Source organism: Thalia democratica, chromosome 8 (assembly GCF_965202585.1).
Source record: "Thalia democratica chromosome 8, ktThaDemo2.hap1.1, whole genome shotgun sequence".
In the NCBI taxonomy this organism is placed as follows: domain Eukaryota; kingdom Metazoa; phylum Chordata; class Thaliacea; order Salpida; family Salpidae; genus Thalia; species Thalia democratica.
Window position 1 is genome coordinate 19,974,604 of NC_139172.1, and position 60,948 is coordinate 20,035,551.

Sequence of the window (60,948 nt, forward strand, 5' to 3'; positions counted from 1 at the left end):
GAACTTGACAGCTGTAGTAAAACTTGCACAGCCTGCAAGAGGTTTTATAACATTAAATATGACAATTATGCCACGTACTGTGCCGGCGAAACAAGTGTAGAGTTCTTTTTGTGTGTTGAAGATAGCAACGATGACCGAAAAATAATCATTTATGTAAAGATCATAACCCCAACCCTTGCTGTGGTGTCATTCATTTTGATCATCATTTTTATTTGGTACTGCAAATGCAGAAAAAATAAAAGTTCTAACACGGTTAGAGCTAGATTAAGTAAACTAAAATTTGTTTTAGTTTTTTCCTCTAAACCGCTTAAACGGTTTTTTAATTTGTTATTGTAGTTTGTTTTTTTGTTTATAACGATGTTTTTCATACCAAGGATGGAGAGGTTGCCTTTCATGAAGAACGCAGGAGCTCCTTATCAATGAGTGAAGAAGAGATGTCGATTGGTAATAGAATAGAACTGAAAGAAATATCGTTGAGAGATTGGATTAACCATAATTATTCTGATACTGAGCCATATTATCTTGGTCTTAGGGTAACTTATTATTTTTTCTACAAATGTTTAAATACAATTAAAAACTGTCTATCTTAAAGTCTATTTCGGTCTTTGAATCAGTTTTAAAACAGTTATATTAGTTGACCATAATGTTAAGTAAAATACTATTCAAATTTTTTGAAAACAACATTAATTAACAATAGTTTTTATAATCAAAAAGCTTTTAAAAACATCTGCACATCAAAAGAAAAAACTTTTATTTAAAAACTTATTTAAAATAATTTTTAAGCATATCTAACGGCATATGGTAGAGCTTTGATTCTGAAGACTTAAGTTTACACTTTGATGTTGTCATAAACGAGCTTCATAATATCTTACTAGAGGACAACTTTCTTACGATGCACAGCAATAAATTGTCACTGTCCATACTAGAAAACAGTAGCTTTATGGTAAAACATAACACCAGTTTGTATATTGAAGAGTGTAGATTTTTTCAGTTACGAATAACTTACGAGTTTAAGAACGAAGCTCGAGTCTCAGTCTGTAAATCAAAGCTTTTAAATCAAAAAGTTTTTACCAACCAGGGAAGTATCAAGAAAATAAAATATAAAGGACGGCTCATGATGGCGCTGTAGGCGGAACAGAGCAATTTAAAGTGCCTCGAACGTTTTTGTACTTTTTATTAAATTACGGTGTTATGTTAAAACTTAAAAGATAAAATGGTCCAAGTCTAGCTAGAGGTAACTGTATACAATGGAGTTTATGTTTTTTCGTACCTCTATGACTCCTCAATTCCTACGCTTTACCACTAATGTACACCTGGTAAAATTTTAACTTAAAAAGTTAAAAAAATTCAGAAATAGAATATACTTTTTATGCTTAAAATGTTTAAAAGAGATTAATTTTATCAGATAATAATGCTGAATGTTTAGAATTTTATACAAAAATAAAAGATACTTTCTTTATTAAAGTTCGATAATTTTTAAGTACTAAGGGATGCTAAAATTGAAACAAAAGTGATTATTTTAGCGAATAAAAAACGTTGCTACAGATTTGCAGAAACTTACCAAGCGAGCTACGTGCCTGATGCGTACCCTAATAGAAGTTTATTATAAAAATATTATTTTTCAGTTAATCGGTGAGGTAGCGAGGATTCACAGTTTAGGTTGTTCGAACAACAGAATCATACCTGAAATGATACACCTCATACCTGACTCGGATGGCAGCATGGAGGTGTTTTTAAAAACCTCTTTTGAACTACCAGGTATTTTTATATACTAAAAGCATACTTTTAACTCGATTTAGCTTGTAAGTGTAAGGAAAGTTATATTGAAACAACCATAGTAGCAGTATTTAAGTAATAAAATACATACTGAAAACAAATACTTTTTAAAGATACTACTTTTAATATAGATTTAAAAGCTTGCGAAGCTACATGTGGCAATTCATTGGACCAACTTCTTAAAGAAAAAGACGAAGAAAGACAAATAAGAAGTTTGCATGCTACTTATTAACTCTACAAAATTTTAAAATGTTTAAAGAACTTTTTTTAGATTTGAAATTTAAGAAAAATATTGTAGAAGACTTAGATGAAATAAAGATAAACACGGAACAATTAAGATATATTTACATTCCTCCGGAATATGTAAGTTTATAAAACATTTTGAAATATAATTACAATCTAGTTATTTTTTATTTATATCAAACTTTAGTTTAGTTATTGAAAAAATGGAAAACAAGTTAAAAGTTTTGTTAAGTAAGACTAAAAAAATCAACATTATTATACTTTTAGTATAGAATAGACCAAGGTTTTCCAAACTCATTTTCATAATCGTCCCCTGGCAGCAGTTTAAAAAATAACCGCCTCCTATTATTTTTGATACTGCTTATTTAATATTTTATTACCTAATTAAATTGTGTATTAAAATTTAATACCACCTGATAGCCAAAAGTGCCCCAAGAAGACCATAATGCCCACTTTAGGAAACCCTGGTCTAAACTAAAAGATTAAAAATTGTGAGTATAAATAAAAAAATTTTAGATGTACGAAGGTTTTACGAACTCTCAACAGTGCGACATCTACCAATTAAGCCTGGTAATTTTTGAGTTACTATTCTCACCGGTAAGAAACAAGCTGACAGTAAGTGACAAAGAATACAGGGCTATACTTCAAAGATTCAAAGATGGAGACAAGAACACGGCTAACTCTCAAAGGATTCCTCTTAATTTTTTAAGTGGAAGCTTACCTGAAGAATTGGATACTGTAAGTTTATATTGAGTTTTTAGTTTTAAAATTTAAATAACTTTTTTACAGTAATTGATACTCTTTAATTTAAGTAGTTTTTGTAACTGGGAATAATTTTTAGACCATAAATTCCCAAATTCCCAAATTAGTTATATCGCTGCATATGGGGATGTTTTAAACAATAAGAGGATATAACTAGTAAGGGGCCAATAACTAAATGGGTAGTTGACTAGTAAATTCGCGGTAATTGACTAGTAAATTTGCGGTATCTAATGAGGAAAAAAAGAGATTATTTAAATATTTTGCCAAAAAGGTAATTATGAGAATAAATTTAAGAAGCAACTATTTGAAAATTTAATTATTTGTATTTTAACTCACAGAAAAATCTCCTTCTTTCTGGAGTAGAAGTTGATCCAACAAAAAGACTCGACATCAAGAACTTCCAAGATGTATACGAACAATGCGAGGTTGAAATAACTAGGATAGCAACAAGGAACGCATGGAAAGCAGTAAAAGCTTGGAAATGAGAACTCACGGTGAACATTATTAGCTCAGATTTTTACTGCTTTTTGTTTTTTTTTAAGAGAATTGTGTTTAATGGATAAGTATCAGTATTTTTTCTTTTGTATATGTTTTGAATGTATTTTAACTTTTGCTTGTAATACTTAATGATAAAAAAAACTATGTGTATTTTTTTGTTCCACTACCTTTAAACTGAGGAAAAGTTATACAATGATTGATAGTACTTATTTTTTTTTACTTTTTTTAATATTTTGTTAACTTTTTAGCTATTTTCATTTGTATTTTTATTTCATTAAACCGTTCATTTCACTTGGAAGTTTTTAATGATTATAAAAAGTACTAAAAAAACTTCGTTTGTAAAAAGTACATTTCTTTAAACAAAAATTAAATTCAGATAACAACAACAATTTAAATGGATGTAATTTAAGTTTAATACATTTTTTCTTACATTCATTTTTTGTTTTTGTCATCGAGAAAAATCCATCAACTAGTTTTATTTTTTAAAGTTTAGCTGGCAAACTTGTTTAGAAAGCATCTACTGATAACGTTATTCGTAATTAGCAAGCATGTAATGAGAAAATCAACTTGCTCACTAAAACGTAGTAAAACATAAGTGTCAAGTTTTCCAAATTCAAGTATTAGAAGAGCTAAGAGCTTTCAAGAGATCATTTATAAAAATAACAGGTCATTATGACTATGCATTAATGAGAAACGAAACTTATTACAACAAATAATATATTTGAATAACTTTAGAATGTATGCTAATGTTTTGTATAAAAAAAAATATAAAGTGTCAAGTTTCAAAGAGTTACAATACAGTTAAAGATTTTTTTTAACAACTACTTATTAAGTTATAGAGTTTTGAATTATGATATAAGAAATGTTACATATTATTACTTTTTAGTTACGTTGCCTAGATATTGTATGAAGCTTTGATAGAACACTTTTTATAACTTATTTTAAGCCTTCATAAGATAATGTTCACGAAACTTGTACTTTCTTAAAGTACGTACACCTATTGTTTCTCATAAAACATCACTAATAGTTAAGTTTTTATTAAGTTTATTAAAAAAATATTTTACTATTTTAAATTGTGTATTTCTATATTAAATCAAACGTAACAATTTTATGCTTTTGCAGTTATATAATTCTGCACCTAAATCTAATGCGTAAGATAAAACAGAAGAAATGAAGAAAATTTTTATATTTTAACAAAATCTGAATCTAATAAACAAATTTTTTAACATTCCGAAACTGCAGTCTATGATAGACAAAACGTTGTAACTTTGAATAAATATCACAACGGTAGATTTTCTAAACTAAGAAAGTATTCAAGACTGCTATATAGATGTTAAATAAGATATTAAAAATCTTAAAACTGCTCTCTTAAATAATCAAAGTTAATTGGTGAAAGTGTGTTTACTATTGTTCGTTAAGCTTAAAACAACAGAAATACTTATAATTAGCTAAACAAGCATTTGTAAAAATAATATAAACTTTAAAAAAGTATATACAATGACAAAACTTTTGATGAAATTAAAAACAAAAACTTTAACCATTGTAACTAATAAAATATGAAGAATATAATGAAATAAACTTATATTACTTACTCTAGTACTAATTTGCAATTTATAATATAGCTATTATTCTGTTATACAAATTTGTAACTTTATCAATAATACTGGTTAAAATATTCAAGCATTAAATCAAATTAAGTTATACTATTTACTGAAAACTAATTAATAAACAATAGCTTATATAACTCAAATTAAATTTAGAAACAACTGATTGAAATCTATAAAGTGTTTTGAAACGTTTCATATCATAAGTTTAAAAGCTGATTTATTTCTACTGTTTCAAAACAAAAACATTTTACTATACATTTACATATACAAAAAATAATTAACTTTATTTCACGACTATCAACAACAGTATTCAAGACAATCTACGACCGGTTTCGCCTTAAAAGGAATCATCAGGCAAGCATAGTCGCGAGAAAGCGCTGCTGTAATCTAACCAAGCGGGATTCAATGCGTATGCATTTAAGCGACCGTTTGTGGGTAATATCCGAAAAATTGACGCAGCCAAATCGTTCATAGCTCATCTAATAACATTGATGTCGCGAAGCATACTTTGATGACGATGGCCGTAATAAGTACTAGTAAAAACTAAGCATTTACCAATATTACTGCAAGTAATTTATCCGGTATAATCATATACAAAATTAATTTATACAATCGTTTCAAAAGTACCGAAAATCGTATTGGTTAATATTTTTTTAAAGACTTTTAAGTAAAAACAAAAACGGTATAGTATGTAATATATAGTTTTAAAATATACATAACCTACGTGTGGCTAACATAAAGATTTTAAATAAATTTTAAAACTCTAAATAAGCACGGTTTGATTTTTAAATACTCTTACATCTGGTTAAATTTTATCGATATTAAAATATGTCTGTTTCTTTAGTTACAAATATTATTTTAAATGATAACTTAACATTATATCTCTCAGAAGCTATTGTATTCTGTTCAGAATTTTTTGTTTTTAAAACTAATAACATCTTAAAATTACAAACAAGTAGATATTCGCTAACTCAATCAAAAAGAAGTATTACAGATAGATTAAAATTTAGTATGTAAATTTACTTTATAGTTTAAATTAGTTTTTTTTAAATCTAGTTTCAAAAGCTTAAAACTTTAGTACAAATACTTACTTTTTTAAAAGTTCATATATTACTGCATTATTTTCATTAGCTTTTACGACTATATATAACAAGCAGCCAATTGCTTGGTTAACTTTTAAATGAAACAGCAAATCACTTTATATGCTATTTTTACATAACCATTACAGTTTTATAACTCAAATAGCAGTGTTTAGTTTTAAGTAACAGCTTTAAGTTTATCAGAAGTCAAAATAATTACTCATAAAACTTTCTTCGTGACGATAAAATATAGAAAACGCAACTAATATGCTAAACATATATTTTGAAATTTCTACAGCTTTTAAAAAAATTTCATAAAAAGAAAAATTGTAGATTTACTATAAAAAGATAAAAAAAATACCTATGCAGGTCAAAATTCTTTATTAATAAAAGTTATGATTTATAGTTATTTCTTGCGTTAAAATAAATTTACTAGTTTTAAATCAAAAAATAAAAGATTCGTGTTTTTAGGTTTCAAAAATTGCAATGAAAACTGTTTTATTTCGTTAAAGAATTTGTTTTAAAAAAGTTAAAAAAACACTTTATTAGTAAGAAAAGGTACAGTTTTTTTATTGTTTAGGATTTACTATTTGACTACTTATTTAAACTACATTCTTAAGAAATATTTGTAGTGTTTTATCATTTTTTCAGTGTTTTTTTACAGTTATGAAGTGTTTTACCTTAGAAACATTTATAATTTTTTAACTTTTTTTAAGTGATAATAATCAGAAGGCAATTTAAATCATTAGAGGAACATTGACTTTTGTTGTGAAGTTTATAATAGTTATTATCAATTTTATTAAAATCTCATTTTTCCAATTTCAAATTTTAAGTTATATCTTCTTTAAAACTTTTAATTAGTAGAGAAAACTTACTAAAATATTTAATAATTTATTTTTATTTTTTCAATATGTATAGTATTTCTTACTTTACTTTAATTTTTTTATTATTAGGTATTCAAACATTTTTTTTGAATGTTTATAATTTATTAAAATATAATAGGGTAATGTATCCTATAAATAAAAAATTAACCTCAAAATTTAACTATTAAATACCATTTGTGTATTCCTAGCTACAGTTCCTGAGATAGTTTTATTAACACCTAGCCCCTTTTCGCTGTGTATTTTTTTTTGTAAGGTGATAAATTCAATTTCATATAAAATATAACTAACTTAAATATTTACAATGATATAATTTTCATTAAATTTTCTGATTTTTTAAATACCGCTAAATAACAAAAATTAAGTTTTAACTTTTAGAAAGTCTAACCATTGAAGTTGTCAACAGACTGAAAGTGTAAAAGTCGACTGCTTTTGGTGTAAACTAAAAACAAATTAACATCAGTTTCAATTTCAAAAACACTATCTATGGTGTTGCCTACTTAAACATTTTTATGATGTACTAAAACTTAATGTTTTAATAACGGCACTTAATAATTTAAATGTTTTATTTGGCTCAATAGTTAAGAACAAAACAGCTTATTTGATGTTATTGTTAACAAAATTTGTTATATTGTTTTAACTAGAATAATTGTTTTGAAATTATCTACTTTTGGCTCCGTATCGATTGTAATAGTTTTTCGCTAATATTAATTTAAGTAATTGTATTAAACTACATCAACTTACTGCCTTATAAATCTCAAGTTGTTTAGACTTACTTACTAGAAGTAGATACATCATAGAATAAATATACATTTTGTATACTTTCTTAAAAATGATAGAGAAAAATTTAGTTATAAAGTTTACCAATGGCGAATTATATTTTCAAAAATTGTTTAGTCCTTTACAATAGTCTTCCATTTGACTACTTACGCTTAATTTAAGCACTGTTAAAAATGCGTATTTAAGATTTCTGGAAAGATTTCTGTCCTTTTTTTCGTTATGGTAAAAGTTCGACATATGATCTTAGCATGAAAAACAGGAACGTTATAGAAATATTTGAACCAATAAAACTATCAGTTTTTGCTGCTTTTGTGGATTGTCTACTAAAGTTGCACCACATATTTAGCAGCATAGTTACTATTGTGGCTATAAAAAATAGCGAAAAATACCAAACAATGATATTTCAAAATACTATATGTTTTGATTTAATAAAGAGATCTCAAATACTAGAGGAGAAATAACAAATTTATTCTTTCAAGACTTTATTTTACAAACTAAGGTTCGGTCAAAAACCTCGTCAGTGCTTAAATAAAAAATATAAATACATATGTAACAGTCAGTCATGGAAAATAGTATTTATACCAGGGTCTCCCGAAGTGGGCCAAGTGGTCATAATTTGAAACTTACACTAGATATTCTGGAGTTGCTGATGCAGAGCAAAAAAAAAAGTCTTAGATGTTTTTATATGGTAGTTTTGAAACTTACACTAGATATTCTGGAGTTGCTGATGAAAAGCAAAAAAAAAAAGGTCTTAGGTGTTTATTATGGTAGTTTTTGAGTAATCTTGGTAAAAGGGGGCCATATCTTTTTTTAATTCTATAAAGGAGGCTATTTGACAAGAAGTTTGGGAAACCCTGATTTAAACAATTAAATAACCAAAAAATTAAACAAGTTGATTTGTTTGGTTACAGAAACATTGGTTTAGTCTAGCTAGGTTTTAGCATTTTCTATCTGGTTATATTTTAAGATTATTCTTTAAGATTACTATTTTGAATTAAGTTCAGAATACTTAAAAACTTCTTTTTTTCTTATGCTTACCAGGGGCGTGTCTAGACTTTTTTCAAAAGGGGTTCACAATTTTTTTTAGTTCTTAATTTCCTGCTTAAGTACGCATTTCTTAGGTATGCACTGCCAGTTAAGTACGCAATATTTAGCCGAAAAAGTGTGTGTTTAAAATGCTTTTTCTTCTTAGAAATAACAAAAAAACGTATAAGTAGTAATGGAAAAATATTATTCATTTTTATTTATTATACTGTATTAAACTTAGATAAATTAAAAGATCCGGTAAAATATATTTATAATAAAAACATTTTTTGAAGTAATTTTATCTATAAAAATTAAAATTTCACTAAAAAAAATGGTTAATTACCTAGGATGATGTCGCACCAATATCAAGCTGAAATTATACTAAATTTAATGTTGTTTTTTACCATAATTATAGGCTTAAAACTTATATTTTATAAATACATAAATATAACTTTTTATTATAAAACAATAAAAATTAAATATTTAATTCCTTTTTATTTTAAAACAAAGCAAATAATACATAACTTATATACATTACTATACTGTAAAATAAAATCAAATAAGTATTTTAGTTTATAACAAATGAATTTAATTCTAACTATGTATTTATGTACCTTGTTTAAAACGAAGTATTATTTTAAATCAAACATACAAGGCTAAAAATATTGATTTTAAGCTTAAAATTATGGTTCAAAAAAAAATTAAACACAATATAATTTCAGCTTGATATTGGTGCAACATCATCCTAGGTAATTATTAAAAAATGTTTAGACTTTTACAACTAAATTAAAAGATCTTTAAATTATAATTAAATGTTTGCCTGATGGTGCAGGAATTCTAGTATTGATTTTGAAATCTCTTTGAGTTAAAGACTTCAAAAAATCAAGAACAAAATTTGTGGCTAACAGATATACAAAAATAAAACAACTTTAATAAAAAATATTAAAATATCATTAAATGATAAAAGAATAAATTGCCAGGTCTAAAGATAATTTTGAAAACTCTCTACATTGAACTTTTCAAGGTTTAAACCTAGTTTGTTGACACATAAACAAACAATATAAATTTTAAAGTACAAAAGCTTCACACAACATTATTATATACAACCAAACAAGTAAAATAAAATTCTAGTGATTATATCGGACATTTTTTAAGTAAAATTGTACTTACTAGTTCAAAAACAATACTGTATTAGAAGTTATTTACACTAAGTAACAATTTAAAGTGAGAACTAAGAGCATCTTAGTAAAAAGTTTCCTAGAAAGAAAATGCTACTTTTAAATTTTTACCTATTATGACGTCACCATTGAAATCTTATTTTAAATCTACTTCAGCTGGGCAAAAAAATGCATTTTTTGTTAAGGAAACTTTTTTATCTTTCAGTGTTATAAATTCAACATTCATTATTCAAAGTTTATCAAATAACCAAAACAAAGTTAATAAACAACGTTTTTAGTGATATTTTAAGAATCTTTTTTCTTTTTTCTTTTATTTTTTTTCATGGGGTTCACAGGAAACAGGAAACCAGTCAAAACACGCCGGTGATGCTAACAATTTTTTTTTATTTTTTAGCATGCAAATTTTGAACGTATTATTAGCCATACCTAGAGATATATCTAGTAAATTACATTATCAAAAATAACCTCCCAAAAATGATCGAAAAAAGACTCACAGACTGTCAAAAACTGAAGAAATTTCAAAGAATCAATAACCGGATACCAGAATGCTTTAACTAACACAAATTTTAAACACAAATTCAAATACTCAAATCACCGAAACAAAATGAAACCAACACGAACTTGAAAAACAATCTACTTCAATCCACCCTACTGCCAGTCAGTAAGAACAAATATAGTTAAAACTTTTTTGCAACTATTAGATAAACATTTTAAAAAACGATCACAAGTTAAATAGTATAATAGATAGAAATAATTGTAAATTTCATATAGCTGCAGATGCAATATTAAGAAATTAATCCAAAAACATAATCGAAAATACTTAAAAACAAAAACCAAGAAGAAAACGAAACTTTTTTCAACTGTCGAACGAAAAATAAATGTCCTCTCAATAACAAATGCTTAGTTAAAAGTGTCATATATAAAGCAACAATCAGATGACATAACGAAACAAAAAACTATTTGGAATCAACGGGTGGGACTTTCAAAAAAAGATGGTACAACCACATCGGTGATTTCAAAAACTATAAAGAAAACGGCACAGAAATACCGAAATACATCTGGAAACTTGCAAATAACAACATTGATCATAAAATAGACTGGGAAATAATCCACCATATTGGCAAAGCCAAATCCCCAAAAAGCATTTGCAGTACTTGCATACAAGAAAAAGTCCTGATTGCCAAAGCTGACATAAGGGATAACTTAAATAAACAGTACGAACTCTTTTATTCCTGCCCGCACTTCAAAAAACTCCATTTAAAAATTTAAGTTTTAAGTTGTTCGTATTATAGGTTTTGTGCATGCTCTTAAAATGTTTTTATGTAGCTACTACTTTTTTGAAACTAAAAATGTTTATAAAAAGTATTTAAGTAAAATTTTGAATTTTTATAATTATTACAAGTATAATATTGTCTAAATTTTCGGTAGTTACGTCACAATTAAATTTAGCTACATTAAAATGCATCTTAACTTAAAGCTCGTTACAACTATTGACTGCATTTTTCTCAAAGCAATGTTTACTTTGAAAGTTAATTTGAAGAAAAAGAAAGTTACATATAGCTTCTTCTCCTTATTATCATTTTTTTTGTTATATTGATTTTGAATCTTAACTAAAATATAAAGTTTATTAAAAATTAAATTTTGATATTATAATTTGTTTTGTTTTAAAGTAAAAATTTTAAATAAAAAGTTTTTTTTTTAATTGTTTAAATACTAAGTTCCATGACTGTTACATACCTTTTTAGATTTTTTGTTCAAGCACTGACGAGGTCTTTGATCGAAACTTAGTTTGCAAAATAAAGTCTTAAAAGAATAAATTTGTCTTACAACATTACAAAAACAAATATTTTTGTTTATGAAGGTTTTTTCTGGCAAGGTTGTTTAGTAAAGATTAAATTTTATTTTACTAAGTTCACTTGTAATTAGGTTTTGGAATGTTTTTCATTAACAATTTTATGCAAATAAAGTAAAGTAGTAATATATAAGTATATTTATAGCATTAATAAAACCACTATCTTTAACCCCTTTTGTTTTACATAAAATTTGAAAGCTAAATTCTTAACTCTAATCCACTTTTTTTAAATAAAAGCAAATAATAAAATAAAGAATGTTTTTTATAACTTAAAATAAACAGAAGTTAATTTTTCCAATCAAAATCGCCTAGATTTTGCAGTTGAATGTTTTATTATTGAAAATTATGACTATGAGTTTGTTTTAAAACCAGAGTCTACATAAAAAAGTATCTTTTTAAATATAGTGGTTCAAAATGGTTGAGTTCGTCAAGATTGGATGCATAATGATCTTAATAAAGTAAAAAAAAAACTATATCGTTAACTACATCTAAAATTGTACATACCAACTTCGTTTATGTCAACTACACTGAAATATGTTACTATATTTTTTTATCACTAAACTAGGGAAATAACCAATAAAATTTTAAAAATAGTAGAGTACTACAGCACATATTTATCTTAAATAAACACATTGTTCAAGTTAAGGTTGCAAATAGTTTAATAATATATATTATCTTAAATAAATTTTAAGTTAATTTGTGTTATGATTTCAAAGATTCTAATAATCACATTCAGTTGGTAACATATTTAGGATATTTTATATCTTTTGGTCTATTTTTCAACATGTTATTATAACCTTTCGGGTCTTTTTTTAATGACAAGCCAGCATGGGTTTTTTGTTTAGAATTTTTTTTAAATAAATACCTGTTTGTCCCTAAAGGAGCAGATGAAATTACAAAGAATAAAATATTACTTGCTTGACTTACACATAAAGTTCTACAGATTTCTTATTGCTGTTTAGTTAGAGTGTAATTACATGTAGTTTTGATTAATTAGAGTGTTGTTAGTCATAACTCAAATATTATAATAAGATCAATAATAAATGATAATAAACAATAAAGTAACAAAATAAAAGTTGTAAAAAAAGTGAACAAAAAAAAGCACTCATAAATTTGGTATAAGGACATAGTGTTCAAAAAACTTAATGGTTATAGTACATATAAATACACAATATAATGAATAGTATACAATATATATACAATATAAATAAATACGTTTACAATATATATATAAATGAATAGTACGTATACAAACTTTTATTACAAGTTGTGCAGTAACTATAAAATTGTTAGGTATCTAGTAGGGTTGCCACACAGTCAGGGAAACTCAGGGATTTTTTTTTTAATTCAAAAAAAATAGTTTTCATTTTTTAAAGCAGTTTCAATTTTTTCTAAAAGTTTCAGGGATGTTTTAACATTTTTAAAAAATCTCAGAGAAAACTTTTTCTAGGTGTAGAATGTATTTAGTTGATCCAGTTTGAGTATTTTTTTCGAAAAAAAAAACTAATTTTATTTATTTTTAAGTGCTTATTTAGAAATTTTTCAGCCTTGCGGCTAGTTCTTAGTATTCTTAGAATTAAGGTTGTAGTTTTTTTTGATTTATATTTATCATGGCTAAAGTTAAACAAAAACAAACAGTTTAGAGAAATGAAAGTTGTGGTTAACTATGCATTAAAAAGTTCTAATAGACTTTTAGTTATTAGTTACTTATGTAGTTTAATATAACTATGTTGTACTATAAGTCATTAAAAAAAAAAGTTATTTGTTTTTAATAAAAAAATCAAAAGTTAGTATAGATTAGTGTTGTCTTACTTTTACATTAGTGGTTTAATTTTTTTTTTAGTATATTACAAAAGTAGTTATAATAGTTATTGATTTTTTAATATGTATACTTTCGTATATTTTACAATTTTTTTTTTTGCAGGTTCAATTTAAAATTTCTAAAATATGAGTAAAAAACAGTTGAAAACCTTTTTTTTTAAGTTGGCTGCACCATGAAGATTTTAAGGTTTGGTTAATAGAGGATGTTGATAAAGAAAAGTTAAAATGAAAGTGGTGTGATGATAATACAGCAATTATCATCAAACATAGGTATCAGAGCATTGAAGTATCACAGTGAATCAAAAAAAAACATTCTAAGTTGAAAAACTCTAAGTGCTAAAATAATGCAATCAATTCATACTCTGTTGGGGCTAATAGTTCAACAAGTTTATCAGCTACAGTTTCTTCAGTAGCTGCTGAAGTTTATTGGGCTCTGAAGTGTACTATAGAAAACTGGTCAAGAAACTCTTTTAAATAATAACATCTTATTCACTACCATTTTTCCTGACAGTGAAATTTTTCATAAGCTTAGTAAGCATCTAATATTGAAGCATACACATACAACCTTCCTTTTATTATTAAAGAAAAAAATGAGCATTAGGTATTAGTAATTTGCGCCAGAAGCAATAAAAAATTTTTAAGGATTTGAAAAAACTCAGGAAAGTTTAAGGTTACTCAGAGAAAAGTTTTTGACTAAAGAGTGGCAACCCTGATCTAGCTTAAAAATAAAATATAGTTCAATACTAAAGTTCTTAGCTAACTTTTTTTTGCTATGTCATAAATACTAAAAAGGTTTAATTGAGCCTTGGATGCTGTAAAATGAAGCCTAAAACTACCAATAGGAAGTGTATTTCTTTTTGAGCTAAGTATTTTTAAGCTTAGTTTTTAAAACATAACTTACAACAAGTATTTTGATAATTACCTAGGGTGATGTCGCACCAATATCAAGCTGAATTTGTATTATATTTGGTGTTTCTTTAACCATTACTTCTACCAAAGTATTTGTTAAACCTTTAAAAATTGTAATTGTATTCTTCAATAAATTTTAACTAGTCTATTTAAATAGTTTGTTAATCTTCTAAGCAGTAACTTTTAATTTATTAACAACTAAAGTTTGCATAATTACAATTAAGTAAGTCAAAATATTGACCTATAGCAACCTATGTTTTAAAAAATTAGCTTAAAACAACTTAGCCAAAAAAGACAGCAGTCATATACAAATTTTCATAACTACATGTGCAGTAACTTTGGAAACAGTTAGGTATTTAGCTAAAAAGAAATTTTGGTTATGACATCACAAATACCAAGTATCTACTTTAAAACTTAATACTGTAAAATAAAAGTTTCAAATAATACGTACATAAATTTTCAGTTTTAACTACAGTAATTTTGTTAAAAATAAGTATTTTTTGATCAGAACTCTTCTTTTTTCAAGAAGTACATATAACATTTTTGGCAAAAAAAGAGTACTGATGTTTTTCACTACAAAAGTGTCAGAAATAAAACAGAATATTTAATGTAAACAGTGAAACTGTGGCCAGAAATCATAAAAATCTAGTTGCTATACAAAGTTTTGAAACTTCAAATAGACATTCTGAGATTTTTAATCAAGAGCAAAAAAATGTTCTTAGACACAATTCAAAAACATTTAAGACTTATACTAGATATACTAAAAGAAAGGTCACATAGAATTAGTCTAAATGAGTTAGATATTTGATTAAATATCCTGTTTAAATGAAATTGAAATGCTATTGCCAGAAAAACAACTATGATTTTCCCCAACTAGCTCGCCAACTTAAAACTTTGCCCACCCCTGTACTAAAGTAAATAAAAACTAAAATAAATACTGATATACTTTACCTGTAAACATCGCTCTTTACAAACTTAGTTGTTTTTAAATACTAACTAGTATTTAAGTTTAAATGATTTTATTTATACTTCATTATTTTGTAACTGAATAACTGTTTCCCTAGCTTAAAAATGATTGTCTAATATATGCAAATAATTTTTAGATTTAATATTTTAAAAATACAACTAAGTTTCAAGATGGAATTTAAAATTATTATAAATTTACTGTTATTTGAGTATTTAGTACTACACTCTGCTTGATTTTAAGAAACCTAGTATTTAACTTGGTCTAAGCATAATAAGCTTTGAGTTTGAATTTTTTTTTTTGATTACAAACAAGCAAGTTTTTGCAAACTACTTGCTTTATTGAACTGACTATCTCTGTATTAAACAAATAACATTGTAATGTTCAATAAAGCCGATACTTTGCAAATTGTTATTGTATTATTATATTCAACTGAATTACTTTCTTCCTTATCTCTTTTAGCATTAATATCAATCTAGAATTTTTGAAATTTTTGCTTTGATTTTATTAATTTATATTTTTTTAGCATTTTCTAAATGTGTTGTCCTTGCACAATTAAATGCATATAAATTTCATACAGTTTAAGTTTTAGGTATTGGGATGTAGTTAAAACAACATTAACATGGTTATTATGTGTTTGAATATTTCTTTAGCAGAATGTTAAAAGTTTAAAGTGGTTGTAAACTCAAAATTTTACTTTAAATATTTGTTTTTTATCTATAAATTATCATTATTGCCACAACTTAGTTAATATTTATTTTAAGTTCAGTTTATTAAATTTGGTCATTAGGTTAATTTTTCAAACTCAATGTGTTATTATTAATGACTGAATAAATTATCATTTTGAATTTAAATACATAAAATTAATAAACAACAATTTTTTAAATTATATAACATAGACAAAATGGTTTCATTAAAATTTTTGATAGCATTAATTTTTTGTAACAACAACTTCTAAATTTTAAAGTACTAAAATTCATTTTATTTTTTTGATAGTCAGTAGAATTAAATGTTTTATTATTTTTTGACAGATTTAACAGGCAAAACATGTTGCTGTGTTCGCCTATATCAAATTAAAATGGTGTTTAATTTTTTTCATCATGTAGTAAACTTAAGTCTTTTATTTATTATATTGTGTAATCAAAAAATCACTATTGGAAAAATAAATGCTTGTTCAAATAACACAAAAATATTGTCTAATAAAACTAATGGAAATGTAGTTTTTATCTTTAATGAAAGTCTTGCACTAGAAAAAAGGTAAACTTGTATTAAAGTTTCTAGTATAATAAAAATACAAAACAGTTTTTATTTGTCATAATCAAAGTACAGCTCATTTTTTATTTGGCAAAATTGATATTTAGCTTCTAAAAAAAGTATATAGAATTTTAAATAAAGTGTTATTTAGTATATAAGCACTGTTTGAACGTCCAATTTTATCATTAAAAATATTTTATCAGCAATTTAAACATAAAGTATTTAAGAAATATTTTCTTAATTTGGAATTTTATTTTTTTGGTTAACTGCAAAAAAATTTTTAAAACATTTAAGTAATTTGAAAACACAAATTTTCTTTAATAAAATAACTATAGGTCTTTAAGTATAATTTGAATAAAACAAAATACTAATACAGTCTATATTTTAAAGGTGTGAACTAGTTCTTCTATCTCCTGACTACAAGTTGTTGCCATATGTTTCATTTACTATACAAGCTGAAAAATACAGTAATGTTAATTCTTTATTGACAATACATGGCTCATCTAACTATAACAAAAGTAAAATATTGTTTCAAAACTCAGTTGACCAAACAAACTCTGTGACTCTATATTCAGATGAATCTTCATATTTGATTTCTTGTTCCGAGTAAGTTTGTTTTCTAAAACATGAAATTTTAAAATTAAGTTTTTTAGCTTTTGAACTTTTAAAATTTGATGATACTTTGTTATGTATTTTTTTTATAGCTTTTTGGTTATAAAACGTATTATTTAAATATGTAAAAGTTCCTAAATTAATTTTTTTATAGATATCAAAAATACTCAAGTATAATCTATACTTAAGTTTAGTCATATAAAAAAACGTAAAAATATGGTTTTGAGTCCATAGCTTTTATTTCTGATACTGAATTGAAAATTTTTAATTTTTTTGAAAGTATTAATAAGTTTTTAAGTATTTACTTTTCTTTAATGCTTTTATAATACGAGCTGTTTAGAATTAAATTAACCAAAAAGGTTTATAGTTTGATACTTTATGTTTGTTTATCAAAACACTTTTACAGTGGGATTTAAAAACTTTTTGACTATTTGTTTTATTAAAGTTTAAATCATTTTATTCTAAGTTTTTGTTTTCAACTTGTGATTATTTTGTGTTCTTAGTCTTATTGAACAGTGTCTATTTATTAATTTACATGAGTTTTGGTCTACCTATTTATTTAAACTGAACATTTATGATAATTTTCTATAAACTTAAAGCAACTACCATATTTCTTTAAATTAAGTGTTTAACTTTATAAAAAAAAGTAAATTTATTAAAGTGTTGATAAAATTATACTTGTATATAAAAAAGAGTTATTTTTGTTTAGTTACTAAATGTTTTTCTTTTTTAGTAATGGAAGAATAAATTCTACTACTACTACTACTGTCCAGTTTAATTTTTTAAGTTGTCCAAAAAACTGTTCTAATCAAGGAGAGTGCATAAAAGAAGAAAACAAGTAATCTATAGTTTTTGATATAGTTGAACAATTTTAAAGTTTTCAAATTCTTATTTCAAATTTTAGTTGCTTGAATCTTGTGACTCCATTTTATATTTTATTTAAAGTGATATATTTTACAGTTTTTTATAAACTTTTTTGTTGTAAAGTTTATTTTCAGCTTATAAGAAATTAAATATGATAATTACAAATAACAGTGGCCACAAAACCTGGAATCCTGGAAAAACCTGTAATTAGACAATTTAGGCTAAAAAAACTGGAAAAACTTAATAATTTTTAACAATTTTTAGTTACTAAGCAGTAAAATTTTGATTTGAGACGAAAAATCTATCATATAAATAAGAATTTATGTCATCACTTATTTTTTTTTATTAAAAAACACATTTAAAGTAGCTTTGCAGTAAATTTTAAAGTTGTTATATTAGTTAACTCAGTGTTTACCTTAAAAATAAAAATAGACCCAAAAATATTTACTTTCAAAAACCTCGAAGAAATTTATTAAAAACTAGTTGCTACTTGAAATAAATACGCTTGATTTGTAAACCAAAAGAAACGACTGAGACTACAAGTTAAAACAGTATTTAACATTATTCTCAGCTCTATATTTGTTAATAATTATATTTTTACAACTAAATGTTATCAAAACAAAAACTTAACATAAATTTCAGTGTACAAATTTAATGCAAGTCTTTGTAGTTTAATACGAACAATGTTGCAGATGCCAATGCAATGATTATTGGAATGGATCTGACTGCAGCACTGAAGAATGCCCTCTCAATTGCAATGCTCCTCATGGAATTTGCAGTTTTGATAGGTTAATTTTTATATGTTTGAAAAAATAATTAATTGTATTTTAGGTTTTATTTTCTTTCTAAACTTCTGTAATCTTTTTACGTCTTACTAAAATGCCTTTTACATTTTTTTGTTTAGTTTGTAAATTAGTGATGTTTCGAATTGTCACGAAACTTTATTCACAAATTTTTAAGGTTTTACATAGCTGTTACTTGATTTTATAAACATGTAATTTTTGTACTATATGTTTTAATAAATGTTTAAATAAAATAAATGATAAATAAAAGATAAATTTAAATTTAAATACTATAAATTTTTTTTTCTAGTTACAATAAAAATAGTTTTCTTTTAAATATACAGGGTTGCCACTTTACCTGGAATCCTGGAAAAACCTGGAATTTGACAGTTTAGGAAAAAAAACTGGAAAAACCTTTAATTTGAGAAATTATGAAAAAAAAAACTGGAAAAACCTGGAATTTTTAACAATCTCAACATGTTCAGTAATAACATTTTGATTTGACACAAAAAATCTACCATATAGATAAAAAAAATTTGTCATCATCAATTTTTTTTTTATTTAAAAACACATTTAAAGTAGCTTTACAGTATTTTTTCAATGTTTTTATACTATTAAACACAGTTTTTAACCTTAAAGTTAACTTTAAACTAAAAATAGACCAAAAATGTGGAAGAAATTTGGAAAACCTGGAAAATTTTTTGAAAAAAGGAGTGGCAACCCTGATTATAGTATGCATGATATCTGTTTTTTTTTTTTTTCTGTTTTAGACAGTAATACTTTACAGAGGTCAAGGCATCCTTTTACAAAATTTAGCATTGTATTTTAAATGAAAGCAGTATGAAGTATAAGTCACTTTTATAAAGTTTAGATATAAACTTTTTGGAGATTTATATTCAGCTGTATAATAAGTATATCATCTAATATCATCAATATTGTTGAAATTTTATCGTTTTCATTTTAATCATAAGTTTAAAAATGTACTAAAAATCTATCTTCTTTTTCTTTTTTGAGCAAATATCTAAAAAATTTATGGAAAAACTCTTTTATTAGTTTTAAATTTTGATGTGTTATAAAAATATTGGGCAAAACTGTCAAAAATTAATATTTTTTCATAATTATCAAAGTATCTCTATAGAATTTTAAGTATATGTTGTTATGTATAAAGAGTGAAAGTTTTTTAAAATTTGTAAAAAATTACAAAGAACATGGTTTTTTTTTTTTTTTTTTTTTAGTTTGCATATTTCACTCGAATTCTTTCGAGCATACCAACTTTTATCCCTCTCATCTATAGATCTACGTTCAATTTTGTTAAGCTGTAAAAAGTATTTAGTAGGTAAAATATTCAAAATAAGACCGACTTGTAAAAATCGAAATTGTCCATCTTACTATGGCCTTAATAGAGAATAGTAGCTTATTACTTAACAAAAATATTTTTCAATTTTTAGAAACTACTCATGTATTTGCTCGAATAGTATGATTGGAATTGGTTGTCATATCAACACAAAAAAAGTTACTTACAAGCTAAACAGCAGTGAAGTTGTTTCCGCTCGCGATTCATTAAATTACTACTTAGCTGAACTTGCTGGACATTCTTCAGTGTACGCCCTAGATAGCTTGTGGATTTTCGGAGGATTTAACTCGATTACAGTTTCAGACAAACTAATAAGGTATAATTTCACTGATAACAGTTGGAGTCATGTTGTCACTCAAGGATTTAAGCCTTTAGGAAGGTACTTTCACACAGTGAGTTTTTGTGCAAATAAAACCAGTTACTTGCATAGCTAAGTTAGAAATTACAATTATTTATATTATTTTTTTTTAGTTTAACATAGTCTTTGAGTTCAAGGATAGTTTAAAAAAAAAGAATGTATAATTTTTAGTTTATAATGATTTACTTTAAATACTTAGTTTGTACTTATTTGAACTATATATTAGTTATGGATAAGTTGAATTTTTTTTTTAGGGATATACTTTATTACTTGTTTTATTTCCAATTTTTCAACAGATGCACTATTTAGAGAAAAGAAATGAACTTATAATTTATGGAGGGGTAAACTTGAGTGGAAACTTAAGTAACAGTATTTTAATATACAGTTTTGATTCAGAAACCTGGTCAGAATTTATACCAAGCGTTGATGAATATTCACCTAAAACTAGCTTTGGTCATTCATCTACAGCTGTCTCTAGAAACAATTCAATCTTTTTTTACGTTTTATCTAAAAACAAAAGCGGTTCTAAAACTTACCTGGATTTTTATGATGTAGCTAATCGTAGATGGAAGAGGTCAGCTCAAACATTCACTACAGGAGCCATGCCATATGACATAGTTCTTGACAAGTTTTCACTAAACTACATATCCTCTTCAGATGTCTTAACACTCACAGGTCTAAAAAACAATAGGTTAGTCCAATTCTTGTTCAGTCTTGAAGTTATGCAATGGAATAAAATTGAGATACTGCATTTTGATAAAGGCAATATTTATCAGTTTAAATCTATAACTAGCTATCAAGCATTTTCTTTTCAAAATCATCTAATAGAAGTTGTTGGATTTAGAAATGGTAAAAGCTCAATTAGTTTATTTAACGCTCGTTGTAACAAAAGAACAATAGCTATGGAAATAACTGGTATTGATGGTGAATTATCAGCAATGAACAACGTTTTACTCATACAAGGAGGATATATAGAAGGACAAATTACCAGTCGTATTTTAGCCTATAACCTTCCAGAAATACTCAAAGAGCCCACAAACAAAAGTACAAACTTGTTAGACAGATGTTTAAGTTATAAAAGCTTGGAAGTCTGTTTAGCCGATTCTCCATGCAAATGGTGCAAAATGTGGGAAGATAAGAACATTGCAACATGCGGTTTGGTTTCGAGCATTGACGAGAAAAGCATGCAGTCTTGCATTCCGAGGATCTTCAAATGTGACTTTGCTTGTGAACAGCTTCGAAGTTGTCAACTCTGTAACTCATACTACAGGTTTGAAGTAATTTACCCTTACTTGTATTTGGTTTTAGTTTTGTGCAGAACGACTGTGTAAATATAGTTTTTTTCTTAAAAAAAATTAAAGTGTTTCGTTTTAGAGTTTATAGCTTGCAATTTTGTTAAAACTCTAATTTTTTTTAAATACCAAAAGTAAATCATCAATACCTTACTGAATATTTTGTTACAGTTTTCAAAACAAGTACACTCATAACTACAATACAAAACAAGTCGGATGCAGATGGGATTACATGACACAAAAATGTTCCTTAAATACAAGTATGCTTAAGTTAATCTGAGTTAGCTAAAACAATTTCTTTAAAAAATTTGTCATAATTTTTCTGACTTTAATTTTTTCAGAAGTTTGATTAAAACACAAACAATTACTATGCTGCTTAGCTTTACTCCAAACTTTGAGCTATAATTTTGGGGAATTGGTCAAAATTGCACGAGAGTAAAAAAACAGAAAATATATACATAAAAGAAAAAGCTAAAGGATAGATTAATGAAAAAAGAAAAAAAAAAGTTATCGATTAAGGGTTAGGGGTAACAGTGATAGTAAAAACAAAAATAGAAAGTAACTAAAGAAGTTGTTTTTAAAAAAGTGAATAAATTAATTAAAAGTAAAAAGAAAGCTACCGACCGAGGGTAAGAGTTACGGGTAACAGTGATAGTAAAAATAAAAGAAAGAAAAAAAAAACTAATTAATGAAAAAATAATAGTTTACCAACCGAGGGTAAGGGTTAGGGATAACAGTGACAGTGAAAAAAAAGACTAAAAGAAAATAATTAATAAAAAAATAGAAATAAAAAGTTTTTTTGTGCAAAAGTGACCCTTTGTGCAATTTTATCTTCGAGCAATTTATTACCCTCGTGCAAAAGTATTTTCGTGCAATTTTGTACGCTCGTGAAAATTTGACAGCTACTCGTTATTTTGAGTACATATATACTTTTACTAGTTTGATTGTAGTTATTTTATGTACAAACTATGTAAAATTACATAGTTATGTATATTTAATGTTTTAAAGTTTACATAGTTGTGCATATAAGCTTCAAGTAATTTTAATGATGGTCTAAAGTTATTTTAGTGTTTTTACACACAAAATCTAAAGTCTACTTAAGCTTTTTGTTGTTTCAACTTATTTCATACTAGCTTTTCTGTGAAAATATTGTACATAATTGTAAACTTACGTAAATCAACTTATTTACAGTATAGCATTTGATGTACATTTCAGATCGGCCTGCATAATGCCTTATAGAAAAGTTGCAGTTTTTTCTCGTAAAAAACTTATACAAGTTCTGCTTTTTACCTCGTATTTTAAATTTATAACTTATATCTAAAAGCTGTGACTGAATTCGAGCTAGAATTGTCTCAGTAGTAGGGATAAGGTTTTTTACTGACTTTTACTTAAACTACGTTCCTTCTAAAATATTGCGTTTGAAAAAAACGACCCAAAAGTTTTGTAATTATCTTTAAATTAGTTATAAATAAATAGTTTACTTAATTTGACTAAAATTTCACTTGACTTTATTATAAAAATGATATTAAAACTGTGAACAAACGTATTTTAAATAGAAGTTACATAAATAATAACTGTAAAAACTAATGAAACTAAAAGTTTGTATTTACTTTAGCATTTAAAATTTTGAATATACATCTGAAATTTGTAACACTTCAAAAAATTGAATAAAATCCATAAGTACATTCTGGTATTTTAAAATGCTGCTGATTGTGATAAAACGTAAAAATAAAACTAAATTGATGTCTTACTTGTTTTTTAACAGTTTTGAAAAACGTTTTTGTTTAGTCGATTTCTTGCAGAAAATCTAATTAAATTAATACAAAAACATGGAATTAACTATAAATACTTTTTAAGTTAAAACCTTTTTTTTTATGTTAAGAATTTAAAAATTTGTGTTTTGCACATATGTATTGTAAAAACTCAACAAAAATAAAATATCTATGTTTTTGATAACAGTTTGCCCTTTTTTTGTTTTTTGACGCTTTTCACTTTATTCTGTTGTCAAAGTTGACGTCTCTACTTAAAATCAATTTTTAGAATTACGTAGGCATGTTTCCTTGTATTTACAAACAAGATTGATTGGTAGTCTTTAATATTGTGCTGATCATCATCTTCTCTATTTATCATTATTATTAGTTTTTGGTTATTTATGGAAGATTATTTACATTCTGTTATTTTTTATGTGTCCTTACCACTTTATTCTTAATGATATTTTTAGTATGAATTGGTTATCTTAGTCACACTAACATTTCATTTTTTAATTCTAACTAAAAACTTGTTTTCCCCTTTACTTTCTTTTTAAGTCTGTACAAGTATTTTAGTTTTCAGTAAGTACAGACGGTACAGGCAAAATACTTTTATATTTTTAAATATGTATAGTTTTAACTTAAATTTGTTTTCAAATATTTAAGTAGATGCTTTAAAAATATGTAAGTTTTCCATTGTCTTTACCCTTAAACTTTTTGAACATACCTCTTTTTTTGACGATAGGTGTAAAAGTTTTTATTAAAATTTGCAACTTAAAAAAAAACTTGACATAAACAATTTAAAAGAAAAACTTAGCGTGTTCAATAAAACAGGAATTGAGTGAGAACATGTTAATTAATAAATAGCTAAAAATATTGTTTTACTTTATGCAAGCTGAGTGTTTTAGTCAGGGTGGTCACAAAACCTAGAATTTTTAACAAAAGTCGTTAAATTTTCTGGATTTTTTAAAGTTTTATTTTTTTAACAAATTGTTTAGTAAGAATTGTTAGTTTTGTAATTTATGACTTTAGAAAAAGTATACTAAAAGTTTTCAACTAGTAATTGATAAATTATAGTTCAATTGTAACTTTAATTATTCATAACTTATAAACTTTGTTTTAGTTCTTGTTTTCATTTTTGTTTAACTTTATATTAGTTGTTTCAAATGTTGAAATATTATATAATTGTAAATTTATAAATAATAATATAGAATTAACAAATTAAAACTAACAACATATTTCAACTAGTTTGTATGACTAATTATGTTATATAGCAACATAAAGGCTTTTGAACAATCAATGGTAAGACCTATAAATAAATTGTTTCAAAATAATATTACAGGTTGCAATAACTAAGGTTAAATAATGAGATTAAAGTACTGTTTAAGTAGTTTAAATCTATCAAAAAGTACGTTTTTAAACTTATGATTAATTTACTACTAAAAATGATCAAAAAAAAGATGTACTTTCAAAAATCTAGAAAAATTTTGCCAAAAACCAGTAACCACCCTGTTTAGTTCAACTTAAAATAACATAAAAATAAATAAATTTTGTTATTTGTGTTAATTTTCAAGTGGTATTCAAGTACAACAAAATCGTTATTATATTAATACTTAAAATACAGCTTTGTATATAAATTACACCAAATCTGAAAATGTTATAATAACCTGATATAAATTAAGCTTTAGAAAATTGGAAAAAAAAGTATGAGTAAGTCTTCTAATATGCTACAAAACAAAAGTAAATATTATTTTAGCAAGTAAACATTTTTTCAGTTTATTGATATTTTTTACAAGCTGTAGTTTAGAATGTTAAAGTTGTTGATCGTATTTATCTTTTTTAGATCTTTGTACGCAAAATACATGCACAAAAACTATGAACCATTGTAAGAGAGATATTCAAGGTCTTTACGCCTTAGTATATACAGATGATAACAAAGTACCAATTGAGGTATTAGTTGAACAAAAGTTTTTTTTATAAATTTTTGTTATTTTTTTTTATTTCTTTCGTATCTATAAGTTTTAAAATCGACGTATTTAATTTAACTATATTTATTTATAGTTTTATTGATTACAACCTATTCCTAGACTATATGTAAGCTTTAAATTTGTACTAGTCTTTCAATATTTCTAATACAAGTTAAGTACAATGGTAACATTTATTTAGTATTTTTAATTTACTAAATTAAATTTTTAGTCCTTTGAAATAGTTAATAAGTATAAAATTTACAAATCTTAATAACTTTGTAAAATCTCAGTAAACTATACTTTCTGACTACTTTTTTATAGTTGTAACTTTCTTTTATTATATAAGGTATACCAAAAGATTTATTAAAGTATAAAAATTAAAAGCTGTTCTTTTCTTTGTTACTTCTATAAATTTAATTTTTTAAATTAAAAAAAATTTTATAAAATCTATTAAATAATTATAAATTTTAAAAAGTAAAAAAGTTTTAATACTGTAATTATTACCTAAAATAATGTTACTTTTTCAATGATTCAAATAAAAATATAATGGAAACAATGTAATTATTATGTAATAAATCAACCATTTAGTTTTTTAAAGGTGTACTACTTATCTGAAAATGACTTGCAACTCTCTTTGGACAAAACCAAGTATTCTCGTAATGTTGCAGTTGAGTTACGGGGGATGGTGAAATCTACTGCTAATGCGCACAGTTATGACATAGTGATTACAGCTTTGGCAGGTAAATACTGAGAGTTTTTAATATAAACTGTATAAAATATTTTTTTACTCTATTTTTATTATATTGTTGGTATATCTTACGTTTATGTCACTTTTTAGTTTATTTAGTTTGTGTTTATGCAGTTATTTGTTTTAATAAGATTTTTTTTTCAAAAGTTCAATTACTAAATCTGTAATATATTAGTTAGACTATTGTAATACAAACTGTTACAGTTGAAATTTTTCAAAATATTTATAGTTTTATCCTAAATTTATTTGACTAAACATAATTACTTTAACTTCCTATATGTAACTAAACTATTCCTTTATTTTTTATACTTTTTTTCTATGATGCTAATGTATTCCAAGTATATATTCGCTACTAAATGAGTGAAATAATTAAAATTAGTATAAACTTATAATTCTCGTTTAAAAATAATTGATTTTTATTGCTTTGCTGTTAGTACTTATAGCTTATACTTGAACAGTTTACTACTACTATGTTTTTTTAGTTTCAACATGATTGCCAAAAAATTTTTAATAACTTCATTTCCTAGGATCTAGATAAAAAATGTTCACGGACATTGTATAAACACTTCTTATAGTTTAACTGTTTTTGAAATTTTACTACAGTGTGTTTAAATTTTAAAAAATGGTGTTAGAAATCATTGGCAGTAGATACAGTTGCAAATGTAAAATTGCAATACAAATGGTATAAACAATAATATTAAACAGAACAACTAGCTATACTTCTATTATTTTTAGTATCAAGTTACAAAAAGTTTTCACTGGATGGTTGATAATTTCAATTTAAAAAAAAGTGTTTATACAATGTCCGTAAACATTTTTTATATAGGTCCTAGGAAATGAAGTTATTAAAAAGTTTTTGGCAAACATGATGAAGCTTTTTTAACTTTCAACTAAAGAGTTTTTTATTTAGGATCAATTATTGTAAACTAAAATCTGACCGAAGCTTAACAATTTAAATATTTTTTTGTTTCACTCACCGTTTTTATGTATTTAATAAGTAAATATAGTTTACTTATAGACAAATAACTTTTGGCATCAAACAATAGCTATATGTGTACAGTTAAGTTTTAACTTTTTCAGATAAATCTCATTTTGAAATCTTAAACTGCAATGCAAGTCTTATTAAAATTAGAAATAACAATTTAAAGACGACTTCTAATTATGATGAAACTTTCTATAGATTGATTTCCAGTGATGAAAACCTTAAGTATGTTTGGTTTAAAGTTTTTTTTTTATTGAAATAATTTTAGAGTTGAACAATTGTTTTTTTAGATGTGAATTTCGTATTTGGTTTAAAACAACAACATTGAATGTTCATTCTTCAAACTTTATGTATATCAAGCTAAAGGAAAGACACAAGTTTGTTTTTGCCATTCTTTTTTATAAAGAGCTTTAAAAGTTTTAATTTTTTTAGATCTCAAACAAAAAGCTTTATTGAGGTATACTTATATATCACACATTTTTTAAACAGTTTAAAACAGTTGAAGTTTGCACCAGTTGACTCAAATATTTTAACTCGTTCAAGTTGCAGCTCATACGCTGACTGCTTGTCCTGCTCGAGTGATTTGTCATGCGCCTGGCATCCCGAACAGCTCAGTTGTTACGAATTAAATCTCAAAAGTAATTACAATAGACAAACAGTATTCAATAGTGTTTAAATTAGTAATAGTTTTATTTAAGATAACTATCATTTAGTAGTTCTTTAAATGTTCAATTTTTCCACTCATAAATAAGAGTTTTTTAAGTTTATTTTTAATGCAGAAAATTTAACTTCTGCCCAAAAAAATATACTCTATTGGTTAAGTGGTTGTAAATTTTAAAAAATGTCTTAAATTTTTTTTTATTAATCACTAATCCAGATAAAGCTAATTTTCTAACAAAAACAAATAATTCCACACATTTTTAAGGTACAGCAGTACTAATAATAGATCCTCTCTCTTGCGTGATGTGTCCCAGCTTTAATTCTTGTCTGACTTGCAACAGCCAAGCTGGTTGTTATTGGCAAAATGAAAAGTGTCATTCTGAAACTGGTTAGTTTTAACACTATATTGCAAGTAGCTTCTGAACAACAGCATTTAAATAAAACCTTTTTTTCTTAAAAACTTTAAGCAAAAACTTTTTTTTAAGTATTTTTGTTTTACAGGAAAACATTTATTCGAAAAAGAAGTTTGTGAAAAAGTTTGTTCAGCTCATGAAAGTTGCGCGAGTTGTATGCAAAATAGTTGTTTGTGGTGCCATTCAACTGGTACCTGTTTTGGTGCTAACGAAAGAACTAGAATTTGTCCTGTTATATTTAATAATTTGTTACAGTGTGAACTTGAAAAGTTAGTTAGGTTATGTTATACAAACTTTAGTGAACATCTTCAAACTTAAGGTCTCTTTGTGCGTTTTTTTTTTTTTTAAAGTAATGCATAGTTTAGTTAATTATCGTGGCACATTTTTTAAAGATCTTTTAGTCATATGCATTTTTTACTATTTTTTTTAAAACTTGTTTCTCTTTAAGAACATTTTAGTTTAATGAAACTATTTTTAACTTAATGTATATAAAAGTTATTAAGTTTTGCTAACATAATTGTATATAGATTAAAAATAAGTTTGTAAAACGTTTTAGAATTTTATGTACTTATTCTAACAGTTGCAACACGAAAATATCTTGTTACGAGTGCACTGAGAACTTACTGTGTGTTTGGTGCGGTAATGAAAGCGATCCATATCAGGTGAGTGTAAAGTGTTGAAAACCAGTCTCTACTTTTTAAAGTGGTATTCAACAAACGAAAAACTTAAATAGTGGAGTTTCTCAGTGCATTGTTTTAACAGATTGGTTTTTTTTAACTATACAATTTTTCCAAGGTGATTAGTTTAAGTAAGTAGCTGTTAGAATGGTTTTTGTCAATGTTTTAAAAGTAAAGATTTAGTTCACGTCAGATGCTCGAAGTTAAGTTAAAAATTGGTTCTTACACTGCTATATAATAATGTTGTACAAGAGACAATAGCTCATCGTTATAACTGTTTTGTTTTTACTTATGTTTTTGTATTTTTTACTATTGTGTTGACTTTTTGCATACAAATATTTACATACCTTCATACTGTCGCTATCAATAAGGATTCTACTTACACACTATTATTGGCCTGGTTTATAACGCAACGTGCGCTCTAACTTGTATAATAGAAGTCCCCAAGATAACGCTTATATTATAGTTGACTTAAATAAACTAATATGAATTACTTACTATTTACTAAAGGTTTAATAAATCAGTTACTTATACTAATTTAAACTGAGTTCGAATCTGTGATCATGATTATATTTACAATGAATTTGCGAAACGAAAAGATGATAAAATACTGCACAACATTACACTAATAAACCAAATTATCAATTCTTTTAAAAGACGACAATCTCGAATAAAAGAAACTAAACACTAAATGTTTAAACCAAACTCAAAAAGTATTCTAAAATCGAAATCAATTCGACAACAAGATTGAAACCATTAAAACTTAAGTGCAGCGAAAAGCTGCACTGAGTTCAGACCGCTGCAATGCAGTAGAAACTAAAAGAACTCTATATTACTCGAGACTGTTGAGTTTATACTCGCTTGAGAAAAAAGAAGAAAGTAAAAAAGAGACAATTACCGCGTAAGCGGCACAATACTATAATACTCCAATGTCCTGATTATTAAACTTAGTTAAAACCGCATTGTTTGCTTAAACTTGCTTTAGTTTTTCAAACGATTATCAACTTTTTCTTACTAATTAAAAATTGTTTTTATAGTTTTACACACAAAAAAAATTATAATTTGTTTTCCTATCAGTTAATTTTGCAGGGAAAATGTATATCTTCAACAAAAAACGAAGTATGCAGTAGAAAAGAAGATAAAATGTTCAATTTTCAACACACTTGCCCACACATTGACGAATGTACTGAACTAAGTCAGTTAATAATACTAATTTTTGATTGTTCCTTGCTTTTTTGTTTTTATTTTCGTTTCTCTCAACTAGGAAAAAGTTAAGTTGTAGAATTGTTTATTAAATTTATCAGTTAAACAGCAACTACAAGCATATATACATAAACTTAAGGTAGTTCAGTAAGTTTGAAACTAAACGAATATATTGACCAATTTCATAGTCAACTAAGTAATTAATCCCTGCTGTTTCTATTAAGATATTTAGAAGGTTAAAAACTAATCTTTAAAAATATTAAATTAAAAAAATCGGTAAGAAAAGTTTTATTAATTTATTAACTTACAAAAAATTTTATAAATGAAAGATTATTAAAGATGAATAAACTTTTTTCTGTTTTGTGTTTTCAGTTTATTAGTTTTTTTGCTCTTCAATAGTTTGTTTAAATTTTTGCTAAAAGTAAACTTGATTTTTTTCAACTTGTCTTATAATAAATTAGTAAATACAATTATTTTTGAATGTTAAATGAATAACAAACTTACTTTTTTTTGCTATAAAAAAACGTACATACTACTTTACATTATATAATATTCTTTAAATCCAGAAATTAATGGAGCACCAATGCACAAGTGTCACGATAATGCTGTTTGTATTGACAAGCAACTTTCTTACGAATGTTCGTGTGAACGAGGTTTTGATGGAAACGGCTTCAATTGCACAAGAGTTTGCCTCAATGACTGTGGTAATGGGTATTGCAGGTAAGAATTTTTTTTTCAAATAACTTAAAGGTAATTTTGTACTCTTTAAACTTTAAATGTAAGCTAGATTTTGTACTGCTGGTGTTTTAGTGTTTTATTTAGTTTAAAAAAACAGTTATATTGTTTATGTCAAAGTTTGTTTTTTATATTCAGCGGTAGCCCGTTATACGAGTGTATTTGCTATGTTGGCTGGACTTCTACTGCAGATAATTCGAGTTTCAAATGTACTGAGGACTGTTTGTGTAATTTTCACTCCACGTGCAACAATGGAATAGGTAATTTGCTTCACACGTAAACAGTCACTATGAAAATAATAATTTAAAGCTTAATTTATTTAAAATCATCACTTGAAAAAACTACTTTACCTATCGTATGCTTTTCAATTGTTTCCAATTTTTTTTTTCAATACCGTACATAAGTATCAAAATACAAAAAAATATAGGAAAGTGTGACGATTGTTACAACAACACGAGGGGAAAGCATTGTGAACATTGCAAGGTAGGCTACCACAGAGAAAAGCCAACAAGCAGCACCCTGGTGGGTTGCGAGGCTTGCTTCTGCAACGGCCATTCTGTCGGTGGCGATCACAGCAGGGAAATTTGTGATGAAGACACTGGTGAATGCGAGTGCGGAGGTTTCACCGAAGGTAAAAATTGTCAACAATGCAGTTCGCCTTATGAAGGCGATCCTAGGTATGAAATAGTTTTAACTATTTAATACTTGTTTGTACACCAAGAAAAAATTATTTATTTAGTTTTTTAACTAACGTATAATGAAGTGTATGCTAACTTAATTTAATTATGTTTTTTTGTCTCTACTGCCTTTTTTGGTACTTTATTAGTAAATGGCTATCAAACCAACCACCAAAATTATTTTATGGCAGTATGTATTTATGTAACATTTATTAAAATTAATCAGTTAAAAGTTAAATAAAATATAAAAAACTGTATATACTAATTTAAGTTTTGAAAGTCTTGAAATATTTTAATTGTTTGTCCGTGGTATTTATTTCAATGTTAATCTTGTTTATTTTGCTGAGTAACTATTAAAGTACTTTTATTCAACTATTTGACTACTTAAATAAGTAACTTGTAAAAAAATTTAAAGGTTTGGTAAAAAGTGCTTCCAAAGATGTGCTGGAAGATTAGAATTGGACGAAAAGCACGGAAATTTTAAATATCAGTACTCTTCAAGTAGTGATGCTTGTTATGTTTCAATAGAAGCAAAGATTGGTGAAATAATCACGTTACAAATAAGTGAAGTGTACGGTATATATTGTGGGTATAGTAAAATACTTATATACGACAATTACGATGGGATTTATGAACTAGACAGTTTTTGTGTGCGAAACTCATCGTTCAATGATCATTCCGCGGTAAAGTTTGAATCGAAATCAGGAAAAATGGTTGTAATTTACAAAGATCACTCCGACTCGCAGTCGAGTTTTTTCGGTGAGTACATTGTGAAAAGTGATCTACCTGACCCTGTTGTGTTCAAGCACCAAACCTCGTTGCATACCGTCAATGAGACTAATTTTCTATTCGTGACCAAGAAAAACCTTCTTTCAGTGTTCACCCGCCCAATCAACAGTAGCGTTTGGAACGATCCTGCAGAGCGTTTCAATACAACCAGGAGCAGGTTTCATTCGAGCTTGGTGCTTGAAGGCCGAGTTTGCGTGTACGACAGCTTGCAAGTCGACGAAACGGTTCACTGCTTTCACGTGTTTCGTGCTTCTTTGCGAAGAACGGTTTATGAAACTTTGTCACGTGACCCCGTTAATATTACTCCGCTCGTCGGGCCTTCTCTGGTGGCTGTGAGCGGTTTAAAGTTTTTAGTCGTAGGAGGTTACAAGCCGCTCACAAGTTTTACAAATAGAAATGTGTGGGCTGTTGATTTAAATACTGGTTCTAAAGAAGTTTTGAATTTTACTCTACCTCAAGATATTCGAGTGCAAGAAAAATCGACAGTTTATGTGGAAGATCGGTTGTTCGTTGTAGGAAAAACAGAAAGAAGTTTTAAAAAAGAATCTGTACTTGTTTATTATGATTTCAACTCAAGTTTGTTCGAACTTTTTGATACTGAACATTTGACAGGTGTTGATAAATTTTATTGGTGTGAAATTGAAAATTATTTTATTGCCATAGTTGTCAGAAAAAATGAGACTTTTATGTTTTTCCCTCTGCATGATTACTGGCTCAATATATCCTCTGTTGTGAAGATTAATCTATATGTTTTTGAAAACTTGGATCATTCTTTATTTTATTGTCTTGTAAGTCACTCTTTTAATTTAAACATTAAACTTTATTACGAAAGCAATAGCAACTTCTGGACAGTGTTTCAAACAGAAGAAATATGCCTTGCAGCAAAAAACAGTTTCGAATGCTTAAATGTTCTCGGTGATAGTTGTGACATTTATCCATGCGTAAACGGAGGATACTCTTGCAGGAAGAAACTAAAGCCAATTTTTGATAACTTAAATAAGACTTTTTTGTGTGACAAATCCAAATTAAATGACTCAAACTTCACTTTAGCCAATAAAATCCAAACAATGCCCTTGTGCAAATGTTTAGGCAATGTAAATGTAAACTGCGTCAACTGCAAATCTGTCGGTTGTTCTGCTTACAATGACTGCACTGACTGTAATCAGAGCCCTTTTTGCCAATGGAGTGTGAGGTATGACTTTTGCGAAATAAAAAGTTCTCAGAAAGCAAAAAGTGTCTGCGCAAGTAGGTTAATTCAAGGGTTAAACCAGAGCCAAATTGTGAACACTACTTGCGTAGAATGCATGAAGTACTCAGATCGTGGCTGGATGTCGAGTCCGGTGGAAGGGTGCGTGCCTGGAAATTTACAGCGCCCTTTATACCATCATTTTAAAAATGAGACAGGCGTTTTACGCAAAGGTGGAAGTGACGAAATAACCTGGAATTTTCTGCGGTGCCCTCTTTGTGACGAGTGCGCAGAAGGCAGTCACGATTGCACTGAAAACGAAGTTTGCGTCGACGAGGTCAGAGGTTGGACTTGCGACTGCAAAGACGGTTACGAAAGACCTTCGGTCGGTGAAAGTTGTCGGCCGGTTTGCTCGCAGCCATGTTCGAACGGCAGTTGCACCAAACCGGATTTTTGCGATTGCTTTTACGGTTTTTACGGAAGCTCGTGCGATATCGCCTGCCCTTGTAATCAGAACAGTCGTTGCGATATTGTCGATGGAAAAGTAAAGTGCTTAAAGTGCGAAAACAACACAGCTGGAGACCGATGCCAGTTGTGCAAGAAAAGCCACATTAGACTAAACGAAGTTTGCCACTCCTGCATGAGCATGTGCAACAGAAAAACGGATAAGTGCAGCGTGAGCTCGTCCGGCGCTGTGACTTGTCATGGTTGTCAAGGCAACGCTTGGGGAGACAAGTGCGAAAAATGCAATGAGGGCTATTTCAGTTTGGACGGCGACTGTAAAAGGTGCCGATGCAACAACGAGGACAACCTGTGCAACCCTGAGACGGGCGGCAATTGCAGGTGCGTCGGGAAAACTGAATCAAGCATACAGGAGTGCGCGGGATACAACCCGCCTGCATTGCTGGAGTGCTATAAAGTTCAGTGCGACAAGTGCAAGGCGGGTTACATCGGCGAGCCTGCCAACGGCAGCCCGTGCTACAAATGGCTGCACACCAGCGACCAACACTGCTTCGACCCCGACCTGCCCGGCAACTGCTACGACCACCGCAGCTATGACGACAAAAAGACGCACGTTGAAGCGGGTCAAGTGGTCGCGTACGCGCTGCCGCCCAAGCCGGCCAGCAAGGCCGACTGCCGCGTCTACGTGGACGTATGGACCGGAGTAGTGGACGTTTACTTCGTGTTCGACCCGAAGAACTACTTCGTCGTCAAGCTCAACGACACCGGAGAGCACGTTGAGAAAGTCATCGACTTGAAAACAACGAGCGGCTTGAGTTACAAGAAGATTTCCTACAAAAAGTCCGAGCACATGCGCTCCATGTTCTACCACGTCACGATGAACAAGAAAGAAGCTTTGATAGTGGAAGGAGTGGTTGGCAGGCTCGTTGTGACCAGAAAGCACACGAAGAAAGATCTAAATGGCTTATTTTACGTCATAGTGAGAGCGAAATCCGGTGGCTCGATCCAAAAGAGAAGCGTGAGGCAGAAAGGCGCTTCGGGGCGGATCGCTTTCAGACAGGACGAGCCTCGCCTGGACCTCTTCGTCTTCTTCTCCTCCTTCTTCTCGCTGGGCGGCATCCTGTCGGTGCTCACAACGAGCGTGTGGAAGTTCAGGCGCATGGTGAACAACAGGAGGGCCAGGATCAACCACCAGCTGCAGATGATCCCACTCGCCAGGCGCCCTTGTAGGTTGGTGTACGTTTGCATCGACGACAACCAACCGCAAGATTGCTGCCAAGAGTCGGAAGAAAGTTTGCTGCTGCCGGGCAGCGATGATGAAAAAACCGTGAGGAACTTGAAGGGGATATTGAATAAAAAGCCGAAAAGCACAGACAGGGGAGAAGCAAGCAGAGTGAACGACAGCGCGGATGCGAATGACAAGCAGCAAAGTGGCGATTCATCCGAGCCAAAAAGTTCACCCGCGAAAATGGTCAGGTTCGCTTCAAGCCCCAACATCGTACACTTCGAAGTGCCGGAAGTCGAAAGTCTGAAAACTCATTGTCGCCCCGTAGTGGTGCAACCGACCAGCTCGAACCTGTCGAAGGGGGTAATCACCTACATCGCAACTCTTCCCGCGACAAACCCCGGCGAGAGTTGTCAGAAACCCGTTGTTTTTTTGTCGACCCTCGCGTCTATAGAGCGCGAAGATGAAAACGCTGAGAACTTGATTGCTGATGAGGAGAGGAAGAAAAGAAAAAAGTTTAAGTTTTGTAGTCGAGCTCAGTCAGAGCTTTAGCGACTTCTTAAGATTGAAATAATTTTGAGTCGCAACATAGTTTTATATCTTTTTTTTTTAACGTTCATATTTTTTGTGGAATTTTAAAATTCATATTTATTTTATGTTTTATTTTGCTTATCAACTGCCCAAGTGTTTCAAAAAGTTTAAATCATGTTTACATATGACAGCAGCTACTCATAAATCAATTTATTTCAAAATTCAGGTACACATTTAATAAGTTTACCTAATAATTGGTTTATACTTTACTGAGTAGTTTTACTTTTAAGTTTTATAAGCCATTTCATTAATGTTTGCACATTTATTTTAGTTTTTTATTTTAGTATATAAAGTACTAAAAAGCAATGTACTATAAAGTATGTTTAAACATTAAAACTATTTTTAAGTTTGATATTGTTTCTATTAAAAAAAAGATAGTCCTAAAAAGTTTAAATTAAATTTTTATTAATTTTAAAAAACTTTTTTGGTGCCTTTTTTAACATAGTTTTATAGTTTTGAAATTTCATAAGTTTTTTAGTATTTCAATTTAGTGATAACTAGGTACAAGACATTTAGATTTAACACTTTATTGCATAAACTTACTTGTAGTTATTTTTTACGTTTCCGGTGCTACTTTCATAAGAAAACGTATTTAACCTGGAAAACCTGGGTTGCCACAAAACCTGGAAATACCTGGAATTTGACAATTTAGGCTAAAAAACCTGGAATTTAAGAAATTTTGAAAAAAAAACTGGAATTTTTAACAATTTTTACATGTAAAGTAATGAAAATTCGATTTGACGCAGAAAATATATAATAAATATTTAAAAAATTTGTCAATTTTTCTTTTTAAGCAAAAAATTATAGTAGCTTTACAGTATCTTTTCAATGTGCTTGTAGTATTTAGCACAGTTTTTACTTCAAACTAATTTTAAACAATAAATAGACCCAAAAACCTGGAGAAAATTTTCCAAAAACTGGTGGCAACCCTGTTATAATTAAAATATTTATTCAACTTATGGTCTTGTTGACTATTTTGAAGCTAAAACTGTGCTATGAAGAAACTAATGTTTTTAATTTACTGTTTGTTCAAGTTTCCATCGTACTGGATTTTGTTGTGTTTTTTACGATTTCTTTTACTTTAGTTATCAGGTATGTTTCTTTTATAAGTTTGTGTGTCTGATTTGTATCGTGTGCTTTTTATATTTCCCTTACACATATAACTAATTACGTACTTTAAGTTAAGCGTAAAATTTTAAAATAAGCACAGCTGTGTTGTAATATTTTTTGCAAGTCATTCAATTTTCAAATTTGATAAACCAGTTTATGCTTTTCTAGTTATGGTTTTTCGTAAGTTTTTGCTAAAACAATCTCATTAATAAGAACATAGGTTTTCATATATAAAAGTTGAAACTATCATTCTACATAGTTATCACATTACTTCACAATATGCTGTTGATTGTAGAGCAACTATTTTGTTTATTACCAGGTTTCAATGGAAAAAAATTCTGACCGTATCAAATATTAGTAAAAAAGTTAACTATTTTAGTTTCAGCAAAACAATTTTTTTACTTCAAAAACTAAGATTTTATGAGTATAAATAAATAAACGATCAAAATATGTCTTTTTAATAATTTAAAATCCTAGTGCGTTTATGTTAGTAAAAAGTATTATTTTAATAGTAAATACTTCTAACGAGCATATTGACTTACAAACTCTTTTGCTATTAACAATTATTGTGTTTAATAAGGTGAAATAAGTTTAATTTTTTCTTTAGTTTTTTACTCAGAAAATCTTAAATATAATTTACATTGTCTTCTAAATCGTGTAGATATTTCTAAAATATATGTTTTGTTTATTAAGACTAATATGTGTTTTATTATTTAGCCTTGAGTTAAATTTTTTTTAACAAAATTTCCTAAAGAATAGATCGCCTATTTTTAGGCGATCTTTAATTAGCGGGCTGTCGTAAAAATTTTTAATAAGTGATTTTGAAATACCAAGCTTACTATTCGATATTTAACCCTAAGCTAAAATTAAAAAAAGACATTTTGCTTAAAAAAGTTATTGAAACAAGTTTAAGTGCTTTGGGAAAATATTTTGATTTTAATTAGTTTAAATAGTATCTTTCTTAATGCAACATTATCAAACAGTTTTTTACTTTTTGTATATAGTTATAGATAAGTGCAGATCTTATACTAAACATACAGTTTTATCTGTTTGTAGATTAGGCTTTTCAAAGATTGTAGTTAATTTTTACAACTAGGTTGTAGTTAGTTTCACGTATCTAAGATAATTTATCTGAAATATTTGAATGGTAACTTAGAAAATTTAACAACCAATGTATTTGGAAGTATGTACTGGTAAAATTCGACCAAGTTTTTACATATAAATCAAACCCATTGTTTTAATATTTTAGTAATTCTAAAAAGTAGAAAATTTAATATTTTTAAAATTCAGCTATTCGTTTTAATTTTTAGTGTTACTCATAACTATTTTTAAGTATTGTATAGCTTAAAATAATATTATGTTCCGAAACGAAAATTTGAATTTTAAATAAGTTTAGTTTCTACAATAAATAATGTAGTTTAACAATAGTTTTGTTAAACAACTTAGTTTTTTATAAATTATTTTAGCTTGTTTTTTCCTAGCTTTACAATTACAACGCTCTTATACTACAATAAGTATTAATTCTTAAGTCTCGCACAAATGATTTAAAATAAGAATAAACTGTAAGTTGTTTTATTAAAATAAAAAAATTTAAAACAAAAACTGATTTATCAAGATGCCATTAATTTTTGTTTTCTTATGTAGTACCTGTATAGCTTTTTATTTCATTAAAAGCATAAGGTTCGAAAAAAATAGTTAAATCAAGCCACTACAATAGTTTTAAACTCGTGCTATTAATTGTGTTTAAAAGCTAAAACAATCCTAAACAGATTGTCCCATTTGTTACCATAAAATATTTACAATGTTCCCTCATTTTGCTGTTAGGATGAAGTTTGGACTATCAGGAGAATTAAAATCTAAAAGGGTAATTTCTAACAAATAGGGGCAATTATTTTAAAGCTTTTACTAAGGGAGTGTAAATGAAATTAATTTAGGAAAACCCTGCTTTAGTACAACTTAAGTGTTTGTTTGTAAAATCAACATATCTTAAATATAAACACATTTTTTATATAGTTGTTTCTTAAATTTACTTTCAAATAACTTAACAACCATGCACAATTAGTTTAAGACCAACCTAGAGCAAGTTAATGAGTTCCAATTAAGATTTTTAAAAATATTTAATTATGTTCATTAGTATTGATATAACTTATATAATTTGTACACTTTAAAATAAGCCAGTTATTACATGTTACTTAAGTCTAACATTAAATTTAAACAGCCTATATAATTATATAAATCTTACTAAAACTTTACATAATACTTATCCTTTTAGGTATTTTTTAAAAGTAAAAAAAATCTCGTCAAGATATAACAAATTCAAACCAAAGTATCTTTGTTGTTAATGGACTTTAATTTCTGGAGACATTTATAAAACACTTTCAGAGAGAGATAGAAGTTTTCATAAAACAAATTTTACTACATTTTTGTTATGAAATTTATATAGAAGGTTTTATCCAGTTTATAGCACACAAAAGTTCGGTCCGCGAGTATCTTTTTAATTTGGCCTGCGACCACCAAATGCCTGACCTATAGTTTGTTAAAATATAAGTAAATTTTCATGGAGATCAAAGTTTTAAAAAGTTTTTATGATAACTGAGTATTTTAATTTTTTTTACATAATGAATCACTTATACCAATAAAACTTTAAGACTTATATGATATCTCTTTAAAAACGATGAGCTATCCTTGAGTCACATGCTTTAAATTAAAAACACATTAAATTTAAATTTCTAAAACTAAATATTTTCAGCTTCAAATTCCTTTATTTAGCTTATTATTGAAGCTCTTTGACAGAAAATGAAGCTTGCATTAATGAAATAAAAAATAATAATTTTTAATCTAGTTGTCAAAGAGTTACTGGCACTTTTGTACGTAATGTCAAGATATAGGGATAAAATAAAGCTAATCATCCTCTGAATTTCTAGTGTTTATATGTCCCTTTCTCAGTGTATCACTGTATGGCAGTGAAACATAACCATGCCAATCGTTTAGGAAAAATAAAACTCAAACCTTTAAACAACGGTTTTTACGTCATATTCTCAGAATTCAGTTTTGAGAAGTTTAAAAAAAGTGTTGTGACATTTTGGTCTCACAAACCTTCAGGCTTTGCTCGCAGCTATTTGGTCTTTGTCAAACTTAACGTCGGTCACCCAAAGCTACGATTTCAAGACATTTGCAAGCGAGACTGAAACTGCTTAAGCTGTGTTATTGATGAGTAAAAGAATTAACTGATAACCGCAATAGTTGGGCGCAAATCAGAAAGAGACTAAATAAAAGTTAGAAGCATTTTTTCGAAGTCCAAGAAGAAGAAATAGAAATGATAGAGATTGAATCTTTTTAGATTCGATTTGATGAATTTTATTTTTTTTATGTTTTTTATTTTTTCCATATTCACCTTCTATTGTCTCAGTTTATGTATAAACGTAATCCTGTAAGCAAACCCAGTATTGTCGATTTCAGCTGATATTACACAATTATTATTATAATTATATTTTATAGTAAGCGAAAAGCCTTTAACTAGTTTTAAACGCGATATGTTTCTTATACTCTTTAAAAATTTTACTTAGTTATTAAGTATCAAAATAAATACTAATATAAAATTTTTAATTAATATCTTTTACTGAAGAAAAAAATTAGAGAACTAACTTAGAAATTCAATAATTAATAAAGATATAACAACCTCTACAAGAACACTATCGAAAACATTTTTAAAATGTACAGTGATGTTTTTTTTTAAGTAAGTCTAATTCCGCAAAAAATAATATAGCCTCTAGTCTTAAAAAAGTAGAATTATCAATACTACTGCTAAAACTTGATTAGAATATTAAAACGTAATTGCAAGTACATGTTTAATTCTTTCTAATTCAACGCAACAAAAAAGTTTAGTAAAAAATTACAGTTTGTGTACTAACAAATAGTACATCAATTCTTAATTAATATAAATATAAATTTATTTTTTACTATTATTCTTTTTAATATAAGTTAAATTTTTTTTTAATATTCAGTGATATGTTAGTTTCTTGTAGAGTATTACTTTTAGGTAAAAACCAAAACTTTTATAGATAGTTATCAATGTAAAGTGTAAATACTTATCAGCTTTTTCTTGTCGCCCTTAGTAATATACTTAATTTCAAAGCCTTGTAAAAATATCTTCAGATTTAGTTGCGGTTTGTTTTTTTTTTAAATAGCAATCAAGTTCGTGATGTACTTGCCTTTGTAATTTTTACGTTTTTATCATGATGTTACTTTTAACTATCCGTTTCAATTGTTGGCTCTTTCATTAACGTTCTGCAGTACAACTACCAATAAGCATGGGTTTTATTTTAGTTTTAATGCAGATATACCATAAAAATTACAAAAGTGGCATTTTTAATATTTGAGCTTTAGCGTCAAACATTAAGTTTTAAAAAAGAAATTTATAGGTGTTCTAATTTCTAGACTCATAAAAAATCATCAGTTGCAATTTCAATTTTTAAACTAAATCACGTGGCAATTACATAGATAACCGATGACAGTTATTTTATAAAGTCAGCTTTATGTTTTTAAACAAATATATGATTTACAAACAAATTAACAAGATTTTTATTACTTTTCTAATAAAAAGTAATAAAACGAGTTTTTATGACGACTAACAAAACGTAATAGAACTTAAACAAAACAGGACTTAATCAACAGCAAATAATTTTTTATGTAAACTGTAGTTTGCCTTTTTAAAACGGTTTTTTTTTTCTTTTTCGTGTTTAATTAAGCTTTAAAACATCTAAAGTCATCATATAAAAAGTTTAATACTTACTAGTACTGTTTACTTTAAAATCTTTCTTACTTTTTTTTAAAACAGCTACTACTGATTTTTACAGTCTGATTAGAAATTATTCTATAATTTCAACAAAACAAGTTTATATTTTATGAAATAATGCATAAACTTTATCCTTAAAATCTTGCAACATAACTTAATTAAAACAATAATCAAGCTTATTTTCAAGTCAGAAAAAAACTATGCTGTCAACTTAATAAAACAACTTAAATTTGCTAAAAAAACAACTTTTATTACAATATATTTTTTAATATTATATAGTTTTTCTTAAGTATGCATGTATACATAGAACAACTTCACATTGCTACATAACTTGCTAAAAAATTTATTCTTCAATTGAAAATTACAAAAAAAAACACAAGTTAATTCTCTAGAGCTCAACATGTTCGGCAGCTAGACCAAGGGATTTGTAGATTTTATTTTTCAGATCTTCAACAGTTGTGTGAGGACCCCAACCGCCTATAACTCGCCCGTCCTCACTGATAAGAAACTTCCAAAAGTTCCATGTTGGTTCAAGTCCAGTTTTTTCTATGTTTAGTTTATTCATTAATTATAATTTAAAACTTAGCTGGTTTATTTTTGGTTTTTAAGACAAAGGGAAAAAACGGATTATGTAAAACAATTTAAAATTGTATATAAAGCTTCATGTTTTGATTTGATATATTTGAATAACTATGGCATAAACAAACTTATTACCTTTAATAAAAGCGTATAACGGATTTTGATTGTTTCCTCGGACGTTTATCTTGGCAAACAAAGGAAAATTCATCTTGTAACGTTTGATTGCCCACGCCTCCACCTCTGTACTGCTGTACGGCTCCTGGTTGCCGAACTGGTTGCAAGGAAAAGCAAGTACAACGAACGGGTGATCCTTGAGTTTGTTTTGTATGGCGACCATTTGTCTGTAATGAATGTCTGTGTACCCACACTCACTAGCCACGTTGACCACAAGAGAAACCTGGTTGAATTGGTTTTGTTTGGACAAATATAAACAAATTCAGAATCAGCAGAAATAAAAATTTGATAGTACTGGATAATACTTGCTTATAGAGGTCATTTTTGTTTGAATTTTAAATGTTAAATTCAGTTATTTGGAAAAAAAATAGAAACTCTTCTATTTTAGAATGAATAGTATACATGTGGTCTAAACTTTTATAAAAGAATTGGACAGCTTGGGACAGTTTTATAAATATTTTTTTTTTTAATATTGAAAAACTGTTTCAGCTCTAAAATAATAATAAAAATAAGAAAAGATCTTTCGTTTATTAAAACATGTTCAATTCTGCTGAAAAAACTTACTAATAGAGAAATATAATAAAATCTAAAAACATTACTTAACGTGCAAATAAATTTGATAACAGACTATAATTTAAAACTTATAAAAATATATTTTAAAAACTAATTTAAATTAAAAATCTTAGCAAACATTTATTACAATCGAAACTTTATTATAGTTTACTGTAACTAAAGGTAACTATAAATGACAAATGTATTGGGTAATAAAGTGTTTTGTTCGTTTCCTTGAAAACGTTCTATGTTTAATAAACTTTCTTCTATCTTAAATTAACATCTGAAAATAAAATATATTCTTAAAATTTTACTAAAAAAACTATTTAAAATTCTCAAACAGTACTTCGCTTTATTAGATCAATTTAAATAAGAATAATTTTTAATACTTTAAGTTTTTTAAGTTTAATATAATAAAGTTTAGTTGTTGCTAAACTTAATTGACTAACTTTTAAGGTACCAAGTTAAAATTTAAATGTAACTGTCATAATTAAAACATTGTAAAAAATATATTCACTTTTAATAGTAAAACTAGACAGTTTATTCTAACAAAGATAAAGTATTATTTAGTTAAAAGTCCGTAGAAAAAAAATGTGATTAAATAGCTCACCAAATACTTTTCCTTAAAATTTTCGAAGTATAAACTATGTAAAATCTAACTTTTTTTTCTCAAAATAAAGATGAACTTAGGGAATTAATTGGGTAATTTCGTTGGATCGAACTTTAAATGATTTTTTCAAGTTTTACTTAAACATTAAACTTTAAATCCATACATCGTATACTTTATTGCTTTAAAAATAAGATTATGTAAAAAGTTATTATTAACAAGTAACAGGTTTAAGTACTATAGTATTTTTAAAAATCATGATTAGCAAGTTATAATTTATCAATACCTTATGTTCTAAAAAAACTTTGTTACATTTTAAAAATATATATCAAATAGTTGTACATAAACATTTTTTAAATATAAATGCTTGCTGAAGTAAAAAAATATACCTTGAAATTTGCCAATTAAAACCTTAACAATGTTTTTTTTAACTGATTAAATCGCAGGAAAAGTACTTTAAACAGGTTAAAAAAAATTACTAATTACTAAAATCTTTTGAATATTTAAAATTTTTACAAAAATTTTCAAAAAATTTTATGTTAAGTCTCGTAAAAATGTTGTTTTTATTTCAGATCTTAATAATTTAATCGTATGAAAAAACCCTATTACTTAAACACTTTAAAAGTAAGATTAGCTTTGCTCAAATTTATTTACAATTAAAATAAATGGAAAGTTATTAATTACAGTTTTTTTTAAGTTTTTCTTCGTTTATATTTAAAATTATCAATTTGAGACATAACAGTTTAGATTTTTTTTCTAGCTTTATAAAAATAAAAATTTTCTCACGTTTCCTTTGTATTTTTCAAGTGAAACACTTCTGCCTAAAATATCATTTACATGATGTGAATAAAAGTTTGTGTTTGCAAATACTGTTGCTGTCTTAGTGAAAAAACAAACACAAACTAACAACGATAAACTAATCATTGAATCTCTTTTTATTTAAGACTAGCAAAGTTTTGATAGGTTATAAAGCTTGCAATACAATAATAAGTCATTTAAACTTCATGCATCGTTAGTCGCCGTGCATTTTTTCTTGTTTCGTTTGAAGGTTTGATAGAAGTTCTTATTAGTCAACGTCAACTTATCAGTAGCTTATTAGTTCTATAAAATAAATCGTTGTAAAGCTAAACTGAAAAATGTTCCTTGAATATACTAATAGTTTTGTAATGAAGATTCTTTTGAAAATAAGTTATTTTTTACACGGTTATTTACAAAATAATTTAAAAGTTTTCTAAACTTTTATTTAGTGCAAAATAATGTGTTCTCCAATTCAGAAATAAAACTGATACTTTATTTAATGTCAAGTTGGTATAAAATTAATTACCTTTAAAAGCGCTTTTAGTGTAGGAACTTAAATCATTATGTATCATATAATAGAAGTTAGCATATTAAACCACCAAGTATTTATACAAGCTATTGTATTTAATTAAGAGTTAGTGTAGTATTAATATGAAAACTTGAATTAAATGAATAAGCAACAGTACTTTAATTAGATTGTGTATATACTTTTTTACTAATAGAAATGTATTAACACTTTATTTTAATAAAAATGTTAAAAGAAAACATAAATTAATAAAATAAAAGTTTTAAAACTGTTATACTAACTTGACAAATGAAAAACTAAAAGCTAGAAAAAAAAAATCATATTAGCAATATAAAGACAAAACTAGTATACAGAAAAAGTCTATGTGTAGCTTATCAATAGTCAAAAAAAATTAAGAAAAAATGTTTTAACTTAATCCTGGATGCAAGTTTACACTTTGTCTAGACTTAGTTAATTTTTTTTATGAAAAACAATTGAAAAAATAGTTATTAGTTTTTATTTAGGCTAAACCTGTAAATATAAAAACATCTTTTATAAAATTGTTTGTAAAGAAAAATTACTTATACAAATGTGAGAAGAAAAAGTTTACACATGATTTTTTTAGAAAGTGATAAATGTTCAAAATTAGTTTATGAAAAATCATTAGTTTATTATTGAAAAATCTACTTATTTTTTTTCATTGACAACAATTTTCCTTTAGTTTTGTTTTTATAAAACCTTTCTAAGTATTCAAGAAAAGATAAAAGTCAATGACAAGATGAAAAAAACGTTGTAGTATATACAATATTAGATTGAAAGTTTGGAGTTTAAGTAAACCAGTAAAGTGTTTATTTGCGAATAAAAAGTAAAAATTTTAAGCTTTGATACAAGAGCTTATCAAAGTATTAAATATCAATATTAGGTCGTTCAACTGTTAATTAAAATCTAGTAAATAAAATCTTAAGAAATTGATTTTCTTAGGAATTATTACAACCGAAGTTTCAACGCGTACTTTTTAAGTGAAGGTAAATATAAAAAAAATTATTTATCATTGAAGGACAACTCAACTGAATTAAAGTTTGATCGAAAAATTATTCATGCTCTTAAATATATTTGTCTAATCTTTTTTGCTAAGTTTATTTAAACCATTCCAAGTATTAATAAACTTTAAAAAAACTGTTATGAAAAATAAAAAAACAGCTGAAGATCAAAACTTCTTGAAAAATAGTTTTGTTCTTTTAAAACAATTACGTATTTTAAAAGCCTCCTTTAAACATTTTCTTTTAATTAGACTTCTACAACAATTTTTTTGTAAATTTTTTTTTTTGGGTTGTATATCAAAATAAAATGATAGACAATTGACAATTTTTGTATAGCCTCAAATAAAATATAACACCACTGGACTTGATACAAAATAACTACTTGTTTTTTTAAGGTTAAAAAAAGTTAAAATATTAAGTAACTAATAACAGTATAGTTAAATAAGTTAACTAAAGGACTTCCCTTTCGTACATTTCAGCTCCTAACTTTGATTTATTTTTACTTTCAAATACAATTGTCTTGCCTGATGGGATAGGTGTCCTAATGAAGGCTTTTAAAATTAACTGATTTGAAAGTTGCAAGATCAAAACTTAGTGGTCGACACATATGTGGTGTACGACTCGATAACCAAAAGTTTTCTTTGTACACCAGGTCCTTAGATTTAACTTTTTGAGCGCTTTTTTTATCGTTCAATAAACAGTATATATATATATATATATATGCAATAGTAAAAAAACTAAGTACATAGCTGTTCTCATTATTTTTAAGTTCGCATGTAAGTTTTGACAGTTTATATATTATTAATGTTTATTTAACAAAAAAAAAAGCTCAAATATTTGGTCCAAGGACCTGGTGTACGAAAAAACTTTTCGGTTATTGAGTCATACACCAGGATACAGTTTAAAGTCATGTCCAGGACATTATATAAGTTTAAATACTTGGCTGTAATAAAAGTAGTATAAATCTTCTGTTTACTGTTTATTACTATGTTTTTTATTTACATTTTCGTATCATTTTTAGATTTGATTTTTTCTTGATAAGTTATTTTTCTGTCTGTAATTTCCTTTTTAAGGTAGATTTTGACTTGTTTCTGCAATTCAAAAAACCGTCTGTATTTTTCAATCACTTTCTTTTGTTTCTGTTTAAATTTTTGACATTACAACTAAAACTACAGTTTTATTTAACTATGTTTTTAACAACTTTTTGAAATAATTTAGTTAAAAATGTAAAACAACTCAGAACACAATTTTTAAAAGTGAACCGAAAAACTAAAGATACTTCAAATACAGACAAGGGATTGAACATGCAGAACTTTTAAACCAGCTGAAAAGTAAATATAAGGGATATAACTAACTTGAAGTATACAAAAAAGTGAGAACAAATCAAAAGTAAGTGCAGAATTGTGAAGATTATGAATAAGATTACTCTTAAAAAATTAATAGATACAGTCTGCAAATCAATTTTCAATAAAAATTGGGCTTCAAAACACATGACGTTTTTTTTTTTGTTAAAAAACACAAAAACTTATAGATTTTTTGTAACTGAACTTTATTTTAATTTTATTTAACTTCATTGATGGATTGGTAATGTGTTTTTACAACAGTTATAACTATTTATTTAACTGTAAATTCTACAATCTAGACGCATGAAGATTAAGTTTTTGTAGATTTTACAAGAGTTATTTTTCAATATCTACATTTTTAGCTATGCTTATAAAAAGAAACTAGACTCAAAAGAGTCTGCTTTTAAAAAGAAACAGTCTACTCGACTCTAAAATCTAGTTTAGTCTCGAGAGGCTTTATTACTTGACATTTTTTAATACAATAATATTAATTTTTAAGAAATCAAATTTTAATTAAATGATTACATTTTATATAAGTTTTTTATTTTACTACTTTATACAATATTTAAAATATCAACAAACTATTTTATAAATCTACTTTTGTAAATTTTTTTAAAAGGTTAATGACAGTTAATTAGTTAGAATTTTTTTTAATTTAACAAATATAATAGGCTTGTTATTTTTCAACTTTTTTAATAAATCATTACGTTTAGCAAATGTTTAGTTTATAAATGTTTAATGGTTGTTTATTAAACGATGAAAATAGCTCTCAAAAAGTTTGGTATAAAACATGGTGAACAAAAAACTATTGCTTATCGATAGTCATACCCTACGGTTGCGGTTTAATGTCTTTTCAAGGTTTATGACCATATATTACTACAGTTATTCAAAAATAATAGTAAAAATCATTCACGTTATGCATCAATCAAGTATAAAGACTATGTTTTTATAAAATTTTACTAAAGTTTATTGTCTAAGGATCGACAGGTTAAGTATTTTTATACAATGCTTTTAGTTGAAAAAACGTAAAAGGTCAAAATGACACAAATATTTCAATAAATCAAAAATAAGATCAAAAATATAAAATAATTGGCAATTTCGTGAAGAGTAAATTAAATGTTTTATGTTTTTTGTTAGGTTTTCAATAAGTTTTTTCAAACTCAAAGTCTTGGTTTATATAAAAAGTACAAAATCTCCATACCAACTTAGTAGCTGTTTTCCTTTGGAATACTAAAAGTAATTTTTAAAAGTTAGCCAGCACTTATTAACAATAACCTGAAGATAATAAAAAAATATATAAGCAAGGAAGTGAAGTAATGGCAAGTAGAAAAAAGTATTATGATTTGAAGCAATCTGGATTATGGGTTAGTTAATTAATACTTTAAATTATTAAATTTTGTTTAATTTGTATTGTGTGCTTTTGCAGGCACCCATAGTCTAGCTAGTCAGAGTTTGTGGAAAGTACATTGTCCTCCTTTGATAAGGGAAATTCAGTTTGTACTGTTTTATTAGATCTGAGCAAGGCCCTTGACAGTAAGGATAGAAAGATTTTGTTAGACAAATTAGAATACATTGGTATAAATGTAAAAATACATAAGTTAATAAAGTCATATTTAACTGAAAGAAAGCAATATGTTAATTTTGGAGGGCATGAATCTGATTGGGAGGGTGTAGAAGTAGGAGTGCCACAGGGCTTTGTGTTGAGACCACTATTGATTTTGTCATACATAAATGATCTACAAAACAGCACCAGTCTAAACGAACTAAATTTTGCAGATGATATATTATTATATACCACATTTAAAAAAGACAATTACAAAACAGACACTGCATGCCTTAAATCAGAACCTGATAATATATCAAAATGGTAAAAGGATAATAAGCTTAAACTAAATACAGATAAAACAATGTTCATGCTCTTTCAAACTGGTAAAACAGAAGTATGGAAAAACACAAATTTAGATATAAAAATAGGTAATTCATCTATAATAAAGGTAGAAAATTATAAGTATCTCAGTTTTACAAATGATAGTAACCTCAATTTGTCTGATCATTTTAAAGTAGTAAAAACTAAGTTATTGAAGACAATAGGTATTTTATACAAAACAAGGTACTTTTAAAATCAAAATTCCTAGTGCTATAACTTTAATTTTTATGACACTTATGCAAGAGGGGATAAAAAAAAAAAATTTTACCATAACTGTTACCCCTAACATTTACTCTTGGTTGGTAGCCTTTTTTTTTCTATTTTTTACTCTTGTGCAAAAATGTAACTTGTGCAAAATTGAACCTTGGTGCAAAATTGTCTTTTTGCAATTTTGTTCTCTGCAATTTAGTCCCCTTGTGCAATTAGTAACCTCATGCATTTTTGTGTTGTGCAATTTAGACCCATTCCCAATAAAAAAAACTTGTAAACCATTAAAGAAACATAAAAATAAAAATACTTGAAAGAAAATCTAAATAAGAATATGTTAACAAATTTCTTGAGAAAAGAAATTAAAGTTTGAAAACTAGTTTCGAAAAAGTTAAGAATTAAGTTATTTAAAGCTAAATTCAAAAATGTTTACAAAATAGGTTGTGGAAGATATCAATTGAACATTGAATCTAACTGTTGATAAATCTAATTGTTTAACTCAATGCAAAAGTTAAGCAAAGATAGCAAAAATAATCTCAGATAAAAAATGTTTAAAAACAAACTTGGCCTTCTAGAGCACATAAAACAGTTTTCAGTAAATTTTGCTGTATTTTCCTATTCTAATCCTAAAGCTTTTTTTGTAAATTTAAGATGAACTCTGTTTACACAGCAACTATATTGTTGTTTATTGAGCGACAAAAAAGTGTTCAAATATTTGGTCATAGGACCTAGTGCACAAAAAAAACTTTTAGTTATTGAGTTGCACACCACTTGGATACCTTTTAAAGTCTTGTCTAGGACAACTAGCAATGCTTAACATTACCTTCTAGCACATTACACTTTTCTTTTAAAATGACTGTAAAAACATCACTAGGTTTTATTTAGAATCAGGTTTTGGTAATTAACTAGGATGATGTTGCACCAATATCAAGCTGAAATTGTATTATATTCGATGTCTTTTTTTAACCATAATTTTAGGCAAAAACTTTTTATTTTATGAATACATAGATAAAGTTAAACTTATCTATCATGAACTTATATAACTTAAATATTTAATTGTTTTTATTTTACAATATAAAGTTATTATAACAATACAATAATTTATATTGATTACAATTTTATAAAATAACATCAATTAAATATTTTAGTTTCTAATAAATAACTTTAATTCTTACTATGTAATTATGTAGCTTAACAAAACAAAGTTTCTTTTTAGATTAAACATATTTGGCTTGAAACATTTATTTTTAGCCTAAAATTATGGTTATAAAAGACATTTATTTATAATATAAATTCAGCTTGATATTGCTGCAACATCATCCTAGGTAATTACCGAGACTTTTTTTTGGAACTTTAGTGGGAACCCTGATACTTGGTTGGCAGTTTTTTGTATGTAAGTTTTAAAATTTTACAACGAAATAATAATTGAATTTGTTTTTTTTTTTGTGTTATATTTTGATTTATTTTTAACTGTTGCATTTTCTTTTATATAGCTGATATGTTACAAATTTATTTCCTCCAGTTCAAGTCAAGAAATGCACCTTATGATGGTAAAACTCATTTTTGTACAACAACAAATAAAATGCTTGAAAATGGATTAAAGTTTCAAAGGCGTGTTTCTTGTTTTGAAAAGAAAGTTTTAGTGAGTTTGAGTTTTGTATGGATACTATATTTTTAAATTAACCTGTAAGCTACCGTAGACAATTACTAGTAGTTCATTATCTTATTATTTAAGTAATAATAAGCAAACTTATTATTAAAAAAAAACAAACTTGCATTTTTAGACGTTTTAATTAAAGTTTAATATAAGTCCTTTTTATTTAAAGTTGTGATATAACTCTAACATAGTTGTACACAATATTTTAGAGAATATGCTTCAAAGTTGTTATAGATCTGTGAATTTAAGTACTGTGTTTTGAACCAACACTTAACACTAAAATTTAATAAAAACTACCAATCTACAATAGTAGCAATGTATACTATAAATTTGTATGTTCTATTAAACAAACATACGTTAGTAGAATAACTAATAGTTTAATAAACTGAGTCAATGAAAAATTTACTTTGAAAATTACTCAACAAAATCATAGTATTAAACAGTAAAAGGGTGGTTTTTAGAAAAAAGTATAGTTGTTTAGCAAAATGTCAACATTTGATTAATATTTAACATCTCTTTTAAAACTATAGTGTGGATAACTTTTTAATGATATAAGTAGAACAAAATTATTTTCAACTGAAAACTTTTGAAGTAGTTAATTTTTTGACCTGAAACCTTAGCTTTGCAGAAAAAATAAATATGTAAAATTGACCAACTTATTTCTTTTTGAGTTTATATTTATAAATTGTATTTTTTTAGTTATTTGTTACTGGTTTGTTTTACATAGTTTACATATAATTTTATTAATTTAGCTTTTAATTTAAGCTTTGGTATAATGAATGTATTTATTGTTTCTTAATTGTTTTTTTTACTTGGTATTACAGTTTTTTTTTTTTGGACAATTTTTAATGAAATTGCAAAAAGTTTTTTTATTAAGTGTTTTTGTTTTCAATAAAATATTTTGTGACCTTTTGTTATACATGGTTGCTACAAAGTTAGGAAAATCAGGAAAAACAAACAAGAAGGCAAAAGTCAGGAAAAAATAAAGGTTTTCGAAAAAAGTCAGAAAAAATCTAGAATTTTGATACAAACATGCTTTTAATAAGAAAGTTTATCATCACTAGCACTGCATTTTGCTAATGTTATTTTCTAAAAACTAAAAAAACTGCAAAAAACTATGGTTTTAACTAGTGATCTACCGAATCCAAGATTTGTACGAATCTGGCCTTTTTGGACTCAGATTTAGCCAAATCCCAATTTCAAATGAGATTTGGATTCGGATCCGGCCGGATCCTAAATTTCAAAATAAGACTCGGATTTGGTCGAATCCTAATTTCATAATAAAATTTGGATTCAGCAGACCACTTTAAACTTTTCGAATTTTATTTAATTGATATTCAAAAGTTAAATAAAATGTCAAACTAGTTAATGAATTCACTCTTGATCGGATAAAAAAAAACGGTTTTTCACACTTACAAAAGCTTTATCAATTTTGATTTAGAGTTTTGCACACAGTATAAAAAAACTATGATAAATTATTTTTGTTAGACTCTCAAACAAAATTAAGTACATAGTTAAGGCATTCAATCTCAGCTTTTTGAATAACCGCTCTTATTTATTCATCATTATTTAGTTTTTTTATGTTCGCTCATTGTGCAACTTAAAAAAGAAAATAATGATGATGCATGCATACTTTTAGCTATATACTTTTTGTTAATATTTTATCTTTTATTTAATTGTTAATTTTAATTATGACATATATGTTATGACTTCAAACATTTTAATATTTTATTTTAATAATAATTTTCTATAGAAAAAAATATGTTAAAATTAAAGTCTTAACTAATTTGCAATGAACTGCTGCAACTGTTTGCATTACTCATTGTTGAACACTAAATATTAAGAGAATATTTAAAGATTTTTAAAGTTATGAGAAATAAAGCTTAAAATGAATGATGCAACATTTCATCAAAAAAACTTTTGCCTAGTGATTTATAATAGTTATAAAAGCAGCTTATATTTTTTGAGTAAGAAATAATTTTGTAATATTGTTGTGTGGTTCTTTTGTATAATAGATACATCACCCAAAATATCTTGCCTAGTTTATATTAAGTAGCCTAGAATAGTCTTTAGTATTGATAGATAAAATTCACTGATACATTATAATAAGTTAGTATAAAAGTGTTTTATATTTAGTATGTCCAATTTAAATAATACAAACACCAAGCAGCCCACAGAGGGTCAAAAGCACAAACGTGCTAGAAAGTCACCCCGTCTGCAGGAAAAGTATGGGCAAAACGGTCAGGTTGACAATCTACCCACAGACAGTCAGTCAAGCAGACCCAACTGAGACTTTGGATGTTGGCCCACCAACATCTATAACTCACAAGTTTTTAATAATTTTTATTTTATTTGATGTTCTATTTTTGGAATGACAGATTATTATGAAAACAAAATCTTAAAATAATTGAAGTTATATTATTATCTTTACAGGGTTGCCAAAAAATCTGGAACCATGAAATTTGACAATTTAGATTAAAAAAACTTAAAATTTTGAACATTTTTTACATGTTAAGTAGTAAAATTTTCATTTGACACATAGAAAAATTTTTTCATCATTCCAATTCACTTTTAAAGTAGCTTTACAGTATCTTTTCAATGTTTTTATACTTAGTTTTATAACCAATTTTGTTAAGAACTTGATTTTTATTGATGTTGAAAAGATGTTAAATTTTTTTCAAAGGATTTGAAAAATCTTAAGGTGACTCAAGACAGTTTAAGGTCCACTCAGGGCAGTTTTTTTGACTTAAAGAGTGGCAATCCTGAATAATGTTAATGTTGTTGGTAGTTTATTTATATTTCAGGTAGATTTTGACCACGCACAAACAAAACAAAAAGTTTCTTGCTTCTTGTTCAAAATGTAGATACAAGGTGGAACTCAACATATCTTATGCTAGAGAGACTAAAAAAGCTAAAATCAAGTGTCTGGTAGTATGTGGCTAAGTATAAAAACAATCAAGTTTTAAATATTACACCTGAAGAATGGTAGCTGGTAATGACATTATTCTACAGCTCGAACCTTTTTTTTTGTAACAAAGAAGTGTAGTAAAAGCAATGCATTGTTCTCAAGCGTGATCCCGCATGCAAAATCACTGACAAAGTTTATTAATTTTATGAAAACTAAGAAGAAGTATCAAATGTTTGTAAAACTTTGTACAAAAATATAGGAGAGCCTTGCGAAAGAAGGTTCTATACCAATAACAACAACTTAAACCTGAATAGCAACAAATTACTGTTAGTCACAACAGCTTTTAATCCACAATATTGACTTTCCTCTAATATTCTTACCTCTAAAATAATTTTAAAGAGCAGCTAAAATTAGATGTTAAAAAGCATATCTGTTTCGAGGCTAATCAAGGTGGTGATTCTCCTATATTGCCACCAGAAAAACCACAACACTCTGTACATTTTGATCCGAAGAAGTTTTCAACATCAATAAGTTTATCATCAACTTGTTTAAAATAGAATCAAACACAGCTACACAGGAGGACGAGCAACAGGAATCTATTGATGAAGAAATTGAAGCAGAAATAAAGGGATTTTTTACTACAGAAAACTTGAATGCAGAAACTGAAGAGGATTGAGTCTTAAACTGGTTGAGCTTTAACAAGACAAAATACCCACATCTTGCTAGTTTTTACAAGGAAATATCGTGCTGCACCATCACCTTCTGTGTATCCTGAAAGATTAGTTTCTGAAGCTGGGAATCTTTACAAGCAAAAGCGCAATCGATTGCTTCCAAAGAACAGCAAAAAACTTTTGTTTCTCTACCACAACTTGAAAAAACAAAAATAGTCTTTTGTAGTGTAACAGAGATTGTAGTTCGTTTAATATGTTTAAAAAGTTGCTTAAATTAATATATTTCTTTTTTTTTTATGGTAAAAGTGTAATCCTAACAGGGTTGCCACTCATTTTTTCAGGTTTTCCAAATTTCTTCCAGGTTTTTAAAAGTTCACACATTTTTGGGTCTATTTTTAGTTTTAAGTTAATTTCTGTTAAAGAAACTGTGTTAAATAGATTAAAAGCATTGAAAAGATACTGTTAAGTTACTTTAAATGTGTTTTTTAATAAAAAAAATTTTTGATGATGACAAAAATCTTAATTATATGATAGATTTTTTGTGTCAAATCAAAATTTTACAACTGAAAATGTTAAAGATATTAAAAATTCCAGGTTTTTTGATCAAATTTCCAGGTTTTTTCAAAATTTCTCAAATTCCAGGTTTTTCCAGGTAAAGTGGCAACCCTGTCCTAAGTGAAAATTAAAAACTTTTTATTACAATTGAAATTCCTATACTCTTTTAGGCCTTTACTACAGATGGTATTATATTTCACTTTATTATGACTCCATGTTTTTTTTACAATTGCACTGTGTTTTATAAATATGAACACTTGCAAAAGTTTATGATCTATTTCGTTTACGGTCACAATAAGAACTAACTCTTAAGTTAAACGTAAAATATTTTAACTTTTTTGTGATTTGTTTTCTGCTTAAAGCATTTACTAAAGTCTATAATTTATTTATTTCGCATAACAAAAGTACAACTTAGTTGTTAATGTTGCTTGCATGGCAATCAAAATATTGAAACTAATTTTTGTGTATGTAGCTTAATTTTTTTCCAGCAGAACATTCGTTTTTTTGTTTGTTTTTAATGATTTAATCTAAAATAAAAATGTATTTATTAACACGTAAAAAATGTTGTTCAAACTCTTTTTACGAAGTAAGTAATAGTATAATTCGTAATTATTATTTATAAACTTATATTGTATTTACCTAACAAGCAGATTAAATCTTTCGGATTCTAAATATTAAAATATTCGGACTCGGATTCGACCGAATCCTAACTTGAAAATAAGATTCGGATTCGGCCGAATCCTTATTTAAAATTAAGAATCTGATTTGGCCGAATCCAAAATTTTTGGACACGGTAGATCACTAGTTTTAACCTGTTAAAAATTTATAGTGGAAATCTTACATAATTTCAAGTATTTGGTTATGTATTTTAAATCGGTTTTAATTAAGAATTTCGTTTAAAAAGGTCAGGATTTTTTTCAGCTCAATCTGTGGCAACCCTTGCTATAAAATGTTAGACGGTTCTACCATTATTTCAAGAAATTAAAGTTGTTATTGATGCTAGTTAAATACATTAGTTAGTATGTAAACTAAATCTTTAAGTTGCTTATTGAAATTTATGAACTTCAACAAGTACTTTAAAAGTAAACAGTTTGATAACCATAAAATTATAGATTATTTCGAGAATTTTAAAACTCTACAAGTTTTTTTTTAACTTCTTGTATCATTAAAAGTTTAAAAATTTTTAAATACCTATGTTCTTAAAATTTTTTGAAGATTTTATTAAGCATACTCCTAACTAAAACAAACTTTATTAAATTCGATTTTTTAAACTAAATTTAGATTAAAGTATTTAAGAGTAAAGACTAACAGGTTTTCTTCAGTATAGTTTTAGATATAATTCATGATTGAATAAAGTTTTAAAAAGCTAAGATATTTTAAGTTGTTGCAATCAAAGATTGCTTACTGATTAATCTGGAGATATAAAGGTAAAGACTTAAATTTAACGTACTTTAAATTTCCACTTTCACCACCTGATTTTGCCAACTGCCTGAAGTTGAAAGTAAAATATTGTAGTATAAGCATTGCACAGAATGTAACTCCTTGTTATAAAATAGCTTTATTTATTTTACAAAAAAAAATTCGAAGCGTTGTTTCAGGGTTGTCAAAAAACTTGGAATCCTGGAAAAACCTGGAATTTGACAATTTGGGCAAAAAAAAACCTGGACTTTGAGAAATTTTGTAGCAAAAAAGAAAAAACCTCAAATTTCTAACAAATCACTATAAAACCTGGAAAAACCTAGAATTCTAAACAGTTTTTACATATAATATAAATAATAATGCGCAATTTAAACATTTTATTCATTACCAGGTTTCGGTGGCAAAAAGTTTTTCAAATATAATAGAATAGTAAACTGCACATAAAAATGTAAATCAAAAAGTAAATAAAAATTTTAGTTTGCACATTTTTATTTAAATAAGCTCTTTACATTTCAGAAAATTAAGCAATCTTTTTTAGTTTAAACAAATAAGTATATATACATATAACATAACAAAATTTCGATTAGATACAAAAAATCTATCATAAAGATAAAAATATTTTTATACCTTTTAGTTTCTTTTCAAAAAAGCACATTTAAAATAGCTTTACAGTATCTTTTTAATGTTGTTATTCTATTAAAGATGTTTTTTAACATAAGTTTAATTTTATGGGTAGCCGTCAAATTTGTACAACCGTACAAAATTGCACAAGGGCACAAAATTGCACAAATACACTTTTGCACAAAGGGACGAGCAGGCAATTTTGCACGGATACATTTATGCATAAGTTGATTTATTATTTTTTTTCTTTTAATTAGTTTTTTTTTCTTTACTCTCACTGTTATCCCTTACCCTCGGTCAGTAACTTATTTATTTATTTTTTTATTATCACTGTTACCCCTTACCCTCGGTCATTAAATTATTTATTTATTATTTACTATCACTGTTACCCCTTATCCTCGGTCAGTAACTTATTTTTTTCTTTTTTATTAATGTACCACATAGTTAATGGTTTTGAGAACTAAATGTATGTTTAATAGTTAGTTTTGATTGCAATATTACAAATTAGTTGTTAATTTTTTATTAAAGTAAGTTTCAGATAAGATTTAATTAGCAATAACAATTTTAATTAAATCTTACCTTCTATTCTTGAAATATAAATAACTTATATAAAATTGGAAAATAAAGTATACACAATAGAAGTTTTTCATTTCCTTCATATAAATTTTTTTATAAGGTTGAACACTTTTTAAAATAGTTATTTTAAAAAAAGTATTTTAAATCCTTAGCTCTAACTAAATATAAAGTTATGTACAATATTTTTCCAGAATAACAATGCCAAAGAATTTAACTTTTCAATGCACGACAACCGTTATAAAGATCACATTTACCCTGAACATTTGGATAAAGTAAGTTACAAATTATGATATAACTAATCTATTCAAAAGTATAAATTCAAGTGTTTGTTAACAAAAGATCCTAGTGAAACAAGTGCACTGGAATATATAATAAAAACAAATAATACAGTATCTTCTTTTATTGTACCGACATATGTTTCTGTTTGTTAATGGATTAATATTTAAATAAGTTAATATGTTAATCCGTTAACACACAGAAACATATGTCAATAAAATTAATCAAAATAATTTATAACTAAGTCTCTTTTCATAGATATTATATTAGAGTTGTACTTTTCAGTTCCCTTATATTTGATCTGTATTCTAGTTCAGTAATAAAGTGTACATGCTTTTTGGTTTAAGAATAATATATACTGCTGTTTTTTTTTACTGTACAAATAATTCAGAGCATAGGGAAAGCTAAGCTACCAGAAATAAGGAAGCGCTCATCACTCCCTACTTTGGATAAATCAATTCCTCTAACCTCGGATTTCTCAAAACCAAGAACAAAAGAAGAATTCATCAGTGAATTTTTTGCTAATTATAAAGGTATATACACTATACAGTGTTTCCTCGCTTATCCGGTTCCTTGCTAATACCTACTATTAAAATGACTATTTAAGATCAATAGTTCTTTTATTTTTTTGTTTGTTGTGAGAGCTATATAAATTTGTTTTATTATGTTGAATTAAAAGTTGTCTTTGTTGCACAAAAATTGTAACATTTTAATATGTTTGACTGATGACAACTAAAATAATAATTACTTAACTACTGCTATAAGTTATTTAGAAGTAGAATTTGCATTGCTACTCTAACTTTAAATTAATAAGTTTTTATCAAAACATCTATAACACTCAGGGTTACTAATAAAACACGTAGCAATAGTTTTGCAAATTGTAGCAACACAATATTTTTTCGACTTTTTTTTTTATTAATCAATTTTTATTAGAATTTACTACTGTAGTAGACAAGATAACTTGTACTTTCAAATACATAGGATAAAATCAGAAGTCCTGGAAGACTTTCAAAAAACCTTGAAAAAAATTTCAAAAAATCGGTGGCCATTCTAAATACCTCTTATTATTTTTAAACTAAGTTTTTAAGTAGAAAATTGTTCTATATCTTTGAGAAACAAAAAAGTTATTGATTTAAACTTACTTATTACTGGTAATCTACCAAACCTACATTTTAATATCTAGTCTTAACAAAGTGATATTTTAAGCACTTTTATTTTATTTGTATTTTTTTATCTACAAAAATAAAGCTTTTAGAAGTTGAAAAAAGTTAAATAGTTTTAAATTTCTATACTTAGCAGATGTTTTTTAAATAAAAGTTAGTAAACTAGTATTTACTAAGTTCTGGATCTGGTAAATCAGTACTTATTAATTATTTCAAACTTTAATTTACACTAAACTTAAAGTCTAAAGGTTGAGCATTGTTTTGTTTTCCTATTACTCTGTGATTTAGAGTTTGTAAATAATTACTTAACATAACATAAAAATATTTCTTATCAACAAAATCTTTGTTTTTTATAAGCTTAAGCTTGAAAAGTTTGGTTTCAAGTTAAACAAACGGTGCACAGTTTTGAATGTTTTACAACTATTTTTGAAATCATTATAGATGCTGGTCCATTAATGAGCAGTGAAAAGTGGCACAGGTATCCAAAATGTTACACGACGCCAAACCCTAGTCACCGAACTTCAAAAAATAAAAGCTCAGAAAAGCTAAAAGTTGAAACCAAGTTTCTTCAACAACCACACTACAACTTTTTGGATGACTCAAAAAATGTAAGTGCATGTGTTTGTTCGAAATATATGGTGTTCTACTAAACAAACGTTTTTTGAAATTTCATATTTGTTTTTAAATGTATGTATACATTTTTTAACTAAAACTACTATATTTTTACTAGTAAAGAATATTTTTTTGATTTTTTTTCAATACTGTTTAAATATTACAGAAGCCTTGCCGTGTTTCCGGGTTGAAGCCGTGGAGTTATTCTTACAAATTGAAAAGCAAAAATATCTACAACCAGCCAAAAAAAGCATTTTGAATCATATTTTTCTTTGCATGGAATTCGAATATCACAAGTTTTTATTTATTTTTTGAATTATTTGTTGTGAATTCTTACCACTACCCTTCAATGTTTTGCCATTTTCGTGTTGTTTGTTGCATACGTCATAAGTTTTCAACCTGCATTATTTGTATTTACGCATTTGCATTAATTTTATTGTTCATAGTTTGCGTTAAATAAGTAGTATTGAACATTTCATTTTAATAAAGATTGTCAATGAATACTACAGTTATTTTAAAAATTCATTACTAATGAATAGGGTAAAATTTAAGTTTAAAATGTACTATCGTACAAATTTATGTCAATTTAATTTTGTGTTAAGTTTAAAACAGAGTTGGCACAATATTCGGATAATTAAACTTTTTTCGCAAAACTCAGGTTAGTTTGTAAGTTTTTTAATCTTGAGCTAGTTTTTGTTGTGTTATATCTCGTTTTAAGATGTTTTGTTTTTATTAAGACTTTTTTTTATAGTATTTTGTTATTTTTAGGTAGAATAGGTTGTTTAATAGTGGTGATCTATCGGATCTATGAATTTCGGATCCGAAGCCTACACACCGGTTTGTATGTTTGCATGAAACGTATGTACCAATTTAAGTTAAACATAAAAAAAGTCATTTA

The 60,948-nt window shown here is 26.6% G+C and overlaps 3 protein-coding genes across 4 annotated transcripts; 2 read left to right on the plus strand and 1 right to left on the minus strand.

Annotated features, from left to right (window-relative positions):
- The first annotated feature begins 16,420 nt into the window (after positions 1-16,420).
- Positions 16,421-36,207, plus strand: LOC145843355 (multiple epidermal growth factor-like domains protein 8). Of its 2 annotated transcripts, none has more exons than XM_082950820.1 (20): positions 16,421-16,633; positions 17,021-17,236; positions 17,976-18,080; positions 18,799-18,894; positions 20,337-20,634; positions 20,897-21,870; positions 22,064-22,152; positions 25,484-25,590; positions 26,206-26,347; positions 27,436-27,562; positions 27,628-27,714; positions 27,827-27,975; positions 28,263-28,385; positions 28,499-28,679; positions 28,991-29,072; positions 30,177-30,282; positions 30,857-31,010; positions 31,164-31,285; positions 31,453-31,702; positions 32,118-36,207. In XM_082950820.1, the coding sequence occupies exons 1-20, from the start codon at positions 16,455-16,457 to the stop codon at positions 35,914-35,916; spliced, it is 7,386 nt and encodes a 2,461-aa protein (XP_082806946.1). In that variant the 5' UTR covers positions 16,421-16,454; the 3' UTR covers positions 35,917-36,207. The 2 variants fall into 2 exon arrangements, with proteins under 2 accessions (XP_082806946.1, XP_082806947.1); XM_082950821.1 differs by having other exon boundaries at positions 28,269-28,385.
- A 6,041-nt stretch (positions 36,208-42,248) lies between these two features.
- On the minus strand, positions 42,249-44,692 carry LOC145842971 (glutathione peroxidase 7-like). Its single transcript, XM_082950443.1, has 3 exons — positions 44,559-44,692; positions 42,575-42,836; positions 42,249-42,406 (listed from the first exon to the last, which is right to left on the minus strand). The coding sequence occupies exons 2-3, from the start codon at positions 42,774-42,776 to the stop codon at positions 42,249-42,251; spliced, it is 360 nt and encodes a 119-aa protein (XP_082806569.1). The 5' UTR covers positions 42,777-42,836; positions 44,559-44,692.
- Positions 44,693-48,582: 3,890 nt separating this feature from the next.
- Positions 48,583-60,547, plus strand: LOC145842713 (uncharacterized). The gene is made up of 6 exons (XM_082950190.1): positions 48,583-48,822; positions 51,115-51,234; positions 58,191-58,271; positions 58,667-58,808; positions 59,880-60,046; positions 60,217-60,547. Exons 1-6 carry the CDS (start codon positions 48,775-48,777, stop codon positions 60,307-60,309), a joined length of 651 nt encoding a protein of 216 aa, XP_082806316.1. The 5' UTR covers positions 48,583-48,774; the 3' UTR covers positions 60,310-60,547.
- Positions 60,548-60,948: the final 401 nt, after the last annotated feature.

Excerpts from the sequence above, each read along its gene's own strand:
- LOC145843355 (XM_082950820.1), top strand. The coding sequence starts at position 16,455 with ATGGTGTTTAATTTTTTTCATCATGTAGTAAACTTAAGTCTTTTATTT. Across the intron at positions 18,895-20,336 it reads GGAATTTGCAGTTTTGATAG|AAACTACTCATGTATTTGCT; the intron begins GTTAATTTTTAT and ends TTCAATTTTTAG. Across the intron at positions 31,011-31,163 it reads TGTGGTAATGGGTATTGCAG|CGGTAGCCCGTTATACGAGT; the intron begins GTAAGAATTTTT and ends TTTTATATTCAG.
- LOC145842971 (XM_082950443.1), bottom strand. The coding sequence starts at position 42,776 with ATGGTCGCCATACAAAACAAACTCAAGGATCACCCGTTCGTTGTACTT. Across the intron at positions 42,407-42,574 it reads GTTATACGCTTTTATTAAAG|AAAAAACTGGACTTGAACCA; the intron begins GTAATAAGTTTG and ends AACTAAACATAG.
- LOC145842713 (XM_082950190.1), top strand. The coding sequence starts at position 48,775 with ATGGCAAGTAGAAAAAAGTATTATGATTTGAAGCAATCTGGATTATGG. Across the intron at positions 48,823-51,114 it reads TGAAGCAATCTGGATTATGG|TTCAAGTCAAGAAATGCACC; the intron begins GTTAGTTAATTA and ends TATTTCCTCCAG. Across the intron at positions 58,809-59,879 it reads ATTTTTTGCTAATTATAAAG|ATGCTGGTCCATTAATGAGC; the intron begins GTATATACACTA and ends AAATCATTATAG.